We start from the raw sequence: 70,248 nt of genomic DNA on the forward strand, positions 1-70,248 counted from the left end.
TTAGAAATTTCCGATGAAGCAGAAAATAGAATAATAGAAAATAAATTAATGACACATGACATCAATATTATTCTTTTCTTTTTAATTTGGAAAAACTCATAGATGCTTTAACTTTCAAATTTAGCTCTTTGAAGTTAGTTTAGTGAACTCTTTTAAGATGCTTTTTGTTGTCAAGTATGAACACCAAAATTTACAACACTACTTTGCTATCATTGTGACTGCAACGCACTACTACTTCTCATCATAAAATAAAAAATAAATCAATGACACAGGCAATTAATGTTATTCTTTTCTTTTTAATTTGGAAAAACTCATAGATGCTTTACCTTTCAAATTTAGCTCTTTGAAGTTTGTTTAGTGAACTCGTTTAAGATGCTTTTTGTTGTTTGGTCATTGCCCGTTGGCTGTTTCCTATATATATATATACATGTTCTTCGGTGTATATATACATGTTCTTCGGTGTTTGTAAAAAGCTAAAGATACCTTGCATTCCAGTCTCATTTTGCTCTGCCCTTTGCAATCATCTTCCTTCGTTTCCTTTGATCATTTCCAAACAAGATAACAACATGGTTGAAACTGCAATTGCAGCTGCTGGCATGTTTATCTCTCCCATCGTCCAAGTGTTTTTTCAAAGAATGGCGTCTGGCGACTTTGTTGACTTATTTCGGGGACGAAAACTCGATGATGGGCTCTTAACGAGGTTCGAGATAAAATTGCTGTCCGTGAATGCAGTGCTTAAGGATGCGGAGGACAAGCAATTTACAAGGCCTGATGTGAAAGTGTGGGTTGATGCTGTCTATGATGCTGTCTATGATGCTGAGCAAGTCTTGGACGAGATTTCTACAAAAGCCCAGCAACGCAAGTTGGATGCTGAATTTGGAAACTTTGGAAGTAAGGTACGCAACTCCATCTCTAGATCTACTTCTCGTTTTGTCAAGAAGGTAGAAAAACAGATAGAAAAGCTACTTAAAAGACTAGATTTTCTAGTAAATGAAAAGGAGAATTTAGGTTTGAGAGAAGGTACTGTTGGAGGGAATCCATCAGAAAGACTGCCCACTACTTCTTTGGTCGATGAATCTCGTATTTTTGGTAGAGATGGTGATAAAAAGGCAATAATTAACTCGCTGCTCTCAGATGGTGCAAGTGGCGATGAGATGGGTCCGGGTGTGATTGCCATAGTCGGCATGGGGGGAATTGGTAAAACCACCCTTGCTCAGCTTGTTTACAATGATGACAGGCTGAAAGGCCATTTTGAGCATAAAGCATGGGTTTGTGTTTCAGATCCATTTAACGTGTCCATGGTCATGAGAACAATTATAGAGGCAGTACCTAGCCGATCACCTTGTGATATTAAGGATAATTTAGATCGGCTTCAAAATGAACTCAAGGAGAGATTGATAGGAAAGAAATTCCTAGTTGTTTTAGACGATATTTGGGAGAAGAACGAGGACAAATGGGAGGTCTTACGTATTGCTCTTAAATTTGGGGCGCAAGGAAGTAAGGTCATTGTAACAACACGCGATCATGAGGTGGCAAAAATCATGCACGGTAAATATCATCCTATAACGGATTTATCAAAAAATGATTGTTTGTCACTATTTGCAAAATATGCATTAATCCCTAATGGTAACTTTAATGCATATCCACAACTTAAAGAAATAGGAAGCCAAATCATAAAAAAGTGCAAAGGCTTACCTTTAGCAATCACGGCAATTGGGGGTCTTTTGCAGTCTAATTTATGTGTTGATGAATGGAATAAGGTATTGAGAAGTGAATTATGGGATTCACCAATTACAGATACAAACATCCTTCCTGCTCTAATTTTAAGTTATAAATATCTTTCGCTACGTCTAAGGCGATGCTTTGCATACTGCTCCATATTTCCAAAGGATCATGCTTTCAAAAAAGATCAATTAGTCTTATTATGGATGGCGGAAGGTTTTTTGCCGCAACCCCAAAACATAACAATGGAAGAAGTTGGTGATGATTACTTCCTTGCTCTTGTATCGAGATCATTACTCCAACGATCCAAGAGCGATGAGCATGATGAATATGTAATGCATGATTTTGTCAGCGATTTGGCAAAGTTTATATCTAAAGAGTTTACTTTATGCCACAAAGATGACTATTCTTGTGAAATTCTAAGCAAGACTTGCCATTTCTCGTATTCTTCTAACGATTTTGATATTAAGAAGTTAGAGATTCATGAATCTATCAGGTTGCGCACTATCATAGATTTAGATAGGTTGGGTAGTCATCATTTTATACATGGAGTCAAATTTTCGATGATAAGATGCTTACGGGTCCTTATTCTTTCTCCTTGGCAGTTATGTGAGTTGCCAGACTCAATTGGTAAATTTAAACATTTACGTTATTTGAGGCTTCATAACTATTGGATTAAAAGGTTGCCTGATTCCATATGTAAATTGTGCAATTTGCAAATATTGGATGTATCAGATTGTTGTGGTCTTGATGCCTTGCCAAGAGATTTGCATAAACTCATTAATTTACGTCATCTTGATGTTGCTGGAACTAAGATAAAGGAGATGCCAATAAATCTGGGTAAACTAAAATGTCTTCAGACATTACCTTCATTTATCGCTAGCAATAGTGGATGTGGCATTGAAGAGCTAGGGAAACTTACAAATCTTCGAGGATTACTTTCTGTTTTGGAGCTCCAAAATATTGAATCTCCATCGAATGCTGAGGGCAGAAGCTTGAGGGATTTGAAGTACCTTAAGAAGTTGGTATTGGGGTGGAATGGTGATACTAATGCGTCGGAAAGTCATAAAATCGTACTTAATAATCTCCAGCCCCATACAAACTTGGGAAGCCTCACTATCAAAGGATATGGGGGCACAAGTTTTCCATATTGGGTTGGGGATGCTTCATTCTCTAATATAGCATCTCTTCGTCTAGAAAACTGTAAATTTAGTTATAGCTTGCCACCACTTGGGCAACTACCCTCTCTGCAGAAACTCTCGATTGTTGGGTTGGATGGAGTTGTTACGATAGATCGTCAGTTTTATGGCAGTGGATCCCATTCGATGAAGCCATTTGGAGCCTTGGAATATCTATGGTTTTCTGATATGTTGGAGTGGAAGGAATGGTCTCCTTTTGAGGCTGAAAACGAAGGTCGAGCTTTTCCTAATCTTAGAGATCTTACGATTCGTGATTGCCCTAAGCTTACAAGTGGGTTGCCCGCCCATCTTCCTTCTTTAGACAAACTTGTCATTTATGGTTGTCCCCAGCTAGTGGCTTCAATCCCCAGGGCTTCTTCTCTATGTGAACTGGACTTTTCAATTTGCAATACGGTTCTATTAAGCGAATCGCTGACTGGAATAAAAAAGCTTAGAATTGGAAGCTGTCCGAAGTTGGAGCTCCCAATGCACTTGAACTATTCATCCCTTGAAATTTTGGAGTTGGACCGTTGTTGGTTTCTCAAGTCCTTTCCATTGTTCCCAAAGCTTCTTCTTTTGAAAATCTCGCGTTGTGAGTATCTAGAATCTCTTACTGTTGGAGAACAACATGAACAAGATTTACTCCTCTCGCAGATAGAAATCTGGCGGTGCCCTAATTTTGCATATTTTCCACATGGAGGATTGCGGACCCCTAACCTTAAAGATTTTACGATCAACGATTGTAGGAGTCTTCAGTCACTACCTGAAAAGATGCACATCCTTCTTCCCTCTCTTGAGGAATTGTATATAGAAGATTGTCCACAAGTTGAGTCGTTTCCTGAAGGGGGCTTGCCTTCCAATTTGAATGAAATTTCCATCTTCGGTTGTGACAAACTCTTTGCGAGCCGGTTGGGTTGGGGTTTGCAAACTCTCCCGTGTGTTAGAAGATTCTCAATCGGTGACAAATCTGAAGATGCGGAGTCCTTTCCAGATGAGGGGTTGCTGCCTACCAATCTTACCTATCTATTCATCGGGAATTTTCCAAATTTGAAATATTTGGACACGAAGGGGCTTAAACACCTCACTGCTCTTGAAGAATTGGTGATCACGAACTGCCCCAAGTTAGAGCGCATGTCAGAAGATGGGCTGCCTGCCTCCCTTTCAACTCGAAGGATCCACGGTTGTCCTTTGTTAAAGAAGAGTTGGAAAGGAAAGGAGAAGAATGGGGCAAGATTGCTCACGTCCCCAACAAATTTATTGGCTGGATGAGATAAGAGTCCAACAAGAGTCTCCACTTTCTTTTTCATAATATCCACTTGTACAGTCAGGTACTTTCCTTTTTCTTCCAACTAATATTTACCAGTACTTTAAACCATTTCTATTTGAATTCTTCTTAGCTACTACCTCTGATGAAACATAATGATTTGCACTCATGTTTATTCTTCCTTTATTTTCCTTTAATAATTATGCTATGATCGAAGTCATTTGTCTAATTTAACCCATCCAAAATCAGAAAAGAATTAAAAGCCCAAAAGAGTTCAAATTAGTTGGGTTCTAAGTGGTGTTTTGCCTTTTGGGCAGGCCATCATGTAATGAAATACAAAATCAATAGGCTTTGTTGATTGTGCCAGATCAAACTCTACACATTTTTCTGCATCTTCTTCTCAATTGCTGTCTTTCTCTTCCAATTCGCTTTGTTGATTGTGCCGGATCAAATTGGGTAAATTAAGGGTAACTGGTTCTGCCATTTTGAGTTCACTAGCATGAGTTACTTATTTTCTCCATTGAATAGAATAGAAAGCTATAATTTCCATATGAAAAGACTGAATAATTTGCTCTGTGACTACTTTGTCGAATGGTTTTCATCTTGCTGCATCAAGAGAACATCAAGACTAAACATAATTGTTTCATTTCCAAACGGAATAAAAATCTATGAACCCCCGTCCTTCATTGTCATGCATATGCTCTTTCTCTTCATACTCGCTATCTTTCCCATGTTCATTATTGCTGACCTAAAATCCGAAAGGAAAGCCCTCCTTGATTTTGTTGCTAATATCCTTCATGCCCGAAAACTCAATTGGAATTCTGCGTTGAATAGAATAGAAAGAAAATGAACCAAAAGCACCAAAAAACTTGCTTAATGGTTACTGGTAAGGGTACTTTCCTCTTGTTTTTTCTTCTTTTATTTTCGTTTAATAATTCTGTTTTGATTTGAACATGAATTTCCAATTTAACCAATCAAAAACAAGAAAATAATTAAAAGCCCAAAATATCTCATATCAGATGGGTTTTGAGCGGTGTTTACCTTTTATTAGCAGGTCATCTGGAGTGAAATACAAGCTGTACTTGTGTGCTCATGGCTTTGCTGCAGATGGTCAACCGCTCCTAGGCCTTTGTTTTTGTATTCTCAATGGGTTCCATTCTCTTCATCAATTGATATCATGTCATCTTTCAATAGGCTTTGTTAATTGTGCTGGAGCGAGCTGGGTTAAGAGTATTTGATTCGGCCATTTAGAGTTCATTATTGTGATATTGGCTCTGCGGCATTGGTATGAGAACTCTGAAACGGTGTAAACATTCTGTTGGCATGTCTTTTTGCTTTGGTGGCAAACTCCTCTGCTGCAGGTGTTCCAACTGGTGGGTCAATGGTACGTGTATTTAGTGGGCAGTGTCTCTTTATCGAAGACATTGCCCATTAAATATCACTCTCATTATCACTCTCATTCAGATTAGGAATCATATATTGTTAAATGACTTTTTATTTTACTTATCAAAAAAAAAAAAAGGTGACTTTTTATTTAACTTGGATTCACCCATTGTTTTACTTTTCCATTTTTGTGAAAATGATGTACATGTTTGTACTAAATATGCCCCAGTTTACTAGAAACCTGCCACCATAATATTGACAAGACTGTTTTATGGTAACATTGTGCTTGTTTGTGCTATTATTATTCAATGTGCTATTATTATTCAATGTGTTATTTCTGCTGATAAGATTTGCTGCTTTACCAGGCTTTGGACTATGGTATATCAGAATGCTCTTCAAATCATTGCCGTTACTTGGATGGCCGGCTTTCTCCATTTGGTTGGAGATGAAAATTTGTAGTTCATGGATTATAATAAAGATCTCGAGGAAAGAGTGTCGGATTCATACTCACTATTGAGTCTCTTGAAGAGTTAAGGTGTGAAATCTTTCACCAATTCACCCTCTGAAAATATTTTTCTAAAGAATGACAGTTGTATGCGAAAACTCTTCTTAAAAATTTCCCTCTTCTATGACCATGAAATTACAAAAAGTGAGTTCTGCATCAGAAACCTTAGACAAGCTCTTTTCTCCTAACTAGAAAGACAGCTGAGTACAATTTTTTTTGGGCCGCTTTAAAAGCTAAAATTTGTTTAGATGTTATGATGCTCCCATGATTCTTCCCCAATGGGCTTAAAAATCAATATTTTGAATCCTTATGAGCTGAATACTTTCTTTTGTTTCCTTTAGTCTTACCAATTTTTCCTTTCTTTTTTCCAACAGATTGTGTTTCCATGCTCTCATCATGGGATAAAGAGTTGCTCGACAATCTCCACAATCTCTCCCTGGTAACATGGACAGCAAATGAGCAGCTGTTTCAATATTAACAAGCAGCCGGAGGCGAAACTCAAGATAATATATTCTAGTTGGTTTTTCTTGTTTCTGCCTGGTTCAGTAAAGCGAATGATAAAGACAATGCTTAATGTGATATTGAATTAAAGATGGCACATATTCCTTATAGTATCCAAGTGTTGGATTGACAACTTTTTCACATGAGTGGATATCTTCTTGGAGTGATGATCCTTTAATTTCTTTGATGTGAAAAGGCATGCTTCTCAAGAGATTGTTGTTGCAAGAACAAGAGAGCACCAGTACTGTTTTCTTCTTGGTTTTCGAGGAGCCAAAACAATAGAAAAAAAGGAGAGGTCAAGTAGTTCTCAAACCGAGCACAAAGGCAAATCCTATGTTGGTCCTCTTCAGGTTAGCTTTGTACTTTACAGATACATTTAGACTTGTATATTCTTTCACAGAAGGCTTATTTGCTTTTGTTGTTTCAATAGGATTTGATGGCAGAGACTATTTTTCTTGCCGAGGAATTTAGACAAAAGCAATTCGGTGCATTTTTGTGTATGCTTGTTGAGAAATATCCTGAAATTTTAGCAAGTCAATGGCTTTTAACAGTGGCACTGGTCCATTGGAGTATCAACTTTTGGAATCTGATGAGTTGCTACCTGAACTTGTGATATTAAGGGATCATATTTCACTTTCTACAGAACTCGGTATGCGTTGTTGGTAATATCTTTAATTTAGTGATAGAACCCGAGTGCTTGCTGTATGAAATTCCTTGTTGTTTCTTCTTTTCTGTTACATTTTTGGCATGTTATTTTTCATTTTGTTTTTCACTTGATAATTAGAACAATCCAGTTTCCATCTAATCTATCAAAGATGGATGACATTTCTAGTTATTTTAAAAATAGCGCAGAATCATATGGTAAATTCTCTCTTGAATATTCTATTTCTATGGGGAAACCCTGTTATATATATATATATATTAACCTCTATATTTAGTTTCTGTTAATGAATTTTCTGTGTTTGTTGCAGAGAAATAGGCTAGGGCTATGGCTATTAAAAATTCTTGCTTGGTTGATACCCTTTGATCAATTATCAGGTGTTTTATTTGTGCATCTCTTTTCAATGTAATTATACTGGCTTCAACTACTGTTTAATTGGCAACATTTTAGCATTGCTTTGAGGATGCTCCTCTGCATCGATCCACTCGCCAGAACCCTAACACCAACTCCGACGAGATCTGCCACAGAAGAGAAAGAGGAGAGTTGGAGTGATTGACCGACGAAGAAAGCCCACGCTACACTGAACAAGTTTATAAAAGTGGTGCAAGTAAAATTAATTCCCTTCGTCCTATATATGCCTGTGCCTGCAGCTTTTTAACACTCGTTGGTTTTTATAGGGCTTTGATATTGATAGCATGCCTGAGGTCAGGGGTTTTGGTTTAATTCACCCACGCGATCTAAGCGATAAGGATCAATACAGCCACTGCGAAAGATTTTCGCAGCATGCAATCAACGTATACCACAGGCGCAAACAGCAAAAATCTTCGGACAAGGTATAGCTATAGGTCTTTACTTCTCCTGGAGTACAGAACTAAATATTGATGGTGACTTTTGTGTGTAGCCTCAAACTCCTCTACTGGAGTTTGTGAAGGTATTTTTTTTTTTTTATAAGTAAATAAAGTTTTATTGAAGGTATTGAAAGCAATATTAATGGGTTAGGCTTGTGATTTGATCAGGTATTATATAACCTTTGAGACCAAGGATTTTGCTGATGGAGGACAGATTAAGACCTATGAAACCTTGGTGCGTTGCAGGGAAGCCCCCATGCATAGATGTTAACTTCTCCGTGGTGTTTATCAGGGAGTTTAAACGGCGTGTGAAAGGTAAGAGAAATAATATTACATTTAAAAGGAGATTTTGTTTCTTTTAGAAGTGTTTTAAAGATAAATTTTGGTTTACAAACTGAAACAGGGGATCAAGTTATTGGTATTCACTCAGCTAAGTTCTATCGGGAGGTTCACATGCAAATTCAGCGAAGAAGCAGTACTGTTCAAATCCAGGTACAGTTCTTTATAATACATAAACTTAATTTAGGTTGCAAAACTCAAGACAGTAAGTCCTAGTTGTTTTCTTTTGCTTCTGTTGTGCCTATGCAACTTCTGGCTACCTAAGCTGAAGCGAATGATCAAGACAAGGCGGCATATGAAATTGAACTAAAGAAGGGGCTGATTCCTTCAGTATCTACTACTTAGAATAAAGACGTATTGACGGGTGTTGATCATTGGATTTCTTCTCCAGTTGCTTAGTTGCTTATACATACCTACTTGGTGAGATCTTTTTGTTGCTATTATTGAAATCCACTTTTTTATAGTGACAGATTTATGCTTAATCCAAGAATGCATATATTCTTGATGTGTTAGTAGGCTCTCGATATTTCTTTAGAGAAGACATTGTAAACTCGTTAATATCGTTGATAGTGAAAGATTTAACTGGACTAGGTCCTGTGGTTTTTCCCTTCGCATTGGAGAGTTTTCCAAGTAAAAATCTTGTCTTGTTTGTGAGTTGCTTGATTAAAAAAAAATCTCCCACAATGTTTACCAAACGAGGCCAATATTGACTTCACTAACATAAATATAAGATGACTAGTAAGACTTTAAGGTTCAACATTTTCTAGTACATACGCCAAAAAAAAAAAAAAAAAAAAAAATTATTTAACACATCTATTTAACATGTTCCAATTTATAAGAATTAAACTTTATGAATTTCAAAATTTATTTAACATGTGGGTGGGGTTTATACTGTTGAGTAAAGAAATGTTGTTCAAAACAATCTTAGAAGTTGGAAATGTGGTTTTGGCCACCCCTAGGCCAGCCGAATGGGGGTAGCCGGGCCACGGCTATACTCAAGGGTGGTTTCGGCCACGCCCATTTGGCCACTTGGTTGGTTCGTTCGTTCGTTGCTCATACATACCCACTTGGTGAGATCTTTTTGTTGTTCTTGTTGAAATCCACTTTTTTAAAGTGACAGATTTATGCTAAATCCAAGAATGCATGTATTCTTGATTTGTTGGTAGCCTCTCAATATTTCTCTAGAGAAGACATTGTAAACTCATTATCGTTGATAGTAGAAGATTTAACTGGACTAGGTCCTATGGTTTTATTTTTTTATTTTTTATAAGTAAGAAAATTCATTAAAAAAGCATAAGGCGCCCCTAAGTACACAAGAAGTATACACAGGAACAACCCAGCTAGCCTATAGAAGAGAACCCAATAAAACCCACAAGAAACCCAAAATACAATAGAACCCCCATCAAAATACAGTAGAACCCAACAAACACCCAAAATAAAGAGAATACCCCCAAACAAAATACCCAAACCTGGCTAGAAGCACCCTAACCCAAGAGACCTGCCAAAACCCACTAGGAACCCGAACAACCCTCCCAAAAAAAACCCCAACAAACCCGAAACCCAAGAGAGAGACCCAAAAACCAACCAAAAGCAACCCAAAAAACATAGGAAAACCCAGAAATATAGGGAAATAATTAAAAAAAAAAAAAAAAAAAAAAGGAGGAGAAAGCAGACGCCGGCGAGTGACGCCACGCGCGCCGACGAGGCACGGAATCAGCCGGTGGAACCACCAAACGGCACGAAAACTGATGGAGAGGCCACCAGAGGGACGCGTGCGCGGAGAAGAGGCTCCATACCCCGTAGATCTAACTCAATCTTAAAAAAATAATAAGAAGAAGAAGAGTGATTGATGCACAACAACATTGCACAAGTTGTGCACAACACAAGACACATGGGGTGGGACCCATGCGGTGGGTCCCACCCCATGTGTCTTGTGTTGTGCACAACTTGTGCAATGTTGTTGTGTAAGAGTCTTTTCTCTAATAATAATAATTAAAAAAAACCCTCAACCACGCACAACGGCGGGGCGGCCATCCACAGAATCAGCGACGACGGATAAGACCGAAAGAAGCCGGCGATGCCTCAGGCGGAGCGCGTGTGTGCCGGAGAAGACCCATCCACCGAAGAAGAAGAGAAACCCAAGAAGAAGAGGAACCCAAAACAAAAGACCAAAAAGAAGAAGAAGAACCTAGAACCAGAAGAGGAGAGGAGACCTCCTCTCCTCACAAATCGAATCAGAAAGGAGATCTAGTGTTTTTTTGAAAGGGAGACAAGAGAGTTTTTCAATTAACCACCCTATGAATCCGTTGCACCAGCCCACAAAATCACAAGATCTATAGTGAGAGGCAAGGCCAAAAAACCCAATACCGAGCTAATCTTAGGTAGGCTCAACGTTGCACACCATCATAGAATCACAATTCTTTCAGCTTTGAGACTCGATCTAAGAGGTAAGGCAAAATAAAGTTATTAGATCCACAAACTCAAAAGAAAGAGAGACAAGCAAAGAGATAGGGAGAGAGTTGCTTTTGGACAGGTAATCCGGAATGAAATACAAACTCTACTCGTTGCAGATGGTCAACTGCTACGCATTTTTTTGCATCTTCTTCTCAATTGTTGTCATTCTCTTCCAATAGGCTTTGTTGATCGTGCCGGATCAAACTGGGTTAAGGGTAATTGGTTCTGCCATTTTGAGTTCACTAGCATGAGTTACTTAGACAAGGGTACTAAGAAATAGTTTAGGAATTGATGCATGCAATAAGAACTTAGACCTATTCCCACCCACCTTTCTCATTTTCTTGTAGTTGATTCTATTGCCTGTGAATCCATTATCCTAATACCACTTTCCATAACCATCTCTTTTATGCAGCTCCACTGAGAGCTCTAAAATGCTGTCTATACGTTTTGTTTGGGCGTCCTTTTTTCTTTGGTGGCAAACTCCTCTAGTGATGGTGTTCTAGCTGGTGGTTCAGAGGTATATTCATTGATTAGCGTCTCTTAGTGCTTTTATGATCAATTTGTATGATCATTTTTTCCTCTTGGTCAGAAGAAATATGTTTATGCGCATAACTTAGTTGCCGAAGATAGTTTGGTCAGAAAATTGGCAAAATTGACTGATAGTCACTGATACACCTTTCTTAAGCTCTAATGATACTTTACTACCCATGGTTCAGAACAATCGCAACAAGAACCAGATGAATATGAGCAGAGTGCTGACCCAGTATTGATGATTGTGTCCAATGTGCTTGAATTGATGGCTGATGCTTTAGTTATTACTCATGTTGGTGGTGTATCTTGTGGGAGAGCACGTGAGTTGATACACTTTGAGATGTGCCGGTCACCTTTCCTATAGGTAGTTAAAAAATTCATCTTGAAGAACTGAATCTTTTTCTTTAATGAACGTATGGATCTATGTAAAAGCATAAGAGATAAAGGATGATAGTCTATTTTATGAACTCATTGTTCACAATGTATTTTTGAAGGGCTCTTTCATTACATGGGTCTTTTTCACTTTCAGGTTGTTTTTGAAATGATGAACAATGATCTCTTAGCATTGTAAACACCATGGGTATGTTTGGCAAGTTACAATACAATGCAGAATCGCGCAAAACCATTTTCAACCTTATTTTCACATTTTTCAAAAACAATCAACATCAAAACATTTCAACTTTTTTTACTTTTAATATTACATCAATAATTTTTTATTACTCTTCAAATAAAAAAAATCCACTACAATACAATATTTTTTTACTTTTCTATACAAGTTTTTTTTACTTTATATCACATCTATCACTTTTACTAACTCCAAAATTAGCTCCCCACTATTCTTTTCTGCACAGTACTTTGCCAAACATACCCCATGTCCTTGTAATACTGAAAAGAAAATCTTGCTCTTCTCCTAGTGTAAGTTTCTGTTGCTGTTGAAAAAAAGTTTTCTTTTTGATATTGCTCCTCTTAGGAAACAGAACCATTGTATATTCTGCTTTGTGTTCCTGGCAGAACGTATGGTGGAAATTATCAACATCCTTCTGGTTCTCTTTATTTTTGAAGGATAAGGATGCCCCTGCTCCGTATCAGCCACCAAATACATTCTCTCCATCCCAGACACCTTCCCAAGTACTGTATTATACGGTACATCTAGTACAAATGTATGTTTTCTTTTTGATATTGCTCCTCTTAGGAAACAGAACCATTGTATATTCTGCTTTGTGTTCCTGGCAGAACGTATGGTGGAAATTATCAACATCCTTCTGGTTCTCTTTATTTTTGAAGGATCAGGATGCCCCTGCTCCGTATCAGCCACCAAATACATTCTCTCCATCCCAGACACCTCCCAAGTACTGTATTATACGGTACATCTAGTACAAATGTATGTTTATTTTTGTACTGTATTTATCTACTGCCCAAGTGTTACATGAATCAATTAGCTTCACACCCTTAGAGCTAGAAGTAGTTCATTTATAAATATTCTGATTCAAACTTCATTTACCTAGCATCTGCATATTATTTGTAAAGCTTTTTTTAGTTTGTCATTTGAGAAATTTCTAGCATTTATTATGAAAATTTAACCAGTTTTTGCACGGATCTTATTTTTAAGATTTTACCTGTCACTAACTATAAATAATACTGTTAGATAGAAGTTTGATGACTTCTTTTTCCTCTTTCTCTTATTGTTAAAGTGGCTTTTATTTAATTGGGATTCACCCCATTGTTTTACTTTTCTATTTTGTGAAAATGATGTGCTTGTTTGTGCTAAATATGTCACAGTTTACTAAACACCTGTCACCATAATATTGACAAGACTGTTTTATGGTAACATTGTGCTTGTTTGTACTATTATTATTCAATGTGCTATTTCTGCCGATCCGATTTGCTGCTTTACCAGGCTTTGGACAATGGTATTTCAGAATGCTCTTCAAATCATTGTCGTTACTTGGATGGCCAGCTTTCTCCATTTGGTTGGAGATGAAAATTTGCAGTTCATGGATTACAATAAAGATCTCGAGGAAAGAGTGTCGGCTTCATATTCACTACCGGGTCTCTTGAAGAGTTGAGGTGTGAAATCTTTCACCAATTCACCCTCTCTGAAAGTATTTTTCTAAAGAATGACAGTTGTATATGAAAACTCTTCTTAAAAATGTTGCTCTTGTATGACCATGGAATTACAAAAAGTGAGTTTTGCATCAGAAACCTTAGACAAACTCTTTTCTCCTAACTAGAAAGATAGCTGAGTACAATTTTTTTGGGCCGCTTTAAAAGTTAAAATTTGTTTAGATGTTATGATGCTCCCATGATTCTTCACCAATGGGCTTAAAAATCTATATTTTGAAGCCTGATGAGCTGCGTACTTTCTTTTGTTTCTTTCAGTCTTACCAATTTTTTCTTTTTCTCTTTCTTTTTTTTTTCTTTTTTTTTTTTTTCCACAGAACGTGTCTCAATGCTCTCATCATGGGATAAAGAGTTGCTCGACAATCTCCATAATCTCTCCCTGGTGACATGGACAGCAAATGAGCAGCTGTTTCAATATTAACAAGCACTGGAGGCAAAACTTATGATAATATGTTCTAGTTGTTTTTTCTTGTTTCTGTCTGATTTAGTAAAGTGAATGATGAAGACAATGCTGACTGTGAGATTGAATTAAAAACAGCACATATTCCTTATAGTATCCGCGAGTGCTGGATTGACAACTTTTTTACATGAGCGGATATCTTCTTGGAGCAATGATCCTTTCTTTGATGTGCAAAGGCATACTTCTCAAGAGATTGTTGCTGCAAGAACAAGAGAGCACCGGTATTGTTTTCTTCTTGGTTTTGGAGGAGCCAAGAGAAAAAAAGGAAATGGTGCTACTGTGGAAGAGAGAAAAATAGAAAGACCATCTATTTTCAGGATGGAAAGCTGGTTCAGGACCACAGGACGGGCCAACCTTTATCTTGTCCTAGCAAAATAAAAGTTTGTATTCCTGTCTTTTTAAGAATCTTTATTATGTGATAGTGAGATTTGGGTATATTGGGACTTTGGGTTTTGAGTGAATTTTTTCTCTACTATTTTTGTAATCTATCTTTATAGTGAATTTTTTTGAGATCGCCTCAGCCAGTGAAAGTACCTCACATTAAGGGAATCACTTAAATTAAATTATCTTAAGTAATTGCTTTTTTTTTTATACTTTTTTCTTATTTTTCACTTTTCACAGGTATCGAGAAATATGATAAATTTCATAACACCTAATAATAGCTTGACGGGTTTTCACTCGGAGTCGGAGATATTTCTCAGGACATTAAGGAATATCGCTGATTGTTTTTCATTTAGTACGACCGTACTAGTAGTATTAACAAGTAGTTTTCTTTTTCTTAAATTAAACGATTCCTAGATGGTTTCAATTTTGACGGTTGAAATTGTATTAATGAGGTGCTTCAAGCTGTTTTCCAAATCTTGTCATCTACTCTAGTGTATTTTTTTTGGACAGAAATTTCTTACAAGTTTGTAAGAAATTTCTAAGAAATTTTATACAATTTACATATAAAATTGATACGTGTCTCATGGTATGTGAGAAGAACATGTTTTAATAACATGTGAGTAATAAAAAAGCCTGTACTTCTCACATGTTTAAAGGACTTGTCACTTTTATATATAGATTGTATGAATTTTTTTACAAACTAATTTGTAGAAAATTCCTGTACTTTTTTGGCGGGCCATTGATTTATACCGCCATTGTGATTTTATGTTTAATACGAAAGCAAACATTTGTGTAATGTAACTCGATTCATTAAGACGCTACCAAGCAATTAATTCAGTGTCACTTTTATGTTTGGCGTCTGTTATTTTATAGTTACTCTGCATGGTCTACCTTCTTCTTCTTCTTTTTTCTTATTTTTGGCTCTTTGAAGATTAGGTTTCTTGAAAAGGCATGGGGCCATTAGATATGATGCCTAGAGGAGCATCCTTGGAATCCATGTTTATTAGGGTAAAAATAAGTTTTTCTTTAAATTGGGTCACAAGAATATTAAATTGCCGCGCTTCATTAAAAATGCATGCAAAAAAATTTATGCTTTAAAGACATATGTAAGTTTAATTAGGGTCGAGTATCGGTTAATGCAGTGGGCATAAATATGATTTTCTCCCCTCGTCACCACCAACGTCGGAAAGTCAGAATAATCACTAACTTTTTTTCCGATTGAATGGCAATTTAATAATTAATCGCCACTGCCAAGTTAGTGGCGATACATGCGGATTTAGAAGAAGCTATAAGATCGAAGTCATTAAAAGTCTTGACAGGACACAAAAGAAGCTCGAAGCTTCTGGAGTTGGTGGAAGTCTCCATGGAGAGGCTATGGATTTGGATTGTTTATAAAGAAAAAAGTGCAGGGGCCACAGGGTTTTAGAAGAAAGCAATGTATATACAGTCGACTAAAATGATGTCGTTTTTTGGTTGGTACAAAACGACGCCATTTGAATAAATAATCAAAAAGTTGTGTTATTTTGTCGTTGGGTCGGAAACTAGAAATTTATAAAATAATTCTGCCTACCAACCCAACAAAGTTGGTACTCCAAAATTTGTTCCGCCTAATAGCCACCTGTCATTGGTGGCGGTGCGGTGGTGGCCGGCATGCGATCGGCATCTAGTCGGTGTTCGGCAAAAATGCCCACTCCTAAGTTTTAAAACCTAGATTAGAGAAATTCATTTAACCTAATTTAAAGGAAAACTTTGTGTTAGATGATCACATAATAAGTTTTGGAACATGCATAATGCACATACTCAAAATTATTCTAATATTGTTTAATATTTACCAATTTTTCTTGCATATCTTCCTTTGAAGTCATAATTTCTTCGGACCTTGATTTTCTCATGTTTTAGCAATTATTTTTTCTTAATTCATTGTATTTTATTAAATTATTTGTTAAAGTAATAAAATTTAAATTATCTTATTCAAAATAATGGCTAAAACATGAAATTATCTGAGGTCATGTTTGTTAACGCATCTGGGTAATTCTTTTATGTATTTTATTTGACAAAGGGTTATGACGTTATATAAATGTGAGAATTATATTTAAAAGTGTATTCTAGTGTGTGTCTACATATGAGAAAATATTTTCTATAGAGTACACATATTTACTTTGACAAAATCAAATGATAAGGAGTTGACTCCTTACTTAAATATAAAAAAAATTTAATAATTTTTTTTTTTTAAGAAAAAAATTAATGACCGTATACCCTAGGGTTGGCAATTTTTGACACGACCCGCGAACCCGACACGAACACGACACGACACGAAAAAACCGGGTTTAGGTTTGGTGTAATCGGGTTGACCCGATTATAATTGTGTTTGGTGGGTCAGCCCGCGGGTTGACCCGCCAACACGATTATAACCCGATTTTAAAATAAAAATAAAAATTGAAGGTAAAAACTAAAATCGAAGGTTGAAACATGTGAAAACAGTGAAAAGTTGGTGCCGTGTCGGGTAAACGGGTGACACGCTTATTAGTCGTGTTTGTCGGGTCGTGTTCGGGTTACCCGATTATTAATCGGGTCGTATTCGGGTCGCGCGTCACAACCCGATTAATAATCGGGTCGGGTTCGTGTCAGACCCGTTTATGTAATCGGGTTGACACGAACCCAAATTGCCAACCCTAGTATACCCTCATTAGATGAGAAGAGTGGCCATATAGTCACCTCTACCTTATTTTTGTGGCTGTGCGACTCTCTCTCTCATCCACTTAGGGTGCTCACATGGCCAATCTAGCATTTTTCTTTTTTTTTTAAATAACAAGTTAGCTATTACTTTTTTAAAAGTTAAAGATTTATTTTGTCAAAATATTCCTACAACAAGATAAGAATACAATTTTATAAAAAGTATTTTATAATTTGAGAAATATTTAATATTTTAAGATATTTTTTTTATTGATTTGAGAAGAGTAAAAAATTCAAACTAAAACAGAAAACAAGAATGCAGCATGTTAGCAAACATTGCCTTAGTCCATATTTGGAACCAAAACGACCTCGTATGGTTGAGCATAGAGAATATAAATATAATATTTGCCGCGGATAAAGCATATATAAAAAGAGAAACCACACTTTTCTGAAGGGGAACTCTCTCCGGCGAAGCCCCTGAAGTTCCTCAACAGTTCTCGCCGTGACTCTCTTCCTCAATGTAAACCCTAATCACTATATGCACACACATACACCGATATATTGTATATATGTATGAAGTGTGTATGCACGTACAACAATCCCATGCTCACCACGTGTTCGAGAAAATGCCGCTTTGGTTTCATTCTCTCAACCCCGTTTGTTTATTTGTTTATGTTTAGAATTTAATCTTCAATGGGTATGCTTCAGTTTCATTTCATGTTAATTTAGTGCTTCAATTGCCCCTCCTGCTGGAGTGTGAGTTGTTTTCTTGTGTTTTTTTTTGAATGAAAACCTTATTCATCCAAAAAAAAGGGTTGCGCCCATATGTGCTTTCTAACGAGATTTATTCACTTATTAAAAAAAAAAAAAAAGAAAAAAAAGAGAGAGAACGGTGGGTTTTTTTTTGTTGTTGTTGTTGTTGTTGTGGTACTCGATTTTATTACATTGAAGTTATTCCCTGTTATTTAATGGTCTAGAAAGTTTGTGCTTTGGCCTTTGATAATTGGGTCTAGAAGTAGTATTCAGAAGAATTTTCAGTGGTCTTTTTTTGTTTTTTGATGATTCTTTGGTGCTCTGAAGTTTCTGAAGTCGAGTAAGCTACACAACACTCAATTTAACCCTGCTTAGACATGACTTACTTAATTTACACAAAGCAAAGATACCATTTACATTGTTGACACCTTTTTAGTTTTCTTTGAAGAATTCCTTTCTAGAATATAGCAATATTAAGCTGGTTATATTTAAAAGCTTTGTAATTACAAAACTGCAATCCATGTGGTATAGCTCGTTTATTGACTCATATAAGGTTGAATCTTCTTTCAAAGGGAAATATGAAATTCTTGTTGTTGCGGTACTGGTAGTATATGTGCAACTTGTTTTTCCTTTACTGCATATGATCTTCTAGGAGTTTATATGCATGCAGTCAATAATTTGTCTTTCGCAAAAAAAAAAAAAAAATCTTTTTTATCTTTTTTTTTTGTTCCACGTGTTTATAGTTTTATTTAATGGATGGGTTCCGAATGGATCAGGCAATGGTTTGATTAGAGGGATGATGAAGTTTGCTGGATATTCTCTGACAGCTCCATTTACTCCTATTTATCCAAATATCCTTAAAAACTATAGCAGATTGCCGTCTGATTTAATTAAGAGGAATTGGACCAAATCAAGTAGCGTGTCTGTCCATACCCAAAAAGATCAAGTACTTGCAAATGCTGTGATGGTTGCCGAGCACTATCTTCCTCCTTGGTTTAGGTGGATTTTCATATATTTCGATTCCATATCCAAATACTATTAAGTGTATTGATTCTTTGAACTTACTTGGATTTTGATGCTTGTCTCCAGTGTTGCTCCAATGATGGACTGGACAGATAATCATTACAGGACTCTTGCTCGGCTTATATCAAAACACGCATGGCTCTATACAGAGATGCTTGCAGCTGAAACAATAGTTTATCAGAAGGATAATCTGGTAAGTTAGTACAAGACTTGCCTTTTGAAGGAATTTGGATACATCCAATATTATCAAACTAAAGAATTTAGAACTTGAAAGGAAAGTGACTTTGTAGGGTGAAGCATGGGAATTTTGTAAAAACATGATTCTTTTGCATCTTAAGAGTTTGGTGTTATATTTTTATATTGGATAAAAAAGAAAGGGTTAGTTGTGATGGGCGTTTGGGTGCATGTTTAAGTAGGACATTTTTTAATACAGATAATTGTTTGAGTTTCGAGAGCAATATATATTCAACTTATTACGCTCTCATTTTCCCAAATATTGGTTCATCTGATGTGTTGCTAACCTAATACTCTTGATTCTTTATATTTTAATTTCTATTGCTCAGGACAGATTCTTGGCATTTTCTCCAGAACAACATCCTATAGTGCTTCAAATTGGTGGCAATAATTTGGAAAACCTGGCAAAAGCAACCAAACTTGCTAATGCGTACCACTATGATGAAATCAATTTCAAGTTTGTACAATTTATTGCGCCTTAATCTTAAGTTCCTTTTTTTCCTTTTGATCACTGAACTTAGACCCTTTAGTATGTACCAGTTGCGGATGTCCTAGCCCAAAAGTAGCTGGACATGGATGCTTTGGTGTTCGTCTTATGCTTGATCCAAAGGTTTGATAACTACGCTGAGTAGTTTGTTTAGTGCAACTGGTCTCGATTGTAATTTTCTTTGTTGATTTGCTTTGATATAGACATTTGGTGTTTGCAAGGATAGTTTGTTGGTGAGGCCATGTCAGTAATTGCTGCCAATACAGATGTTCCTGTCAGTGTTAAATGTCGAATTGGTGTCGATGATCACGATTCATACAATGAGCTCTGTAAGGTCCTCTTAACGAACATCTTTTGTCTATTCAAGATAAAGCCAACAAGTTCAAGTTAAAATTTTGGCTGGAACTTTTGTTTTGATTTAGTCATTTAGAAAATTAGAAGAACAGCTTGTGAATCAGAAACTGGGGCCAAATTTCTGCTTTCATCCTAAATTCCTCTGCAACCATTGCATTCTCAAAGAGTGTATCTGAACGGCATGCATTTATACAGGCTTTCAGTGATACAAAATCTTATCTCATTTTGTAGCATGGGTTATTACATCAGAATCTTGTGATTACTGTAGTATTGGTGCTTTAATGTATTGCAGATTAACGGGCTTTTGATTACACGGAATCTTATCTCATATTGCTCCTGTTGATTATTGATTTTCTTTTGTGAGAGCAACTTATGTAGATATTAAGCTTTATTGTGGCTTCAATTTCTGAAGAATCCTATGCTCTTTCTATGTGCCTATTTTTTTTTTTTTTTATGAATAATAATAATAATTTTATTGAAAGTAAAGGGCAAAGCCCTCGTACACGAAAGTATACAAGATAGCCGAATACCCTATGCTCTTTCTATACTTGATAGCCATTAAGTGTTTTACCATGTTACATGATTCCTCTCCAAGAGTTTGTTATCTTCTTTGCCATTAAGCCAAGTCTCAATTAATCTAGCTAAGTTGCATCATCACTGTTTACATGATATTGTACCTATGATTAGGTTATGTGCTGCTTTTTTCTCCCTAGCTTATGTGCCAATGTTGCTGGGGTTGCATCCTAATATTTTGGTTGTTGCTGTTCTTTTTCCCTTTTCAGGTGATTTTATTTACAAGGTTTCTTCTCTATCACCAACTAGGCATTTCATAATACACTCGAGGAAAGCACTGCTTAATGGCATTAGCCCAGCTGAAAATCGAAGTATTCCTCCCTTAAAGTATGTACTTAAGTTTTGGAATGCTCCATTAACTTTGATGCTAGAGGCAGTGGCTCTAGCCGGGGTAAAGGCAGGACTACTTGGCTGGTTTTTATGGTTTCTTTGGGGGTTTAGGGATTTGTTGTGGGTGTCTTGGCATTTCTCTTTTTTGGGCTTCTCTTTCTGTTCTTTTCTTTTCTTTTTTTTTTTTTTTTTTTTTTTTTGGTGTTCCTTGTGTCTTCCAGTGTAGTTAGGGGCATCTCACATTTTTTAATGATATTTGCTTGATTAACTATATAAAAAAAAAAGGTATGTAGATAAGTATTTTACTCTTGTAGAAGGACTAATTACAACTCAACTAAGAGTTACTAATGAAAGTGTTTTTCTTTTGTGCTTTTAGTTTAATTATTCTAAATTCTTTTAGATTATTTACTCTAGACATCTGTGTGTCAGAGATCAAATTTTGATATTCATGATATGTAATACAGATATATGCTAGTCTTTATTCACTTGTACATTTCATAAAACTTCATTTTATTATGCAGATATGAGTACTTTTATGGTCTCTTGCGTGACTTTCCAGACTTAAGATTGACAATCAATGGGGGCATAAATTGCGTTGATGAGGTGAGCCATTGTCAAACTAACTGGTTTTTTGTTCTGTTAGTATATGCTTGGATGTCAAAAATGCTAATTATGAAGTGTGCATGTAAACACATGCATAATTACATACAGTGCAATGTATTCAGGAATATATGCAGATAGGTTCTGTTTAAAAAATTCAGGGTCATGAGATCATGAATAGCTGGCTAAGGAAGGCAATGACACCCAGCTGTTAAGAGTTTTATTTGTCTTTGTAGAGGAACGGTATGATCTTGGATTGACCCCTTCACATGACCTAGAAAGGGGAAAAAAAAAAGCCCATGCTGCTAAACTCCTCCTTCAAAGCTCTATTGTATTGCCCATGCTTCCAATTGAAAACAGAGGTCCTTGCGTTGGAGTTCTCCCTTGGATTTCCTTGCATGCTTCTGCATGAGTTTATTTCAAACATAACTTACATGTATAAAGTTCATTTTCCCCACCTAGCATAGTGCAAAATATGTTTTCAGACAGACAATTGCCTCTGTTTTTCCTTATGTCTCCTTGGATAGGTAAGAGCAATTTTTGCATCTTTTTGTTGATTTGGGCTGTCTAGGGGATAAAGCGTTCTCTTTGCTTTTTGTTTGGTGGGAGGGGGATTGGGGGAGCAGGGATTTGCCATTTTCTCCCTAGGTGTTTGGGAGAAACAGGATGAGCTAAAGATCAGTATAAAATATCCAGGAAGCAGGTTTTGCATAGACTGGTTAAGTAAAAATTGATTTCAGACGGGTCCTCCAACCTCAATAAAAAGCAAAGGGAAGCGATCATCACCTAGCTATCTCCAAACTTTCCCAGCTTTGTAACTCCATATATAGATTACACAAAAATTATTTCAACATTCTAGACGTAAGTTTGTTGCTTCAGTTCACATCTATATTTTGGGCCTTTACATAGTTTATTTGGAAGTTGTAACGTTATGAATGACTTTTATGTTACCTTTCATGTTAGAATTTTGAATCTCTATGATGGGTCTCATTCAAATCAATAGCCAACTGTATATTAATAAGACGGGAGCTTGTTCCGTAATGGTCAGTTGGCTATCTTGAACCTATTTTTTGACTTTCCTTTTTAGGCTACCATGTTACATCAGCTTTTTCCATTGAATGTTGGACTTCCTTGACAATAAGTTATTCCTTTGCTTATCATTGCTGATGTCTGAAACTAGGTTTTGTTTGTCCATTCTTTGTAAATAGATGATTAAATTTTCTCTTTGTTGTTAACATGAGAGGTATTAGATGTGTGCTGGCTTCATCATCTTGCTTTCACAGAGAATGTTGACCACGGGGTTTTTTGAATCTGGAAGCTTTTGCTGGAACGCTGGACCATTTAATTTTTTTTTTTATTTATTTAATTCTATAGGCAAATAGCAACTGAAACTGTTATTACCTATAAAAGTTCCCTTGATTTCATGAGTTAAAGAATTTTTGTTTGGATTCATAGTCTGCTGCCCCAATGATTGTACAATTTCTTTTTTCTTCTTTACTGTATTTTCTGTTGCTTTATCATTTCCTTGTTTAATATCGAGGGAAAGGTTATGCTAATTTTTTTTTAACCTTAATGACTTTTAGTATGATTGATGATATAACATTATTTATGAATTTCTTGATTCTTTTTCGCTTTCTAGTTAGGTGTTTCCTGTTGTATACTTCTAGTGTACGTAGGGGCGCCTTACGCTTTCAATAAAACTATCATTACTTATCAAAAAAAAAAAAAAAAAAAATTATGAAGTTATTACTTTTATGCTTAAGAATGCTTGCTTGTATAAAATATGCTTATTTAAAATGGATTGTTGCATTTATCTTTGGTTCTAGTTTTTTATTTTTCTTTAATTGAATTTTCTGTCTCGTAAATTGGTACCAAAAGTTCTGATGCTTCCATTTTTACCTTCTTTTAATTTTTATTTTTCCTGTGGCCATTTAAATTATAGGTCAATGCAGCTCTAAGGTCAGGAGCTCATGGTGTAATGGTTGGACGTGCTGCGTACCATAAGTATGTGGTATACACAATCTTGAAAATTTTATTTTGGTTTAGTCATTGTTGGAAATTTTAAAAGCTGGTTTTGTTAATAAGATTTCTGCTTTATGTGGAAACTTTATGGAGTAACTGGAAATATGGCAATTCTAACTCAATTGTAAATAGTGTCACATACATAGACTATAAAATGTGCACACACAAAAACATACATACTAATTATTATTTTTGTATTGGGGGAGGGCAAGGGAGAAAGGAGTTGAGGAAACCTTGCAGAAGCTCCTCAATGCTATATTTACTTTAAAAATTCGCGGACTATGAAATGCTCAACAAAGATAGTTGTCTAACATTCTTCTGTTATTCCCCTAAAAGATGTGCAACATTGAAATCCAGCTGATCATGCATAACTCTCCCATTTTCTTAGAAAACAGACTCAAATGCATTAACCTCGAGTATGTTGGCATCCTTTTGCTTGATTCCATAGAAGAAGGCAGAAGGGGTGAGATTGCAGCAACAATTTAAAGCACTGGCAGGAGTGTCAATAGGGTGGTTGAGCTGTCCTTACTCCTTGGATTCCCTACGAAGACTAAGTGACCTTATGGCCATCCAAGCTCTTACTATTATATTCTTAGCAAGAGCAAGTTCCTTAAACAAATTGTCAAGGCATCAAAATGAATCCCTTACTCATATTTCTTAACCAGGCCTTGTTAGAGGGAAAATTGGGTGAATTCCCTAGCCTTCATCAGCTTAGGGCCAAAACACCTTAGTTTAATTTGCAAGAGAATGGCCAAACCATTGTTCTTCAGGAGGAAAGTCTATGTCATTTTCTCCTTAGCATAGGTCAGCCTTGCAGAAAATGGTAAATTAGGAAGGAAAATAGTGAGATTAGACAAAAATTTCTGCAGTGGTAGTGCAATGAGGCTGAAATGATCTCCAGAATCTGGAGATAGCCATGCTGGCTCAATTCCTTAATATTTTTGGAAGTTCCTGTTACTGATGCGTGTTTGAGACTGGGGATGAGGCTGCATGAGTAATATGTCTGTATCTTGGGACAAGAAAGAAAATGGAGCTTTCCAATGCTTTGTTCTGTCTTAAAGTAGATTGGGTGTTAAGAAAAAGAGAGATTTAAAAAAAAAAAAATGATGCAAAGATCACCATGTACTGTTGATGTGAAAAGCCACTCTCTAACATGCCAATATGTATCACTGCTATATATTTACATAAGAAACTCTAAATACTATGGACTTCTGTCTTATTTTGTTTGCATCGTGAGTATTGTGTATATTTTCATAGTATGTATCATGAAATTGTCAAGATGTGAGTCCATGATAGACATCATTTTTCATGGGGAACCTATTATGCCATGTATTTTTAGATTCTGATAACTGTTGCCCCAAGTAGACAATCAAACATTGAAAGAAGTTCGTAGTATTAACAGTTTCTTATGTAGGTAAGAGTAAGCTTCTCACATGAACAGTATATGCTGAGCTTTATAACTTTGTTTTCTTTCTGTGAGACTTTCTTTTCACATCTTCATTGAGAGGTTTGTATAATATTTCCCCTTCTTGATACTCAATTGGTTGACCAAATACTACTTTACCATTTTTTCTACAGCCCTTGGCATACTTTGGGACATGTTGATTCTGCAATTTATGGTGCACCAAAGAGTGGTCTTACACGTCGTCAGGTTCATTAGCAGACTTGGCTCTCAAATGGATGCATCTCCAAATTTCCTTTCATCAATTTACTTCGCTTACAGTCCATTATTTCTTTGTCATTTTAGGTTCTAGAAAAGTATCAAGTATATGGGGATTCGGTTTTGAGAAAATATGGACAAAAACCAGGTATTCGGGATGTGGTGAAGGTAGGGATACTTTAACTGCTTATCACTTTTTGATTATTGCTTTGAATATTCTTCAGTTTCTTCACTATAATATGTTTTTGTCTGGTAAGTTTTACTATATAGCCTTGCTTTTCTGGACATGGATGATTGAACAATAAAACAGAATTATCTGCATGTTATATGAACTATTATTTTTTTTGCAGTCAGGTACATTGATTGTTATGCTTCTTTTATCTAAAAGTGGTATTATGTATCTCGTCTCTGTAACTATGAGAAATGTTGGGATTTAGGCTATGTCACATTGAGTCCTTTATTATGTGGGAAGTGATGAGTGATGAGCATGTTGGACATATGCTGCCTAAAGCTAATGCCATTTTGTGGAATTTGGCATTTTATTGGTATTAGCTATAATCCACTTAATATTGTTCTATATATCAGACCGCATGTCAAAGATAAACCATTTAGATGCTAGTAACAGATCATCCCTATTGCTGCTATGCTGGCCCAGTTTAACTGCTTGTCACTTTCTACCTATTAGCTAGTAAGGTCCTACGTTGAAAGTGCTCATTGTGTATGTATTAGGAAGCGCAAAGCAATTGTTGTAAAAGAATCCCCAAATATTGTATTGCTGTACATAAAACATTTGGCATGCACCTATATTCATTTTTCCTGATGTCACTCTACTTGTTTCCGGTTTTTTTCTTTTCTTTTTATTTTCTGCCTCCTAACCTCACTGCATTGGCATGAAATTTTATAGGGATAGTACATTTACTCCTCGAACTACCAAGCAATTTGCAATATCCCTCTAAACTTTTAATTGTTTCAATGCCGCTGCCCCCCCCCCCCCGGGCGGGGGGCGCCCACCCACCACACACACACACACCTACCATTGGTGTGCCAATGTCCTCATTTTGCACAAAAAAGGACAAGAATACTCTAGATAAAAAATAAATATATATATATATATATATATATATATATATATATATATATATATATATTTCCTGATTTTATCCCCTTTTTTCTGAAATTTTGCTTATTTTTTCTGAATTTTTGTCGTAGGGGTATTTTGTCATTTTTTGCACAAAAGGGGACATTGCAATCCCAGTGGTTTTTTTTTTTTGGGGGGGGGGGGGGGGTTTTTTTTTTTGGGGGGGGGGGGGGGGGGGGAGGGGGGGACATTGCAACAATTAAAAGTACGGGAGACTTTGCAAATTGCTTGGTAGTTAGAGAGGGATAATGTACTTTCCCCAATTTTATATCTTACACTAGTGTTCTTCAAACTTAGCCTTTTTTTCCACCATAAAATGTTTTGGTGTTGATTAGAAAACTTACTTAATTCCTGAATCATATTTTTTCTTGGTTTTATTGTCATTACTTTCTGATTCTATTTTTATTGTTGCTGTAATCTACATTAGCTATATTACTATAATATTTTGGGTTAGTTTTTCTATTTAAGCATGTAGATGCCCCATGGCTGATTTATCAAGAACAATACTAGTTTTCTTCTCCCTATATTCTTCAACTTTTACATGAGCATTCTGCTGTGTTTGCAGCCTTTACTTCATCTTTTTTACTCGGAGCCTGGAAATGGTCTGTGGAAGCGCAAAGCTGACGCTGCTTTTCAACATTGCACGGTATGTTTGTTATTATAAACCCAATTGTTTCATTGCTTAGTTGACGAAGAGCCTGTTTGGAATTGCGCAAGAGTTTAAAAAGTATTTTTAGTACATAAAAAGTTGTGCCAAACAAAAAGCTGGTCGGTTTGGTAAAAACTCAAAAATACTTATTTGACTTTTTGCTTAAGATAAAAAAGGCCAAAATGCACTTTTGGAAAAAGTTTAAAAACGAAGCTCTTTCTAAGAAGTTCTTTCTGACTTTAAAAGTTCTATTTTTCAGCACAATCTCAAACATGCTCGAAGTACTTGTTCTTTATTCCTTTCTTCTGCTTGAAGTTTCTCACACAAATTTGAAAACCTTGTAGACGATTAAATCATTTTTTGAGGAAACCCTTGGGGCAATTCCCGACACTGTCTTGGATTCACCTGTCATGGAGCCACCATCTGGTCGTGATGATCTATTTGCAAATATAAACAGTTTGCTACCCCCTCCATGCGAAACGAAAGAAGAGGAGGTACTCTATGCTTAATTTGTATACCTAATTGGAATTCATTACTGCCTCAAATTGTGAGCAATTTTTTGGAACTCGAGCTGATTAGTCTCGTGTAACAATATGTATCAAAATTCTGTTATCTATCAGCATATTTGAATGACTATTTTTTTCCCAGCATATTTGAATGACTTGCATTTGAATATTTATTTCCAAAAGGAAAAAGTTTTCTTTCCAAGTGAATTGGATGAAATTCGTTCAACCTAGTCGATGAGACTAACATACATGTGTTTAAAATGCACGTGATTTTTACATGCATTTTGGACTTGTCAATTTAATAAACTGAATTAAATGAACTTCTTTCAACTTAATTTTAAGGAAGATTTTGTCCGAGTAACTTTGGGCTCATATTACAATAGGGTATAAAGACCAAAAATATGAACATAAAAAATCAAATGTAGTGTGTACATCTTATGTGTCGTGAGGCTTGGGCAATGGACTATTTTTTCTTTCATCATGAGAGGCCAAATTTCTTGTCCATGGACTTTTTCTTTAAAGAGCATTTGCATTCAACTCAGCAAATTTTCTTTTCATTTTAACTGAAAAATTACATTTTTCTATTTTAGTGACTTATTTTTTTAAAGCACCTATATCTTACTCTCTATTTTAGCTATTTACTTTTACTATTCTTTTTAATTTTTTTTTTAGGTACCTACTTTCAAAGTCATGTGCATATTTTATCCAAAGTTTTAAAACTTAAGGTATTTGGTGAGCATGTAGCAACTCACTAATTTTTGTACTAAAATAGCCAGTCGGATGTAACTATATTTTTAACTAAATTTAAGTCTCGAATGGCCAAAATAACATTTGGCTAACTGAGAGTCAAATGTCAATTCCCTAGGCACTCTAAAATTAATAAATAAAGAAATAAATAAATAATGGTCCAAAGATCACCCCGACTATTGGGTCCTCAAATTCTAATCAGGATATCTCATGCAACGTGGCACCAAGTTACTGGTCAATGAATTTCTTTAAGGATAACATATTGGACGGCCCTCCAATGACCTCCTTTCTTGTTACTTACCTTCTTCATGCTCAATTTAACGACTTCATCCATAGAGAAAACACACCACAAAGGCAAAACAACAAACACTTAGAACGTCAGTCACATTTCAGAAATGGCCTCAATCACCATGGCAGCCGCCTCATTCCTCGGCAGCACAACCCTTGCCAACCGGTCTCCGGTAGCCGGAAGCCGGAGAATTGTCGTCACAAAAGCTGCAAGAGCAGCTGAAGGGGAAAAGGTGAAGGTCAATTGTGACACTAAAAAGGAGAGCAGCAATGGAAGGAGGGACTTGGTGTTTGCTGCTGCAGCAGCCGCTGTTTGCTCCGTTGCCGGGATGGCGGTGGCGGCGGAAGGGCCGAAACCGGGGACCCCGGAAGCTAGGAAAATCTATGCCCCAGTTTGTGTCACCATGCCAACTGCTAAGATTTGTCGCAGGTGAGAGAGGGTCTGCGGTTTGTTGTGGTCTCTATCTATTTGGTTTTAAGACAAGTGATGCTGTAATCTATTCAAGCTTGTAATATTAAATTGTGGAAATACTTTTTTCCATTGCCTTAATTGTTAAATTTTGTTATTTATGTTACCATCGCAGGGCTTAATTTTTCCTCTGGAAAAACAAGATTTGAATTACTAAATTAAAAAGAATTATGAAAAAATTAAGAATTCTGTTAAACTATTATGTTAGAAAATCCAGAGGATCATGAGCCGATTAGGCAAATATTCCATGGCTAGCTTGATATCTGATTTCTCTAATTTTCACTGATTTGTTGCTTCTTATTAGTTTGTTTGTGTATTGGCACCAATAATAAAATATGCAAGTTGAACTGTGGGGATACTTTTCTCATGATATACTAATATTCTTAGGTTTCATTTGGACTTTTGCGATTTCAATAAGTGTGATTTAAAATTGCCCGATTCGAAAATTTGATTTTTAAAAATACAATTAAACATTTAGCTAAATCTTAGTTTGACCTCTTAAAATCGTTGTTTAGCTTCCCAAACGATTCATTTTTTGTGTTTTGATTTTAAATCGTATTTTTTGTTTATGAAATAACAATAACGCACCCTTAATAGTTGTTTATATAAGGGTCCGTTTGGGTTTGTGATTTGTAAAAATAATTTTTAAAAATGCAGTTAAATGTTATACAAAATCGTAGTTGACCTTTAAAATTTTGTAGTTTAGTCTTTAAAATCATACATTTTTAGAAAATCACATATTTGTTTACAATTTGAAAATGCATATTTTTTACGTTTTCAAATAGCAATTTTTTAAACGCAATTCCAAACAATTTATTTTATTCAATTTGTTTTAAAATCACACTTTTCATATGTGAAATCACTAAACGCACTCTAAATCTAAAAGCTAATTCCACAAGTTTTTTCTTAAGATGTTTTTAGATTAATGGAAGATTGCAAAACTCAAATTTTGAACATGACTATTAATCTCACTGTTGGTAAATTGTCATTGATCCAATCGCAAGAAATCTTAGCAAGAAAAGTGGATTATCACGTTTATAAATTGAAATGACAATATGTATGACAGTTATTATGTTCATAAATTGAAATGGTAGTTCACCTAATACCTACCACTTAAATGTGGATTATCATATGTATTGAATCATTACTTATAATAAATGCTTAAGTTAATTAACAGGAAAATGTAACACTCCCTTCACGTGTGGGATCAAAATCTCTCTCAATAAGTGAGGCATAACACATGAACTATGAATTTCTAATTAAAAATGCGGGAATGGGCGACCAGTCTAATGACCCCCCTTGGGCGTGACCATTAGGGTTCTCACTTGCTGTAAAATGTTCGGTTTGAACCATAGTTATTGCCTTGGAATGCGAGTCCGCCACCATAGCGGCATAGCCCCACCAAAGTGTAAGTTGGTAAAGCCTCTTCTTTGTAGTATCTGGTTTGCAGACTACTACTGCAAGTCGATTCGAACTCGTGACCACTAAGAATAAAGGATGAGAGGAATTGAACCTTATCCCCTGCTGCTTTACCAAGTTGAAATATGATATGAATGATTGAATTAATGTTCAAATTCATGACATTTGTTCTTATAGCATATTAAATCATCACTTATCTCAAAAATTTAATAATAATATGACAATCCACGTGGTATTCATTTCCAAAAATATATGGATTGTTAGGTGAGTTTGTAATGGGTTGCCGAATTTCGGCACAAATTACCAGATTTCAGCACTGGCTGGATTCCGATGATGAATTTGGCCGGTGTCGGATTCTAGCAATTGGATACCAAAATTCGGGGACCTTCGGAGGTAGATTCAGGCTACCAACAAACTCTAATGTCTGGAGGTGGCGGATGCCCACAAACATACGTGTAAAAATGAAGAGTTTAAATTCAGAAAACGAATTATAATTTTTTAAACCATAAATTATTTTTAAAAAATTAAAAAGACTTTTACGATCAGACTGAAAATGATTTTTGTTGACCGTCATTTTTCGGTTGCACTAAACACCAAAAAAATACATAAACGCCCAAACAAATGAAGCATAAATAATGAAAAATATTTTGGATACTATTTTCAAGGTCTCAATCAAACAATATAAAAACAGTACATTTTCCCAGAAAAATTTTCAACTGAAAATAGTTTCCCTTAGGGACCACTTTACGATTTACACTACAGATTAACTTTGATATTGCAATTGGATACTCTTTCTCCACCATGAATGCTACTTCTAAACACTCTAACATGACCCATTCTGCATGCATTGACATAATACAAATATCCCTACACTCTTCCGACTAACTTCATCAAAATTAACTTTGATCCTCTTTACAAAATATATATATATATATATATATATATATATATATATATATATATATATATATATATATATATATATATATATATATATATATATATATATATATATTATCTAGATTTGGGCATCAAAAAATTATGTTCTTGATGTTCTTTTTTGGCCATATAATCCTTGAAGGAGACTCATTTTCTATTAATTTCGTTTAGGAGACTAGACTGCAAGTAATTTTAGCGGCATTCATAACATACACCATGGTCGTTACAACCAATTTTATTAGTAGTTTTTTTGGCTCATTACGCCCATCAACGAGGATTCCTCCGGTTATAAAAAGGGCTTGCTTTATATTGTTGTTAATAATAAGGGTTCGTTTAGGTGTACGATTTTTTGAAAAATTGCAAATATTGAGATAATTTATTTTTTGAAATCATGTTTAAATGATTTAAAAAATCCGAGACAAAATGAAAAAAAAATAAAATTGAATAAAATCTTAATATAATTTGATATTTAATAAAGGTATTTAAAAAATATTTGAAATATATATCTCATCCAAACATGCCATAAAGTTGTTTATTGGTTTTTTTATGTATTGGGTCTCTTTAATTTTCTTGTTATTTGATTTCTGTATTTTGTTGGAGTTTGTTTATCTCATCCACCTATTGGACCTATACATGTACGTTGCGTATTCTACATTTGTACGGCCAAAGAGAATAAAATTTAATTTAATTTATAATCCGTTTGTTTCGGTGTAAAATTGTTTTCATCGTAAAATAGTTTTAGAGAAGTCATTTTTCAGAAAAATATTTTCCGTCGAAATCATTTTTCGGTGTTTAGCGCGTACGAAAAATTATAAATATTTTTTATATTTTAATTTAATCATATTAATTTAAAAAAATTAAATTTTATTCACAAAATAAAAAAAAATAAATAAATAAATTTTTGCCGGATTCCAGCCATATTTGCTGGAATCCGGCACAAAACAGCCGGATCCCGGCTAGTTGACCGGAAGCCGGCCGTCCTGGCCAGTTTTCGGCCAGAATAGCCGGATCTGGCTAGATGCCGGGGGTCCGGCCGTTCTGGCCAGATCCAGGCTAGATCCGTCCAGGATCCCGGCCAGATGGCCGGTGATCAGGCGTTCTAGCCGGATCCAGCCTCTCCGGCCGGATCCGTCCAGGATTCCGCACGTGATCCAGGCCGGAATCCTGCAAGATAGCCTGAGATCCGGCCTCTCCGGCCAGATTTCGGGCAGTCTGGCCGGAAATCTGGCATGGTATTCCTGGAATCCGGCGACATCTGCCGGACGTCGCCGGATTCCGGCTTAATTTGTCGAATTTCGGCACTAACTGGAGTCGGAATCTGACTTGTCGAAATTCTGCAATAGTCAACTGCTTGAATGTAAAGATCAACTGCGTTGTTTAAAAGAGAGTCGACTGTACTACTATCTACGGAAAATGATTTATGTTTTGAAAAAGTGTAAATCATTTTTTGAAATTTATTAAGCATTTTTGGTCAAACAAAAATTATTTTTTGGTTGACCATTATTTTCACCCTTACCAAATATCGGAAAACGCCGCAACCATTTTTCAGAAATTATTTTACGCGGAAACAAGCGAAGGATTAATTTAATTTGTGCATTGGAAATTGTCCATAAAACCTTTGTAGATTAACGAGTTAACTCAAACGTATGAAAGGCATACTACGGCACAGGCACAGGCACAGCCACTCTCCAACGCAGAAACGAACCATGGAATCAGAGACCACCACCCCAAGGACGACTTCATGGAGCCCTTCAACGAACTGGACCGTCTCCGGTGGCTCTCTCGCAAATTCCGTCGCTTTCGAGTCCTATCTTTCCCCGATCGACAACAACGAAGCCGAAGCCACCGCCGATTCAACCACCACCTCCAAATCCCCTCTTGTTCTGCGCCCGACCTCACCGGATTCCGGCCCTTGCGAGATTAAAAGTGAGTTCTAGAAAATTTCAGTTCTTTGCTTCTCTGTTTGTTTCGATTGGTAACGTTTTCTCGGAAAGAATTTTTCCGATAAAATTCGGTTTGGTTTCTTTGTTCCAGTTTGTAGGAGTTCGGAGTGATTTTTCCGAGAAAATTAATTCCCGGACTATTATCTGTTTTGGTTGTTTTGTGAGAAATTTGAATAGGATTTAAGAATTTGTGTTTGCAACTTTGTTTGGTTCATGAGAATATGGAGGAGAAGATTAGAATTTGTGCAGCAGATTGTGATGCTCTTTTGGAAAAAAATTACTGCTACGATTAATTATTGGTTATCTAGGAATTTATCTTTTGCTGGTAGGCTGCAACTTGTTTCTTCTGTGTTGTATAGTGTTCAAGTATACTGGAGTAGTATTTTCATATACCTAAGAAGATCATTAGTTCTATTGATCAAAAGTTCAATCGTTTTCTTTGGAATGGTAAGGATGAAGGGATTGCTAGAGCTAAAGTTTCTTGGAATATGTTATGTTTGCCTAAAGAAGAGGGAGGTTTGGGCATTAAGAAGCTTGAGGAATGGAATCGTTCTTCCATGATGAGACATATTTGGAGTTTGTGAGGTCAGGATCTCTTTGGGTTGCGTGGGTGCATGCAATATTGTTGAAGGGGAGGAGCTTTTGGCAGGTTCGCTACCCTCATATTTGTTCTTGGAGTTGGAGGAAGTTGTTAAAGCTTAGAGATGATGCTAGATATTTTAGTTCTTTTTCTGTCGGTAATGGAAAGGATAATGGATATACGTCTCTGGTTTGATGCTTGGCACCCGGATGGGGTGCTTTATGAGAAGTATGGGCATCGTGTCATTTATGATACTCATAGTAAGCTAGAGGCTCGTTTAGATTCAGTCATTAAGGATGGTCAATGGAATTGGAGGCCTGCTCGTTTGGATCAGCTTGTAAATATTCAGAGTAAGCTGAGTTTGGTTTCTTTTGGTGATAAAGATATTCCGCATTGGTCTGCTTCAAAAAATGGTATGTATTCTTGCTCACATACTTGGGATGCTATTCGTGTTAAGCAACAAATTGTGGATTGGTGGTCTTTGGTTTGGTTTCCTTTTTCCATTTCTAAGTAAGCTTTTGTCACTTGGTTGGCAATGAGGGATGCATTATCAACTGGTAGGAAGCTTTTGGGTTGGGGTTTTCAAGGGGATGTGAAATGTATTTTTTGCAGATTTGAGATTGAGATAGAGATCATTTATTTTTCTCTTGTGGGTTTAGTGGCAGAATTTGGAAAAATGTCATGAGGTTATGTGGTGTGTTGAATCCGCCCACTTGTTGGAATGATGTGGTTTCTTTGGGTTTGCATGAGTGGAAGGGGAAAAATATGAAAGCCTATATATGCAGGTTAGTGTTTGGTTCTTCCATTTATAATATTTGGAGAACTAGGAATGCTCTAATGCATGGTAATAATCCTTGGACTGAAGTAAAGCTTTTACGACAAATTAAGTGGGAAGTGAAAATATGGTTTACTACCAAAGGTAAATTTAGGAAGACATATGGAAATGTTATGCTTTGTAATACTTGGGGTATAGATGGGATTTTAGTTTAGTTTTGCAGAGGTTTTTTTTTTTTTTTTTTTTTTTTTTTTTTTTTTTTTTTTTTTTTTTTTTTTTTTTTTTCCTTTTTTGGTTGGTTATATTTTTGTTTGTGCAGGGGTTTTTAAAGCTTTAGTGTTTTACTATAGCTTTTCATTGTAATGTGTTCAGTTGTTTTGGTAATGAAAATTTCTCATTCTTCAAAACAGAAAAGAAAAAAGATTAGATTAAATTTTTAGGATTTTTTTTTTAGTTTTGTGTTGTGCTTTTTGGTTAGCTTTTTTTGTGGAGAAAGTCAGTTAGGTTGCGCGGTTTCAGTTTGTAGCAGATCGGATTGTTTTTTACGGTATTAATTCAAGTTTCAACACTGCATCTATAGCTGTATTCGTTGTGTGATGCTGTGTGCATCTGGACTGTGCCTTTCCATCTTTATACTTGTCTTTCTGGTTAAGTAGTGATGAGCATCAAGTTCATTTTGTTCCAAAATATTAGCGTTTTTTGTATTCTCTGACTTGACATTTGGGGTGTGACTCCAATAATGTTCTGGCATGCTCAACAGGGTTTTAAGGGGGCTGCTGCCTCTGACTCCTTGAATAGCCTTGATGGTTTTGTAGCTTCTAGCTCTTATATATATTTAATGAATCACCTCTGTCAGAAATTATATCCTATGTTTTTGTGTTTATTAGAAGGATTTGCAGGACCATAAGTTTATGTTGCTATGTTTTAGTGCCCCTGTGGATCATTTGGCCCAACTTGGCTGCTGCAGAGCCGTAGATGGCTATCTATTATGTATTGCAAAACTTCTGCCTTTTTTACTTAAGTAATTTTGTTGCTGGTATTTTGTGTGCATTATAATTTCAGACCTGATTGTTTCAACCAAGTAGCGCACCAAGAAGTCTATCTAAACACATATCGATCTGTATTGTCTTACACTTACTACAATGTCTTAGAAACACTTGTGGTTTATATGACCAAGTAATTAGAAACAACATAACTAGATCTGATTTGTATGAAATTGAAGCTGATGAAAAGATTTGAAGTAATATCTTCCGATTATAAAACTACTAGCTCTCTCTCATAGAAATCTCCTTTACTTGGTCGGTGCTTCTTTTAATGAAGTTCCTTACTTATGTGGAAGAAAAAAAGAATATTATAGAAGCCTACTTCAAGATGCTATAAGAAGATTCTTTTTTCTGTTTCTATTATATCCGAATTGCTTTTTGATATGATGTTTGTATATTAAGGCCATCTATTAAGTAACTCTTGATGTACAAACATCATTTCTTTATTATGTTCTAGTGAAAGTGGAAGGGAAAAATTTCTTGGAACCTCTTGCATTATCCTTGTAGATAATAAAGAACTTATTTCATTGCAGTTTGTTTGACACAAAAGCATGAGGTCAGGCAGGTTTATGTTCGAAGTACTGCTCGAGTCTATGAGATATACTGTGATTCTGGTCTACAGAGTGGCAATGAGTATCTCTGTACTGTTCGCTGTGGCATTGCTGCCAGAGATGAAGAAGTGCTGACAACAGACATTGAAGAAGTTGTTTCTACCAATCTGAGGGGGCCTAATGAAGGCCTGTCTGAAGAAGTGAAATATAGTAGCAATTTGACCTCTAGTGAAGATGACTGGGTTGAAGTGAAAGTCCCTGAGTCTGTGGTTGAGAATAAAAACTTCTCTTTGCCATCAAGGACTGATAGCAATTCAGGGATAAGCAAACAGGTACAATGATGACTATCCATGTACTTATTCAAACAAAGCTATTTATGTCTTCATTTCATGTTCTTGAATGGTGCCATAATGTTTTAATGCATTTTACTTGGTGGCAAGTGAAGAGGCTTCTGTCCCCTTCCCAAGAAAGACAAAGGGGGAAAAAAGAAAAAGAGGAAACACAATTTCTTCATCTATGTACTAGCCATTGACAGGACCAAAGTAGATTAAGAATGCAAATGATCTAAGTGGAAACTGATGAGGGCATTCTTTTGGTTACTTTGTTTTTGGCTAAATTACTTCAACCTTCCTCGGATTTGTCAAAAAACATACACTCATACCTTCTATATTAGAAAGTAGTTAAGAGTTCCTCAAGTTTTATGGAACACATACATTTAATACCATCCTATTTATATTCCAAAAAATTTATTTATTTATTTATTTTTAAGTCAGAGTTCCTCAAGTTTATATTCCAAAACTCCAACAATATTCATTTTCCACTTGTATCTCTTAACATGGACTGAAGTGTAATTTCAAAAAGTACAAGGGACATACGTATATTTGACAAAATCTATGGTAGATTTAAGTAATTCACCCTTTATTTAAGCTGATTTTGCCAAATCTAGAAGGGGATACTAACAGTGGATGGAATGCTCAGTATAGTGACTATTAGAGCCCTGTTTTTGTTTGCCTTTTGGCCAATAGCTTTTCTCTTAGTGCTTTTAGTTTTAATCTCCCCTTTTTTTCTCCCGCTTAACCTTAAAAATTTCAGGAGCTTTATGAGGCTACAGCAGAGATTACTGATGCAAGTCCCTGCATATCTCTCACACTTCGTCTGCTCTCACTTCAGAGTAAAGGTTGTGTTTATGTTGATGAAGTATATGTGTTTGCTGATCCTGTTGATTCAGCTGACTCTGAAGATCAAGAGGGTCGAGTGGAAAACTCAGCTGGAAGTTCTCTTATGACAATGCTTGTACCAACCCTTTTGCAGTTATCTAAGACAACTAAACGCGGTACTGATACAAGGGAAAAGCAGAAATTCCCCGAGTTTGGTTTGAGATCAACGGATCCAATGAATTTTGCAACTAGAATTCACCTGGAAGGAGAATCCAGCGCAACTGATCATCAAGAAGTGAATGGTGCTAGTGCAGGTACAGCTCATGTACAGAACCCTCTACAAGTGCCTGTTTCAGAAAGCAAGCCTGATTATACCTCATTGAGTCGTCTTGAAAGTTGCATGGACCAGCTTGTTTCTCGAGTAGGCAAAATAGAAGATCTTTGCTTGAGATTTGAAGAAAACATGGTAAAGCCCATAAGCAGCATCGAGGCAAGACTCCAGAAGGTAGAGCAGCAACTTGAATTACTTACAAAGAAATCAAATAATTCTGAGTTGCCATCTTGCTCAAGAATTGTTGCTCCTGATTTTTCTTGCAATGGATCAGATTCCAACTCTTTTTGTAACAGTGGAAGTTGTTATCCCAATTGTGGGTCATTTGAATCAGACAAGAAGGATTTCCATTCAGATGTAACATCCATCCCTCCTGATGATATTTCTGATTCAGTAAATGCTACTCAGTTGCTCCCAAGTCTCATAGTTACTGCTCCCGAGTTTTCAAATGGCGATGACGTGGAAGAAAATTGTGCATCAGAATCAGTGACAAATTCTTCAAAGGATAAACCAAGGCAAGCTTTGTCAATTGATGATGCTTTAGCATATGCTCTTGCAGGATTTGTATCGTCAACTTCAATCCAGCCTCCAAAGTATACTCAAACTCTAGCTGTTAAAGCCCCTGAATTTTCAAATGAGGATGATGAAAACGATGATAAAAAATCTTCACCTAGTGTTCAATGTGAAAAAGCCAGAGATCACTCGGTTTCTTGCTATAAAACAGACGGGACGGAGTGCTCGGAAGATTCAACTTCCTCCAATACTTTCGATGGTGAAGGGCATGTAATGAGATCTCTCGATGATGACCGCTCTGAGAAGACAGCTGAGGGAGCTGACGAAGATTGCCAGCTCTGTGATGGAGAAGGTGCTTGTCAGGCCACAGGAATTGAAACTATAGTTGAACATGATATTGCAAGAACAGATTCTAATCAGATATTGGATGAAAATGTAAATGAAGAAGTGAGCAATGAGCCGAGCAATATATTAGTTCTTAATTATACCGATGTATCAGATCAGACTGAGAATATCTCTGATGCTACCCAGGAAGAAGCTTTTGCAAGCTCTGAATTTGTTGCTGCTTCAGGAAACACAAAATCTGGGTTGGAATTTCTGCAGAAAGTTCTTGAATTTTCATGTGCTTCGTCTGTAGTGGATTTCGAGATTCCAGTCTTGGATGTGAAATTTGCATCTCAGGAAACTTCTAATAATAGGGCTCCCCTGGAAGCTCTTTTGGGTGACGTGCAGGAATCAAATGTTGAACCTCCTTGCCTCAAGGATACACATGATGATTCCCCAATTGGTGAGGAATGCAACTTAATATTGGTGGATGAAGGCGAACCGTCGGCTGCGGTGGATATGAACTACTGTAATTTAATGGACACGCCTTTGATTGTGGAGAGCGAAAGCCTGCTGGAGTATCAGGATTTTCTTACATGCCGCAGCCATGAAATCTTTGTATCAAGTCTCATATGATAGAAGTTCTCGTGTGTAAACTTGATTTAGGCAGTAGATGTGTACCTTTTTCTTTCTTTCTTTCCTTTTCATCTCATTTTAACGATTTCCAAGTAACTTGAATGTCTAGTACATTTTGACCTTGGGGTGGCTGAGAACTCAAAATTCTCTAAGAAAAATTTTAATAAATAGAAAAAAAGAAAAAGAAAAAACAAAAACAAAATTATTAAAAAAAAAAAACAATAACAACAAAAAGAAGGGATGGTTCACCCCCAATCACCCTCGGTTTGTTCACTTCCTTAATGGTGTTTTCTGTTTTATTATTTCATTATATTCGTTATATATCATTAAACACTACGCTAAAACAATAAAATTCGAACTATTTAAATAAAAATAATTAACAAAATTTTAAAAACTCAATTATTCAAAATATTTAGAAGATTTTAACCCTCTATTTTGATTTTAGAGAGATTAACATTTTGCCAAAGAAAAATTATTATATACTCTGTGGCTAACATTTTTATTGATTCAAAAAACTATAGTATTTACTTTTATGTACGGTAATTTTTTAGAGTTATTAGTATTAGTTATTGTTAAGAGTGTTGCTAGGGTGGTACAACATTTAGTACAAATCACTTACAAAATGATGTGACAATTGACGTGACAATAAGAATTTCACTTTGCCCTCTCGATCCGCTCTTTCATTGCTACTCATGCCAGTCACCTCATCTCCTAATACTCATTTGGACATTGATTTTCCATGAAAACAGAGAAAAAAAAAATCTATATCTCCAACCACGAGCCAGCCGTGGGTCTTTAGAAATTCACAACCAATCTATGCATATGAAGACTCACACATAAGTCTCCTCCCATAAAGATTACGAGTCTTTAGCTATAAAGTCACTATGTAGGTCACTTTTTACATTGTAGTGGTTGAAAGTAGTGAAGTCTCAAAATAAAAGAGAAAGTTAGGGTTGTGTGGTTGAATTTGGGGCTGCAGTGATTAATGTGGCTGACGTGATAAATATTATGGTAAATTTAAAAAACAAAATTATGGCACCGGAGAATTATTATTACTATTATATATTTTTTTAGAGAGGTGATTTCCGTACATCACATGTACAACAAGTGTACAATACCCCTCTCACATGGGGTGGGCCCTGTAGTGTGTGATGTCCACCTCATATGAGAGGGGTGTTATACACTTGTCGTACATGTGATGTACATTTATCATTTCCCATTTTTTTATAAGTAGGTACCCAATTAATTTTGTTGTTATAATTTTCTTCCCCAAAGAAAATTCCCAACCAAGGAACAAACACTAGTCTACAAGAGATTCAAATTACGCTCAGCCCGCTTACGATAAACAAAAGGCAGACGTTCCGAGCTTCGGAGCTGAGGCTCTTTTTTTCTTTCTCACTTCTCAAACACCGAGCTTGAGCTACAGAGCTCGCTGATATCTGAAGCCGCTTGCGCGCAAAAGCTAGGGTTTTGTTTCGGTTTCCAGCCAAAGCAAGCCGCCAATGGAGGCCGCGGTGGTCGACGCCGGCTCCAGGCTCCTCAAGGCTGGACCCGCAATTCCCGATCAGGCTCCCTCCATGGTAGTACAAAGCTTACCCTAAAACAAGGGTTTTGTTTTTTTTTTTCCAATTTTCTCGTTGTTTGGTTGCTGAAAAAGTTTTGGCAAAGAAAATAAGCTGAAGCTGATGTTTCTTGCTGTTTGGTGAATGGGAAATTGAAACACGTCGACTGTGATTAGTGAGATTGGTTGTTATTAGGGCTTAGCTGAGCGAAGTTTAAGTTTTTTCCGTTACCGTAGAAAAGCTTACGTTTTTTACTTTTCTCCTTGTTTGGTATCTGAGAAAATCGTAGAACGGAAAATTAGTTGAAGCTGATGTTACTTGTTGTTTGTTGAATGGGCAATCGAAACACGTCGACTGTGATTAGTGAGATTGGTTGTTATTAGGGCTTAGCTGAGCGAAGTTTAAGTTTTTTTTCGTTACCGTAGAAAAGCTTACGTTTTTTACTTTTCTCCTTGTTTGGTATCTGAGAAAATTGTAGAACGGAAAATTAGTTGAAGCTGATGTTACTTGTTGTTTGTTGAATGGGAAATTGAAATAGGACTCTGATTAGCCAGATTGTTGTCGTCTTAGGGCTTGGATGAGTGAAGTTTAAGTTTTTTCCTTTACCGTAGAAAAGCTTACGTTTTTTACTTTTCCCTTTGTTTGGTTTCTGAGAAAATTGTAGAACGGAAAATTAGTTGAAGCTGATGTTACTTGTTGTTTGTTGAATGGGAAATTGAAATAGGACTGTGATTAGCCCGTTTGTTGTAGTCTTGGGGCTTGGAAGAGTGAAGTTTTAGTTTTTTCCGTTACTGTAGAAAAGCTTACCCCAAACTAGGTCCCTTTTTTATTTTTTATTTTTTTTTATTCACTGTTTGGAGCTGAGAAAATTGCAGAATAGAAAATGAGTTGCAGCTAATGTTTCTTTGTTGTTTGGTGAATGAGAAATTGTGATACCTCGACTCTATTAGCGAGATTGTTGTATTATTAGGGCTTAGCGGAGTAAAGTTTAGGTTTTTTCCATTACTGAAGAAAAGCGAAATGGAAACACGTCTACTGTGATTGGCCAGATTGTTGTTGTATTAGTGCTTAGTTGAGTGAAGGTTAATTTTTTTGCCATTACCATAAAGAATTGAAAAAAAAAAAAAAAATAATTTTGTTATTGAAGTTGATTTGATTTATGTGAAATGAAAACCTAGGGGTTGGTTTAGCAGAGTTTTTAGAAGTGTTTTGGGTTCTGAAAATGGTGAAAATTGAGAAGTGTTTTGGTGGGGGCCACATTTGAATAAAGTATTGTTTGCAGGGTCCTTAAAAGAAAATTTGTTTGATAAATTTTTTGAAGTATTTCTGAAAAACAAAAAACTGATAAACAAAAAAAAAAAGTAAAAAAAAAAAAAAGGATTGAAGCTAGCCTCCACGGGTGTTGGCCTCCACCTCTGTATTGAGATGTCCTTGAGGTATTTTATTAACTTTTTTTTCTATGTGATTTAGATCATTCCTACCCAAATGAAACGCATGGTTGAAGATGGATCAATGGGTGATAGTTCATTGTGTGAAGATATTACTGTTGATCCTGTTGCGCGGGGTTTTATTAGAGACTGGGATGCTATGGAAGATCTGTTACAGCACGTTCTGTATACTGGTCTTGGATGGGAGATTGGCAATGAAGGACAAATATTGTTTACAGATCCACTTTCTACTCCTAAGGTTAGCAAATTCATGTTTCTTGTTAAACTTAAAGTTCAGTACAAAAAAAAAGTTTATTACTTTATAGGAAAGTGTGGTGCAGAATGGTCATGTATATTTTAGGAAGTAAACTATTACAGTTTTTTTATTTTATTTTTTATTCTTACTCATATTAGCAATGTTATCATCATTATTGTTATTGATATTTTCTAATTTGAACAATCGGCATTCTTACTACATATTCAATGTGGATGACTTTTTGAATTGGTATCATTGGCAGTGCATAGGGGTGGGGATATCCTTTTAAGAGTTTCTCCCTTATATCTCAACTCTTGCAAAGTACTAATGGATGACTGTTACCGCATTTTAGTGTGCATCCGTACTCCCTTAATAGCAATTCTTCCTGGAATGGTGTGGGTTTTTGGGGTTGGGTTGGGTTGGGAGAAGAGGTGGTTTATGTAGTGTAGTGACATTGTTAAGTGATTTTCAATCATGACAACCCCAAATAATCCAAATTTCTGATTTTTATTTCTATTTATTTTTAAAACAATATAATACATAATTGTTTTTTGCAGTCTGTCAGAGAACAGTTGGTGCAGCTGATGTTTGAAACGTTCAACATCTCAGGCTTTTATGCATCAGAGCAAGCAGTATTATCACTTTATGCAGTAGGACGTATCTCAGGGTGCACTGTTGATATTGGTCATGGAAAGATAGGTATATATACCCTATAGAAGGAAACATCTTGGCGCTCTTTAAGCCTGTAAGCAATTTTTTAGGACTGCTTGTGAGAGTTATGTGAATCAATACCACTTTAATATGTCAATCGACAAGTTGAAATTAAGTACATCTATATCTTCTTTGCTGTGGAGCATATTATAAAGGTAAAAGATGTAACCAGCAGACTTTATGTTTGTCTTATTATAAGTCTTAGCTTATTTCTTTGAAGCAGTTGTTCTCCATAGTTTGTGGAATCTTTCAATTCTCGATTGGATCCTCGATCTGATTCTGGAAGACCCTCCATTGATCCAAGGGGGAATCCCCATTTTGACAACCTTGAGCGTATCAAAGCTTAAAATGAGTTCACCCTCTTTTCTTAATTGATTTAAATATGATAAAAACTATTGCAGAGAAATCAAGTACTATCTAGTCTGTTATCAAGTGGTATTGGCACTAAATTCCCTTCGGAAATCAAGATTATTATTGCGCCTTTGAGCTTTTGACATATTTGATGAGAATCATACTTTCTATTGCATTATGCGATGATTGAAATCGCTCCTAGGATTTTTCTTCAATCACTTTAGTTAATGTTTTTTTTTTTGATAGGTAAGACTTTAGTTAATGTTGGGAGGGTTTGTTTATGGCCTTTAGGGCATCTCTATGTGCAGTCTAGTGAGTGGATATGCAACTAAATGGTCCGTTGGCAGAGAAAACCATGATTTGAACTGACTTTTTTTGTTTCATATTGTCTTTTTTTTTTTTTAACCAGATATTGCGCCAGTAATTGAAGGTGCAGTTCAGCACATTGCCTCTAGAAGATTTGAAATTGGAGGTATTGATTTGACGAAGTTACTTGCTCAAGAGCTTGGCAAGTCTAATCCGCTAGTGAATATCAGCATGTCTGATATTGAGAAAATAAAAGAGCAATACTCATGTTGTGCTGAAGACGAACTTGCTTATTCGAAGATCAAAAATTCATGCCACATAGAGAAGCATACACTTCCTGATGGACAGGTTTTGCATTCAGAGTTTTCCTACCTAAAAACTAATGTGGTTTCAGTCTAGTTATTCCAATTATGGGCTAGCTTTGTGTATTTCTGAGCCTTCTAGAACCAAATTGATATAACTTCAGACCTCGGTATAGACTTGACTGGCTTTGGATGCAAACTGGACTCTGTGTGTGTGCGTGCACGCGTGCCTGCATGCCTGTTACTTTTCTTTTTAGTTTATATACTTTGGACGTACTGAATAATGAAAAGAGAACAAACTGAATAATCAGTAACTGCACTGACTGCTATAAATGGAAAAGACTGAAGAGGCAGGAAATGGAGGTAACATAGAATATGAAGTTACAAAGATTCTTTAGTTGGTTTAAATTGTTTTCTTCTTATTACATTGATCAACAAAAGACTCCCCCAGTAGGAAGCCTTATGGTTTAGATTGAAAGAAAATATGAGAAAAGTTATGTTACTTGGAGTAGTAAGTGAATGGTTGAGCCTTGATGAAACAGATGATAAAAATACAAATTGTAACTGCCCTGGAAAAAACGCTAGCCACATCTGCACTATCACCCCCAGAAGGACTAGTTAATTTGGAACTCATCTAGAATCCCTTATAAAACTCAATTTCACCTAGTAACTAAGCAATGTGGGACGTAACACCCATGAGTGTCTTTATAAACCACTCACTATATGTGGGTTACTCATCTCTTTTCAATATGGGATTCGGGTGTTATGAACTCCCCTCCCCCCCCTCCCCCCTCCCCCCAACCCCTTAAACCTATGAAGTACTCGTCAAGGCCAACTGATGTGGTGCTCCAGTACCACATGGCTCGGCATTACTAGGTGACTCTGATACCATTTGTAACAGCAACCGAAAAGCGCTAGCCACATCTGTGATATCACCTCAAAAAGACTAGTCAGTTTGGAGCCTCTGAGAATCCCTTATAAAATCATGTTTCACCTAATAACTAAGCAATGTGAAACCTAGCACCCATGAATATCTTTAAAAACCATTCATTCTATGTGGGCTACTCATCTCTTTCCAATATGGGACTCGGGTGTTACAGAAATAGCCTACTTGGAATGGTTGAGATGAGGATATCTTGACTTGATTACGGAACTTACACTCCTTAAATTTAATTTTTGTGGTTGATTTATTTTTGTGAGAATCATTATTTTTCATGAATCCAAAGTTAATCACCAAAAACACTAGAAATTATAATCTTCTCTGTTCTTATTTACGCATGGAGTCCTCGAATAAGATATGGTGAATAATCTTGAAAAACTTTACCAAATTGTTAGAGAAGCTGATAAAATATATTGATTCTTGCATAGTCAACATTGCTAAAGCAAGAGGATATGTAGGTCACATGCATTATTCATATTCCAGATGTAACCTGCCTGTTAGCTGTACATGCTTCCTGATAATTCATTTTGGTTTCTTCAATAAACTCTGTGCTTCATAACAGTTATATTTAGTCTGCAAGCTTCAGCATGATAGACATCTAAACAGAACACGTGGTTACTATTTCAGGTGATAACAATTGGAAGAGAAAGATATACTGTTGGTGAGGCTTTGTTTCAACCATCTTTATTGGGTTTAGACGCACACGGAATTGTTGAGCAGCTAGTCCGTAGTATATCAACAGTGTCATCTGATAACCACCGGCAGCTGCTAGAAAACACAGTACTTTGTGGTGGCACTGCTTCTATGCCTGGTTCGTTCTATATTCGTTAATTCTGGTGAAACTTTTGATGCAGTGGATATGATATGGTCTCCTAAACTCGAGCGTAAAATAAAATCCTGTTTTATTTAAAACCTAGATGAGAAGCAAAGAAAAGACAGTGGGTGCATGTCATACATTTTCAAGTAGTAGTTATTGATCAAGGGTGAGTGCCTATACCCAGGCATTGGGTTTAGAAAGGGACGGGAGTCCTAGTGTAATCTATTGGATGAAGTTGCGAACAGCAGATAACCAATAACCTTGTTTTTGAAATGCATCTACAAAAATCTGTTCCAATTCCACATTTAGAAGTTGTGCCAAAGTTACCTTGTTTTTGAAATGCATCTACAAAAATCTGTTCCAATTACACATTTATAAGTTGTGCCAAAGTTACATGTTGAAATGATTGGTTTGGCTTAGCATTTCCTTTTGTTTTGCTTTTCTAGTCATTTAATCAATGTCTTCAAAGATTCGAGGTGCATGATGTTGCCAGTTTTTTAGGATCGTATTGGGTATCATCGCCAAGGGTTGTAACCACTAAAAAAGTACATTGCCTTTTTTTTTTTTAAAAAAAAAAGCTGGTTTTTTGAAGACGTTCAAGCAACCCTAACCAGCCATTAATGATAGATTGTCACAAAAAGTGAGACAGAGGAGAGCTAAACCAGATCCTCTTACTAAAGCGCCATGGTTAAGAAAGAGATTTCAAAATTTAGATATCCTTGGCGTAAGGAATGTTTGCATGAGGGATAATTTTAAGGTACATGTGCTGCCTGTAGTGCCATCTTTTCAGGTCCATTTGTCTCGATTGTTTTGAACAATGGAAGTAAATAAATTTGTGCACATCTGTAGATCTAGGGTTTTATTTTATTTTGTTTGCCTTGGAGAGATTTGAATGACTATAACTGCTGCGGTTAAGAGTTTTTGCAATACTATTGATATAATGGTTAATCTAGGCTCTTCATTACCTAAATTGATTGATATGATCCATGAATTGTTCTATTAATCAAATTCATAAAAAAAAATAAAAAATAAAAAAAAATTCCATGAATTGTTCTGAATTTTGGTTTGAGGAACCATATGGGGAAGGCTCTCTTGTCTCGGTCAATCAGTGAGACTTATAGGCAACTTAACTGATGCATTGCATAGAGAGACGCTTAAATCATAATAGTCATCAAATACTTGATGAAACAAAAACTATGCAACTTTAGGTTAATATTTTAGTTTATGATGCAGATGCGCCATCAAACATAATAGTCTAAGATAGCAAATAGGTATTTATGAGGTCAGATGGTCACCTGTACCTGTGATGCAAATGCCATCTAGCTTGAGAAGGCACTGATATTGCCAAGTGGCTTGTCAGTTGACTTTCCTGTTTATGTGGAAATTGTAGCTTTATAACTGCTGAGTAGTGGTTATATTACTTCCAATTGCAGGTTTTGAAGAAAGGTTTCAGAAAGAAGCTAGCCTATGCTCATCTGCTATTCGTCCTGCTCTAGTTAAGGTAACCTGTTTTCTCACAAAAAGGGATGAAATAGATATTTTTACTATTTTATACAAAACTAATGTTCATATTTTTATGCCTATCTTATCTATTGGTGTTTGGTACCCTTTCTGTTGAATTAGACTTTTTGACCCTTCTCCACAATAGTTGATTTTGGACTCGGTATACAATGTAAGCATGAGTTGCCAATAAAAGAGTTCAGTTGGGTTGGAATCCGGTGTTCTTCAGTTGCTTCTTTATATATGGGTTTGTAAAATTTTGCTTTATAAGTTGCCAATGATACTTTTAATCACAGCTAGATATTTTCATATTCAATTGCATGCATTAATATTATCCAAATGGATGTGGTTAAGCAATCACCTTCACTTCCCCCTCCTAGCAATTCTGTTATAATATATATATACTGCTTATTTTACATAAATAAAGGCAAGTTTTTGACCAATCTTTTTGTTCATTACAGCCTCCAGAATATATGCCGGAGAATTTGACGATGTATTCAGCTTGGGTGGGTGGCGCGATTCTTGCCAAAGTTGTCTTTCCCCAAAATCAGCATGTAACCAAGGCAGACTATGATGAAACTGGACCGTCCATTGTTCACCGGAAATGCTTCTGATGATATCCATCCGAATGAAATCTCCAGTGTTTAGCAAAACAGATCTTGTTCTATCGATGATAAGTTATTTCTCTATGAGCAATACGAATTGGAGTAGGTTCATCATGCCATCTTGTATTATATGATTATTACTGTAGTAGAAAACCTTAAAATTACAGGTTTCTAAATGCAGAAAGAAAGTCTCTCAGTAACGTATGTGATCTAACATATTGCAGTTCATCTGTTTCGCCTCTTTTAAAGGGTTGGCTTCTAAGTACACACCGCATGAGTATAATGTTCAATACATGTCCCATTTCCCCCCCTTTGGATGAATATACTGCTCGATTCATTCAGCTTGCTAATACTTATTGTTCTTCTTGACCATAGGTTTCCTTCTATACAAGATTTTTACTGATTTAATGCTACGATAGATATAAAAAGAATTGTCAATCTGGCAATTGAAGTACTCTTTTACTGGACCAGGTTTCAAGTAGTCACTTGGCAGTTTCTTGGCTTTCAAGCTGTATATTCTTCCAGGATGTTGTATTGAGTGTCCAAACATACGACATCAGGATGTTTGTTAATGTGTTTTGGAAGATGCTTTTTGTTTTTTGTTTTAATTTTGAGATGTTCTCTTTGAGACCTCTCAACCAATCGATACAATCCCGCAGAGCGGCTTTTGCTAAAAACTCGAGCAGTTTTTTGAAAACTTGCTTCTGGTATGAAACTTTTAGTGTTTTGACGTAATATAAAGGTGAAAACAGTCGAGTATTTTTTTTTTGATTGTTTGTCAACGTTTTTGTTTTGAAAACTGGCTTTCCACTTGTGCCGACCTTCCAAAGTAAACTGACCAAATACAAGACAGAAAAAGGGACAAGAAACAAAGGAGAATAAACACAAACCAAAGAAAACCAAGAATCGGGCCGCCCAAAATTTAAAAATATCTTTAAAATTAAAGAAAACCAAAAATTTTAAAAATATCTTTAAAATTTAATTTTTTTTTTTTAATAAGATGGACCGCCCAAAATTTATTCCCCAAAAAGTCATTTTATGGTTTGTTTTCCCGACCCACATTAAAATTTCTGGTTCCGTCCCTATGCCAGAAATATTACCTCTTTGCTCTTCTCTAAGGATAATCTAGGAAATAATTTTAGAGCCAAAAAAAAAAAAAAAAATAAAGAGGAAAGGAGAGATGGGATCACCCCTCAAGGGGATGGAAAAAACGAAATAGACTTCCATTGAGAGAAGGCAGGAGTACTTTTGTGCTTTTGACCACTCTGCTTTTCAACTATTCTCATTTTCAAGAACTCTTGAACTTTTATTTTGCACTTGAGCCCAATAATACTCTTCTTGCTTTGCCTTTTAGACCAAACCTCGCTACTCCCAAGGTGTGTCTTCGTTATATCAGTTTTATAAAAACCTATAGATGGCTTTTAGGCTTTGTGTTGACTGAGTGGGCATTCATTACAAAACTTTGATGCTCTCGACTATAATTGGGTATAGCCCCCCACTTAATTGTTGATAGTCTTTGAAGCTCCTGTTGATGGACAGAAATTTTTTTCAAATTAGGTTGGTAGAATTTTCTTCAACTCAATCTATAAAATGAGCACGCATCTTTTGAGCATGTGAGAAACACGTGCTTTTTTTAATAATTATGAAAACTTCATTTATAACTCCTGATCTTTCTTTACTTTTACAATTAAGTACTTAAACTTTAAAAAATGTCAATTTAAGGTATCTATCTTTTAATTATTTATTTATTTTTAATTTCAACCATCTGTTAGAATTTTCTGTTAAATTCCAAAATTGACACTTTTTAAACTTTGAGTACTTCATTGCAAAAGTAATGAAAGATCAAGAATTACAAGTGAAGTTTTCCCTTAATAGTTATATTAAAGTCGCATGTTTCTCACATGTTAAAAGCACATGACAATTTTATAGACTAGATTGGAGGAAATTGTCCCTGTTGATCTCCCTACTAAGTTAGGGCAATTCTTTTTTGTTCAGCTTTTCATATAGTTTGAAAGTTGCATCTACATCTTTGATAATTTGTGCTACTTAACTTTATTTCACCTTGTCTCTTGGACATCGGCAGTTACTGAATATGGATGGTTCATGGTCAGAACATCTTGAATATTAAGTGAGTTTGTGCTAAAAATAGTGAGTAGTCGATTATTGAAGAGAAATTGAGCAAAAACACATAGATGGTTCAAATTCTAAGTAGTGTTGATGATAATTTATGGGGCATATTATAATCCCCTTGCTATCTCTCCATTGGTAGAATTTTCTGCAATGAATTCTTTCCACATTGGCAAATTCCCTTTTGAACATTCTAAAGCATGCAACAATAAAAGATAATTATGAGTTGGGATTTCTTTCTGTTCTTGACAAGGAAGATGATTTGAAATGAATCATGTCACATGGCATCGTATACACTGTTAAATGAAATAAAATAAAATATTGCTCATAAAATAATTGTTCTTTATTTCGCTTCAAATGGAAAAGATCGTTCCGACGAAGAAAGGAACATCTTTTGATGATGAAAATGAGAAGGGGCTTTCATAAATGAACTTAGTGGTGATTCCACACTTGGCCTGTTCATGAGGGGGACAAATCCTACAGTTGAGATATGGCTGCCTGCAACAGTCAAGTAGGAGAACACTGGCCAATTACTCAACCTTGAGAGTTGACAAGCACCAAGAAACAAACAAAGGTGTCAACTTCGCAGTGGGGCAAGAGAGGAGCTCAGTGAACCATCAAGCCAAAATAGCAAACTACAATTCACACTTGAGAATTTAATAAACAATTTGCACCACACAACAAAAATTGAAAGCAACTGGGCATAGTACTCCTCTCTCAGCAGCCAGCCCTCAAGAAAAATCAACTACCTTTCTTTCCCCTTTTCCCACTTCATTTATTCTGAAATGTTGTTAAGGATACCGCAACTTATATTATAATTTTCTTACCAACTGACGTAGCAATTTATATAGTATTTACCACATTAGCCGCTAAACAGTTAAATTTTATTGTAATTGATGTGACAATGCTGCATCAGTTTGTAAGTCTGTATGATACTTCTCATGTTAGATCTACTAAATAACTAAATTTGATTGTGGTTTACGTGACAATGCCACATGTATTGCCACGTTTGTTTATAATGAGCTGTGATAAAAGTTAGAGTAATGTTACTCTTCACATCCATCTCACACCAGCTGATGATTGATGTGACGTGTTTTAAGTTGCTTCCTTTTGTTTTTTTAAGTAGCTGATATGAAAAGTCATTTAAAACACATTATCTCAACTGGTGTAAAATGAGTGTGATAAATGAGAAGTTCACTAAACCATAAAGCTAAAATACCAAACTACGATCCACACTTGAGAATCTAATAAACATTTTGCCCCACACAACAAAAATTGAAAGCAACTGGACATAGCCCTCCTCTCTTAGCAGCCAGCGCAAAAGAAAAATAATCACCATAAAGAAAAACCATCTAGCTTTCTTTTCCCTTTCCCCCACTCCATTTATCCCAAAATGTTGTTAGGTATACTATAATTTTTATTACAAACTAACGTAACAATTCACGTGGTATTTATCACGTTAGCTGTTAAACAATTAAATTTGATTGTGATTGTCATGATAGTGTCACGTGAATTGCTATGACAGTTTGTACATCTTAGCAACACTTATCATCACACCAATTACTAAACAATTAAAGTTAATTGTAAGTCAATTTATAAGAAGTTGTCATAAAAGTTATAGTATTCACATATCATATGCTTTTTTGACAGAGTCAATGGCCTTATGACTTTTATGTGTGTGTGTGTGTGTGAGAGAGAGAGAGAGACAAAGAAGGCTCTTAGAAATCTTGAGAATCTTTTATTCCCAGCTGATTTTAATGCAACTGCAACATACATAAGACCACGAATATACAAATAGTTTATTAGGATTTGGGATCTTGGGATTTCCCACTTGACAGAAACAGAGATAGAGAAATACTTAGCTATTTTGCTGTCTTTTTCCTGTTGATTACAAAGAAACTACAGCAAAATATATATGATTATATGGTGTATATATATATATAAATATAAAGATAGGTGATTAAGATTTAAGATCTGAGGGCTTCCCCACTTTGACTAGTCCAATAAATGGCACATTTCCCAACTTTGTCTGCGTGCTACCTTGTCATGGCACTGGTGCATACTCCTGCAATATGCAATCAAAACCAAAAACAAGTCATTCCCTACTTTTTCCTGCAAAATTTTGTTTTGTCATCTACTCCAATAATTCAGCAACCGACCCCACTAATATTCTATGAATGTCACCTTTTAATCATCTTAGAAATTGCTTTTATTTCAAAAAAGAAAACAGAAAAAAAAGATAGCATCTTCATTAATCTTTTGTATGTACCTCCATTTTCTTCAGGAGCTCTTCTGCTGTATCTGCAATAACCACAATACGGCTGGCTGAATCCTCTATGAAACCCTCTTCCACTCCTTTGTCAAATAAGGCAATCAAGCTGTTATAATACCCATCTACGTTCAACAACCCCACCTGTTAAAAGGTTCAAAATCAAACAAAAAGACACTCATGAAAATCATATCCCAAAGCTGGACGATTTGGAAATCAGAATTTCAAAGGACTCATCTCACTGGCTTGTCATGGATTTTAAGATGAGACCACGATATCATCTCTAACAACTCTTCCATGGTTCCATAGCCACCTAAACAGATTGCAAGTTTGATGGAACAAAACACATAAGAATATGTAATTGAAATGATTAAGTCTAGCGTTTCTTATCAACTTAAGCTTTTGTGATCTTACCTGGAAGTGCGATGAATGCGTCTGCATTTTTTGCCATTTCCGCCTTCCGCTGGTGCATATCTACAACTGTTTTCACTTCTCCAATGGCCTCTCCTGATATCTGCAAGTGGGGTTTGAATGTTTGATCATGTCAATTCTTTCATAAAGAAGTCAAACAAAGCATACACTAGAGGAATGAATGAATAGTATACCTCATGAGGCAAAAGAGCTTTGGGAATCACTCTATACACGCACAGAAACAAAACAAAGACACATGTAAATTGTCATAAAACAATCCAAGGAAATAAAATTCATGCATCAATTATCAATATAGTGATATTAAAGTATACCCAAGAACATTGCAGCCTCCATTAAACACAGACTGGGAGACCAAACCCATTAGACCTGCACTTCCTCCACCATAAACCAAATCAATCTTTCTATCAACCTGTCATCACCACCAAAAGGCTCAATCTGAGTGACATGAAAAATCTCCAAAAAAATGAGAAAGGACAAGATAAAGACTATATAATACATTACCAGAACTTTGCCAAGCTCAAGAGCTGCATCACTAAATGTAGATTTGTGTCCAGGCCTGCTACCACAGAAAACACATATTCTTTTGAATCTTCCCTTCTTTTCATTTGGTGAAGATGCTCCTTCTACTCCTTCCATTCTCCCAAAGAGAAAGAAAGAGAGAGAATGCAGAGGATTTACAAGGAGGATGGTGTTTAAAGAAGGCAGGAAGAGACACCCTTGCTCTTGAAACTCCACTAGTTTATCCTCAAGACCTCCTTTTCTCTGCTTAAATAAGTACTTGGTGTTGGAGAAGAGCCAACAGCCCATCTCAGTCTCCCTTCCTTTTTACTTCCTCCTCATCTCTTGCTCTCTCTCTCTCTCTCTCCAATAAATATTTGTGTGGAACTTTGTTGAATTCTAGAGATTGCCCCATCCCCATTGTCTTTCCTTTTGTGTTAATCTACCCAATAGTATTTGCTTTTCATCATTTTGTTGTCCTCTCTCTCTATCTCTCTCAATAGGCTTTGAGCACGCAATCAAAATATGGCCATTAATTTTTCATTGGGCTTCCTTGTACGCCCACTATATCAATAGCCTGTGTCATAGCCAAAGCACAACCCAACTGATCCCTTCATAAGTGTAGATTACGCAAGCTTCCTAGATAGTAGATTCCAAGCCTAAATCACACCCTTTTTTTTTTTTTTTAATAAAAATTAAATAAAAAAAAAATAAAAAATTGATCGTTTAAGTTATCAATCAAATAGATTATTATTCTGCCAGTATCGTGTTGGCGCATGTCGAGAAGATAAGAACTCATTATCTAAAATGACCATAAATTAATTTATTCCGCGTCGGCTTAAGACAAAGTTTTTCTCTAAATTATTCTATTTAAATTAACATATATTTTAGAGCATATAATTTGTATATATATTTTTAATAGAATTAACAGAGCATGTGAACATGCTCTATCGACTCAAGACATATATAAATTTAATAAATCGAATTAGAAAAATTTATTAAAATGTTTGCCTTCCCTTGTGCTTCGACTTTGCTGGTTTATAAGAGAAAAATTGTAGAAGGGTAAATTATATTAAACTCCTTTTAGGTTTGATGTTTGAAGAAATATCATAGATTTATCTCTTTTTTTTTTTTTTCTTTTTTTTTTTTTTGAAATAAATGTTCTTTAGACCACTAATAACATATAACGTTAACAGAATTTATGTTTTATTTTTTAAAACATTTGGTTAGTTAACAGGGACAGAGTCAAAAACTATTATAGGCAAAGGCCAAACGCCAACAAATTTTGTCGCTAGGAGTCAGTAAAATAAAATTGATTTGTTCTTAGAAATGCTCCCCCGCCCCCATCCTTGTTTGTGAACAACGCTTATCAATTTTTTTACTAAAATAGCTAGCCAAATATGAATGGTTTTTCATCCAAATTTTCTTATTGACTACTCGGGTGTGAATGCTCTAACAACGTGCCTCTCATATGGATTATAAATTTGAGAGGCCGAATAAAGTTTCTAAAAAATAAGAAACATATTCTAATATTTTCTTGAACTACGAAAGAGATTGATATATTTATAAATAGAAGCAGAATATATTCATCCAAATTTCAATCTTGACTAGTCGGGTGTGAATGCTCTAACAACGTACCTCTTATATGGATTATCAATTTGAGAGGCCGAATAAAAATTTCTAAGAAATAAGAAACATATTCTAATATATTCTCGATCTATGAAAGAGATTAATATATTTTTAAATAAAAGAATAGAATATATTCATCCAAATTTTTATCTTGATTAGTCGGTTCTGAATGCTCTAACAACATACCTCTTATACGGATTATAAATTTGAGAGGCGGAATAAAATATCTAAAAAATAACAAACATATTCTAATATTTTTTCAAACTACGAAATAGATTGATATATTTATAAGTAAAAGCAGAATTACTGTTTGCAACGTAAGCTTTACAGTTGAGGAGATAAGAATTCATGAGCACATTATTGTACTTATTTTATTGGACGGCATTGTACTTTTAAATATGTTTTGGACTCATTGAAAGAGTTCATCTCCTATTTTGGATGGGCCATACCCTAAAACTCAAATCTTTCTTTCCTACTTTTTACTGGTATTCCAATTTTGGGACAGAATAATTTGTTGTGGTTCCCAATTCGGAGGTTCCACTATTTGACCTTTGTACTTCTCATTAATTTGTCTGCTTATTAAGGATATGGATGACCCCATTACCTTTAGTAAAATTTGACTAATGGGCAACTCATTTTCTTTGATTTTCATTTTTTTTTTTTTTTTTTTAAGATGTGTTTGGTGTCATTTTCTTGCCCATTTTCTCCACATTTCTTTTGTAAATTCACCACAAAATACAATCCACATATTCAATGGTAAATTTGAACATCTCTTATACAGAGATGGACGAAATTTGTAAGAAAATAAAATCAAACATTTCTCTTTTATTATTCCGTGACGGATATCTTTGACACTTTTTTCTTTTCTTCTTAAGGTCTTGTTGGATAATTTTGTCACGGTTTCTTACTTTCTTTGAATTTTAACCCAATTCATTGTTGTGCCAAGTATGTGTTTTTAACCAAAGGCGGTTTAAATTATAAGACAAAGTTTTTCTTTAAATTGGGTTTAGTCTTTTTTCTTTTAACAAAAGATATGAATATTTCATTAATCAAAGATCATGAGCATAAAACTTTGTAAAATTATAACCATATGATATGAGATTACGTAATTTGTTTTTAGTGCATGTGAGAATTTTAAAAATACATGTAAGAATTACGTGCTCTAAAGATAAATATTAATTGAATAATGATTCAATGCTACCCAAATATACAACTTTTCACCACCTTGCCACATTGGCAAGGTGGTCCCCCACTACTTTTTGAGTTTTTTTATTTTTTAAAAATAAATTAAGGTGAGGGACCACCTTGCCACATAGACAAGGTGGTAAAAAGTTGTATATTTAGGTGGTAGTGAATCATTACTCATATTAATTTATCTTAAAAATGCATGTGAGAATAACATGCTATATAAAAAAAAAAAATGTCAGTATAATGGACGAAATTGAAAGAAATTCTTGGAACAAGTTCAAAATCCAGTATTCTTTGAGATCCCAATGACTATATATATGTTAAGTTCTATTTTGATCTTATCCAACTCTCTTCTCTTTCTTTTTTATTTTTTCTTTTATATATATATATATATTGGTAATTATCCAACTCTCTAATTCATTGTTCCACCGACCTTTATTAATTTTTGTAAGTACTTTCTTCTTCAGCCATTCCCTACAATGGGCTATAAGAGTGGATGGTTATCATGTGAATTTATTCCTCTAATAAATATTTGATCTGGATCAGTTCCTGTTTGCAATTAATGTTATATTTAATTAATATATAAAGAATAATTACCTGACATAATACAATATAAATCAATTGGGCAGAAAGCAAATCAAATTAGGATGATACAAATATACAACATGACAAATTCCCACTAAATTCAAATTGAATTTGCTCAATGTTTGTTCCTTTAGCAGCAGAACTTACCTGGTCATTTTGATTTTGAAGGTTCCTATGATGACCATATAACAATGTGTTATGATCTAAGCTTAAGAACAAGAAAATCCTCCACTGAAAATAACATATTGTGCAACATTGGCTTATATTTGCAATGGATTTATAAGATTACCTTCTAAATTACTTTGCAAATTATTTGTGCCAAAAACCAATATACACAGATAAATGATTTTGAAGATGCGTACATATTTCAACTTCGATAGATCAAGATCCAAGTTGAAATTGAAAGATCTATTTTATGGTTTAGATTAGGTTTCACAAATTTATTGATATATATGTTGTTATGGTAGCACAATATATATATACTAACATGACATCATGTACACTATTAAATTCAACAAAACAAAATCTTAATCGTAAAATAAATAAATCATCATCATTTCTTCAAAAGAAACTTATGCTTGTGATTCAACTATATTCCTCGTATATTTAAGAAAATGATTGACATCATATGGTTGACCTTCTATGTGGATAAGGATTTAACTTTGATGCTAAAGATATGGGTGGATCTGCTTCCATGTGATCATGACCAAGATACATAATGCTCTAACAAATTCCTTCCTATTTTTGTTATTCTTTTTTATGTACTTTTTGTTCTTTCTAAGAAAATGACAACCTAATTAGAAACACCGGTACTGACAAAGTAATGTTACATAATACATGTTCATCACATCCTTATTTTATAGAGCTGATGTGACAGTGTCCACTTTGTTTTCGATTTTTTTTTTTTTTTTAACAAAGACTGATAAACACTGCTACATCAGTTTAATGAGATGAGAAAATGAATCGGGTGATATCTAAAACTCCCCAAGCAGTAGAAGAAGGTGCTGGAGTAAATTTGCATGAGGAATTGATTTGGTGAAGAAACTAAAATACAAAATATAATGGAGAAGAAGAAGGTTAAAAAGCTTAGGAATGAAGCTTGGAAGAAGAGGCTAGGGAATCGAAAGAGTACCCCTTCAATACATCAATCGGTCCCATAACCTTTTGCTCAAGCATTTTTTGCAAGGTCTAGGTTAGATTCTCACTTTTGTCCTCTCTCACTAGAGCCTAGAGGAACATATATATAGGATATATAGGTCTACTACCTCTATGGCTCTATGAAAGAGATAATTTATTCATTTCTAGTAGCTAGGCGGCTAGGCCTACCTTTGACAAAAGGGATCATATAACCACCAATCTAATACAGTATATTATTATTATTATTATTATAAAGAGATTTCAATTAAATTATACAATTATGTGAAATTTCCTAGCACTTGGCCCTTGTTAATTCCCATTATGTTACTGAGAGACAGAGAGGGAGAGACCAAGTCTGTTTCACTTAGTGGCATGGTTTTGTTAATTGACAAAATATTGCAAAACTCTAATGAGTATAATTAATACATAAATATATATAGAGATATAGAGAGTAATGCTACACCGCGTACAACTTTTTTACAGCTTCTAACACGTGTCAGCATGAGATTAGAACCATGTCATCGACTACTAAAAAAAATGAACACATTTCAATTCATTCATATGTTCACACATGCAAAAAATTGTTAAAGAATTGTACGTCTAGCATTTTTTAAATATATAAGTAATGCTAGAAACCATATATATATTGTGATCCCACAATGCAGACATGTCAGTCACAATCAACCCTTAATTTTTTTTTTCTTTTAATCAAGTGTTGATTAAAACTGACATGTCAGTATTGTGAAAAAATTATAAGATAAAAAAATGGTTTATAGCATTACTCTCTATATATATTATATTCATTTTTTTTTTTTTTACAAAAATTGATCAAAGGGTTGGTTGCGACTGCATATCAATATTGTGAAATAATTGTGAGAGGAAAATGTGGCTTCTACTTTCTAGTATTAAAAAATGTTTGGTTTCCTTCTTTTGCTCATCTATAGGTTTGGATTGGTTCCACATTCCAGTTGAAATTGAATCCGTTGGAATTGCGATATGTGTCCTACAACATGATACAAAGAACACGTGCCTCAATCCCAACGAATCGAAACCAAGTCAGACACGTATGATATTGTTGCTTCATCATAGCAATCATCCTTCGCAGCATGAATGCAGCCATGAAAGCCACTCAAAGTCTCATCATCGTTGTATTCATCTTCTACAATATTATTGATTGATTTGCAAGAGATTCTCCACAATGTTGTCGATCTTCTTTATGTGAAGGTAGATTAAATTGAAGTTTTTAGCCGCCGGCCATCTAAAGATTGATAGCTTCAAGCCAACTGATAGTAGTTTTCTTTCTCAAAGACTTCCACACCAATTAAGATAACTACATTCAAATAAATAAACAAAAATTTCTTTAAAGTCAACATGGCTTGGATTAAAATAAATAAGAAATATAAAAACCTGTAATAGTGTATTCGTGTCCATTATATTACAGGGTAGAATTAAATCGGGTTCAAAATGGAGTTTATATGATAAATCAGAAAAAATGCCATGCTATTTGAACTGTTTGTTTGACATTTGATTATAAAACTTCATTTGAACTCTATATATTATTATAATATTATAAAACTAATATAAATATATGGCACGATGATTTGATTTGATAATATATATATATATATATATATATATATGTTCCTCTAAAAATCCAAGTGATATTTTCTAAAGCAATCTACATGTCTGTATAATGTTACTTTAATGCTAGAAGATTGGATTCATAATACAAACAATCATTGAGAAAGAGAGAGAAAAATTCTCTCTCTTTTTTTTTTTTTTTTTTTTTTTTTTTTTTTTTTTCCAGAAAATGTCTTCAACACTAATCAAGTTCCTCTTGATTTAGCGGTTTGTTGGGATCTGAATTCCTTACAATTAGAGTGTCCGAATGGAATTAAGTGCAATTTGGGTCAGGCTAGCTACTTGAGGCCGGAGAGTTTCGATTCGTAACCCCTTTTTTACGGACTGTTTGAATTACACTGCAATTCAAGCACTCCAATTGTAGGAAATCCTAATTTTATTTGTTGTGGTTTATCAATCTTGCCATATGTTTAAGCATGTTCTTGTAGCTTTGTTTGGTGTGGTTAGGAACTTAATTAGGACGTGGTGGTTGGCCTCTTACTTTGTTTGTTTTAGTAGTAAATAAATTCATATTTCAATAATAAAATTCCTAAAATCTTCATAATTAACTAAAGGAAAATTTTGTCCACTATACTACCACTGCACATTGGCCATCTCATTCCAACTGTCACACGCTTTAGCTTAGTTGATTATTAAATATTGTTGATATCAGCTGCAAATGGTGTACATATTTATAATTCAATCCCATACTGATTGGTTAATTAGGTTTGTTATAATAAGCATATATACACCATTAAGTCAAAATTTATTCCAGTCGGTTAATTTTTCTGTTCTTATTAATGGACAAAAATCAGAAAATTTCCAACCCTCTAGAGGCATTCGACAAGGAGACCCTCTTTCTCCTTACCTTTTTATTATATGTGCAGAAGCACTGAGTAATTTACTCGCTCAAGCTGAGAATTCTGGATGGCTCTCGGGGGTTCCTACATCACCTAAGGGACCTTGTTTAAACCACCTATTTTTTGCAGATGATAGTCTATTGTTTTGCAGGGCCACTTCGAGAGACTGGGGGAGGTTATCTAACCTACTGGAGTGTTATGAAAGGGCTTCGGGTCAACTGCTTAATAAAGAAAAGACTTCTCTTTTCTTTAGTCGGAATACAAGCCAAGATGCTCGAGAATATATCCAAAGATTATCAGGTGTCCCCAGTACGCAAAGATACGATAAGTATTTGGGGTTGCCAGCTTTGGTGGGCAAATCTAGGGTGAGGGAATTTCAGAATATTAAAGATAGGGTTTGGAAGAAACTGCATGACTGGAAAACAAAATTTCTCTCTCAGGCTGGGAAGGAGATACTGCTTAAGGCTGTGATTCAAGCTATTCCTACATATAGCATGAGCATATTCCTTCTCCCACAGAAACTTTGTAAGGATATCAATTCCATGATGCAGAAATTCTGGTGGGGGCATAAAGAAAATGATTCAAAGATTCACTGGATGAGCTGGAAAAAGTTGGGTTTCTCAAAGTCAAAAGGTGGAATGGGGTTCAGAGATTTGAGGTGTTTTAATACAGCTTTATTAGCAAAACAGGGTTGGAGGCTTCTTCATAATCCCCACAGTTTGGCAGGCCAAATATTAAAAGCAAAATATTTTCCAAGAGTAGATTTTTTGGGGGCTTCTCTCGGGCGACGACCTTCATTTGCTTGGAGAAGTATTATGTCCTCAAAAGATTTAATTCAAGAGGGTATGAAATGGAGAATTGGAAATGGTAATTTGGTTAAAATCTGGGGGGATAAATGGTTACCTACCCCAACGACGTATAAAGTTCAGTCTCCTATAACGATTTTGCCTGAGGAAGCAGTGGTGCGAACATTAATCGATGGGGAGTCTAGAGGGTGGAACAAGGCTCTTGTCAATTCAGTTTTTTCCAAGGAGGAGGCTGATATAATTTTTTCTATTCCTCTTAGCAAATATGGAAATCCTGATATGCTGATATGGCGGGGATCCTCAAATGGAGAATTTACTGTTCGGAGTGCCTACTATATTGAGAAAGATAGGCAAGAGGTAATACGGGGTGAATGTTCTAAAAATGGAAGTGTTCAAAACTTGTGGAAGTTGATATGGGGAATGAAGGTCCCAAATCCGGTTAAGGTTTTCATTTGGCGTGCATGTCAAAATATTCTTCCAACGAAGGATAATTTACAAAAGAAAGGTATTTCTCTTGACCCTTTATGTTTGTTTTGCAAGAAAGAATTGGAAACGGCAAAGCACATTTTATGGGATTGTCCTTCGGCGGTTGATGTTTGGGGGGCAGGGGGAAGAATGATTCAAAAGAGCTATGTTGCTGGCTATTCTTTTGCAGAAGTTATGGAGTATCTCTTTGATAGGTTCAGTGGGGATGAGGTTGAAGTTCATGCAGAGATTGCTAGACGTATTTGGTTTAGGAGGAATTCGGTGGTTCATGATGGGGATTTTATCCACCCAAATGAAATAATAAAGATTTCAGCAACTTTTATTAACGAATATCGGGATTCTCTGAAAAGAAAGGGACATTCTGTATCGCTACTGAATACTCGGGCAGAAACATCTATAGTAAGATGGATCCCTCCTCCTTCCAGTTTTTTTAAAATTAACTGTGATGTGGCTTTAGACAACAAAAATGGCAGGATGGGTATTGGTTTGTTAATAAGAGATTCCAAGGGTATGGTTCATGCAGCTGCTAGTCAGGTGGTGGATTTTATTTTTGATCCGGTTGTTGGGGAGTCCATAGCGGCTTTGAAAGCAGTTGAATTTTGTAAGGACAGAGGGCTGGACAGAATCATGTTGGAAGGAGATTCCCTTCAAGTGGTACATTCTATCAATAAACCAGGATTAAATTGGGGAAAGTATGGACACATTGTGGCTGATATTCACGAAGTACTCCGGTTTTTTCGGGATTGGAAGGTTTGTCATACGCCAAGAGTTGCGAACTCAGCGGCACATACGCTTGCAAAAGAGGGAATTCAGTTTGTCGCAGATCGAGTTTGGCTTGATTGTTACCCGAATAGTATTAGAGAAATTGTAATTTCAGAGTTCCCTACTCTGATCCATTAAGAGTTTTATGCTCTTATTGTTTACCCGTTTTATGAATGAAATCAGTACGAATGTTTATCAAAAAAAAAGTCAAAATTTATTACCTAATATATATATATATATAGTGGCTATTAGTAGCATCTATAGTTGTTATTAGTAGCATATATAAAGATATCGTGATCACTACCATATAATTATCGTGATCAGTTGGCCAAATATTTTTTCAAAATATTCTGATGTGACATAAAACTAAAAGCAATTTTGGATGTTTCGTGATTTGAATTATTTGTTAATATTTTTGTAGAAAATGATATAAATACAATGACCAAATATTTGTTCATGAGCCATGAAGAAGATCGATTAAAGCTTACTTAATCTAACATGATTTTTGTCTGATAATATTTTTTATTTTCTCTTTTCAAAAAAAAATTATTAATAAACAATATAAAATACAAAACACTAAAAATTATTTTCACCTTTATATAACATTAGATTACATTTTCAAAAAATTAAAAAAAAAAACATAAAATGCCCTCTAAACATCATTAACAAACGGAGCAGTTTAGCACTTTTAGAAATAGTTCTTTAAGTGACTGACTCACTTTTTTAAATTTGACTTTCTTTTTTTTTTTTTTTTTTTTTTCTCCACCCAATGCTTTGAATATGAACGTTAATTGATAAACTATGGTAAAAGCAAACCCATTATTATTCAAGTAACCTGTCCCTAAAAAACATGAAATTTGACTAAATCTAGCATGCACTATAACGCTCATCATATTTACAGCATCATCATTGTAAGAACACAAATGTTGGCTTTTCTTCTTAATTATACTTAGCACCGTGGATAGACATTCCCCCTCTTTGTCAATTCAACACTCTCACAAGTGGCTTCGATACTTCCATCTCCTTGGAGGCCTAGATTAACATCTTGCAATACAATCTCTTCACAAGGAACACTTTGGCTGCAACTGAAATTTATGGCTTCCTCCGATGCACTGGTACCTTTGATGTTTTTGTAAACAACATTGCTTACTTTCACGGCTGAGGCCTGCCATTAGATTAAGATGATTGTTATCATCATGTTAGTTTGTGATTGTGAGTGATTTACGGGTACAAGTGTTATTAGATGTTTTATAGCTTTTATTATAAATCACTTACAAATTGATGCGGCAGTTCACATGGCACTCATATGAACTGTCATGTCAGCCACTAAACAAAATAAATTTGACTATCAAATTTTAGCTCTAAATTTTTCACCCATGTTGTGCCCCGTGACATTCATATGGATTGTCACGTAAGTTTATAAGGAAGTTGTAGTAAAAGATTTAATACTCCAAATATTTTCCTTGAGAGTATTACCTGCTCTGAACATGACGAATCTTTTCGATCACAGTAGTATTGATCTATGATTATAGGATTGCTAACATTGTGCATTACAACATTTTGAAACATGATATTTTTTGCATACCCCGAGCCTCCCTGCAAATGAATAACACATACGTTAAATGTGAACTATATATGTGCAATGTTAGAGCATATATTTTTTTTTTTATTGGGCTTATATTAATTGTAGGTTTTTATTTGCTAAAATCGAGTGGACAAATAACTTAGAATGACAAGTCCAAATGTTATTGAGTTATCGAGATGTTCCATATATAGGTTAGATACCCTTTCTTACCCGTCAAATACAAAACCCTATTCTCATTAGTGAGAGAATAATTTCTGCTTACCCCATTGATGGCCACCTAAATTAAGATAGCTAGGGAGCTACTAGTAATATTATTTTTAACACCTAATTCAACAAAATTAAAAATATATTTCTGCATGTATTTCTAAATTCTACAAATTATTATACATTTATGCACTTCTAGCTTCTCCCATATTAATTATTGAATTTCACATGCACTACAAATTATTATACATTTGTTTTGCATTTAAAAACTGTAAAAAGTAATGAAATCAAATCAAGTTCGATCGATGATGTCTTGCCCCATCATCAATTGTTATGCATGCCCACCCACGGCCCACCACACAGTCCATGGAAATAGAAGTGCGCATGCATAATTCTATGAAGTACCCATTTGATTGGGCATGTCTTGATGAAAAAGACATGCCCAATCAAATGGGGTACTTAAATTTATTGTTAAAATATTAATTATATAATTGAATTCATAATTTTTTTTATCAACTTAAATTTTTAAAATAAATTGAGATTTTACATCATATTCAATTAAATATTTTATGTGTTGAATTTCAGTGTTGAAGGAAAGGTAAAGATCGAAAGACCACATGTGAAGGAAAGTGTTCAAAAACTAATAAAATAATAATATTATTATTATTGTTTTTTTTATCAATTTAATTTTTTGAAATAACGATGATATATGTGGTGCACTAATTGCGTAGTTAATTTCTAGTTATGGGCTGAGAGAGACAAAAAGGAAAGTTAACTAAACATTTCAAAGTAGTTTGCTTGACTGGTGGCAAAGAAGAAGAGAAGTGGCAAGTAGTTAAACTTGTTGTGTGAGAGCCTTTTAGGTCTTGTGTAGCTGATCACCACAAGAAGAAATTAAATTGTTGACTTGTAAAGCTGATCACCACAAGTCAAGGAGCAAGTAACTCATGAAAAAAAAATAGTCAAGGAGTAAGTGGGTGGTATAGACTAATGAGCAACACTAGAAATCAGACTTTTATTTTAGGGAGATCGCTTATAATCTTTGAAGTTTCAACACTTTTGAAAGAATATATCTAAATTTTAAAACGTTTTAATTTAATGTATTTATTTTCAGAAAGTTTCAATCATAGTCTTCAGTTAGAATTTTCCCTTCATTTTTTAGAAAAAAAAAAAAAAGCAAAAAAATTGCTAGGATTTAAGTGTTGGTTAGAATTTAACGCAAAAATACCCATGCCTAAATCTTTTAAAAGATTTATAATTTTTTTTTTGAAAATTTTGATAGGATTTAACGGAAAATTCTAACGGATAACTGAGATTGAAACTTTTTGAAAGTTAAATACTCTAAATTGAGAGGTTTTAAAGTTTAAGTACATTCTTTCAAAATGAATAAAAGTTAAGAGGATATAAGTGAAGTTTTCTCTTTATTTTATTTTTACCTTTTCATATTGACGTGACAGTACTCAGGGACGGAGGGAGGGGGGGGCTGGCAGGGGCCATGGCCCCCCCCCAAATTTCCTAAAAAAAAAAATTTTAAGGTGAGAAAAAAAAATAATCTAAAAAATTAAAAATTTTAAGGTAAAAAAAAAAATTTAGCTTATTTGGCCCCTACCCAAAAAAAATTTTCGGCCATTGGCCCCTGCCCATAAGAACTTCTGGCTCCGTCCCTGACAGTACTAATGAACTTTTCAATTTTTTTTTTTTTTTTTACGCTAACACGTTGAAGGAAAGAGAAAAATAGAATAAAAATATAACTTATAGCATTAATAAGTGGTTATAAACCTTGGGACGTCTTTTGCAAAGTGTGAATGATTGAGGGGGAAAAAATTTCTCACAATTAACGGCGGAAAATCAAAAACCCATTGCTAGTTGCTTCTGCACCCTATTTTTCAACATTTTCGATGCTTTCAATCTTTACAGTACCGTTGACATAACTAAGAAATCAATTGCCTAACTTTTGATTCTTTCTTGATTTTCTTTCTTTTTTTTTCCTTTCTTTAATTTTGATGGCCAACTTTTCGCCTAAATTCATGGAAGTACGTACTAGAGGTGCTCAACGGTTTACCATCTCCCAAAGTTTTCACAATTTTTTCAAAAAGGGAGTTTGAATTTTACTATATAAATTTATATAATATTAGAAACAGTGCAATTTTTCCTATAAATATTTTAATTTAATTTATACATGGACTTTAAAGTCCATTTAATACTTACCACGTCAGTTATTAAACAATTATATTTGATTGTGACTGATGTGATAATGCCACGTGAACTGCTACGTTATTTTGTATAGTAAATCCACGTGACGTCATTTAGCATGTAAGGTAACTATTAAACAATTAAATTTAATTATGTTACCTGCCAAGTCTTTATTCTCAGTCCATTAGTGGTTCCTGAAAGTGTCGCTCTATTGACAATCACATTTGAAACATAATCACTTGAACCGTCAGCACCTAAGCTTCCGATGCTGCAAATAAAATATAATATCCAAATAAGTGGTAATTTAATTGTAAAACAAAAACCAGCAGCATGATATTCATGCATCATGCTAGTAGATTTGCTTTAGTTGAAATAGTAATTAATTAATTAGGTGCAAAGCCAGTTGAAGTTAGATACCTGATTCCATGACCTGGTCCACATGTAATATCCGTGGCTCGAACATTTTCTGATCCACTTACTATTGAAATGCAATCATCACCTTCAATAAATAAAACATAATATCTCATTAGTTTTCTGGTTCAAAATTTTGAAACTTAGATATAAAATTAATTTTATTGAGCTTGGCTTGTGGCTTCTCTCCGGTAAAATAATTATTGAAAATCCTCTTGTTAAAAAATCAACGGTGAAAAAATAATTACTAGAATTCTTTTCAAATCTTGCAATATTGACCGTTTATTTTTGCACAAAAGATCTTTATAGGCAAGTCAAAATTGAATTTATTTAGCAAGAATATTGAAGGTTTTATATTAAGTAACTAGATTTATTTATTTATTTCTTGCATGTTGTACCTGTCCTTATATCACAGTTCTGTATCTGAATGTCCTGTGTTTCTGTAACATGAATTCCATCAGTGTTGGGGCTATTTCCTGGTGCAGTTACCATGAGATTCGAAGCTACGACGTTTACACATTCATCAAACGTGAGATGCATTTGCTGTGCGTTTTGGATCCATAGGTTATCTACTATCAAATCATTGCAGCTGCGGAAAGTCACGGCCTATAAACATTTAAAAAAAGAAATCAAGAATAATCGAAAGGAGAAAGTCTATATATGACGTTAGGAATGCCTTAGAAAATGTAGAGGACGACCCATAAGCTTACCGTTGGTGCATGCGTGCAAGGCTGCAAAAGAAAGGAAGATAGACAAATAATAATACTAATTAGTTTATTTTTTATTAAGAGAAATAAAGTTGATGAAAATGAAATGGAAGATTAATTCAGTCCAATTACATACACGAGTTTTGTCGACTTTGCATGAGTTTATCCACCATTCCCTCCCATTGCCATTGATGATGCCCCCACCTTCAACTCTAAAATTTTGAATATTTTCGAACACAATCCAATGTCGTGTATCCGTTTGATAATCTGATCTATCAGGAGAAGCTTTGATTGTTCCATAGACCTAGTATAAAGAAACACAAAAACTTGTTCATTTCCTTAGGCAGATGTATATATGCATACATACATGCATGCATGCATGATGCATATACAAATGTAGTTGGCTTAAGATGATAGCATGCATGCATGCATAGAACTCACCTTCATTATGAAATTAGATTCGCAAGGACCTGAGAATGTAATTGGCTTAAGATAATAGTTCCTATTTTCAGGTACCACAAGAACACTATCTTTAGAAGAACAGGCCTCCATCCAAGCTTTCCCAAATGCCTGCAGACATAAAAAGTGTGAAAAATAAAATAAAAAACAAAAAGAAAAGAACAAAGAACCCCAAGGTGAAAGGTTTGACTCCGCAGGCGAAAGCTCGAGCTTTACTCCACCCATGTGCAGATGGTGGTGTTTTGCACGATGTTTCGGGAATTTAGTTGGAGTGAAACTCCGGATATCCCGGTTCCCAAAAAAGAAAAAGAAAAGCCAAAAACTAGGAGTTTATCTGAATGGGGTACCTCAGTATCATCTCCTCCATCACCTTTAGCTCCAAAGTCATCTACACTAACCAGCTTCGGTGAAGTTGAAGGGGTGCTTGCTCGGGCAAGCCTGGTTGTCCGACCAAAATTTTCTGTCTTAAACTTTCTGTCTTGAACGGCGCGTTTGGATGTAGTAGTATAGGCTTTAGGATATCCAAGTGGGTCCTCTTGGTAACGCCCAAAACATGATGAGAAAGAGGCTAAGACTATGAAAAGTGTGAGAAAATTGCTGTGGAGAGACATATCTTTCACTTTTAAACAAAAAGAAAGTGTCTGAAAGATGTGCAAAAGTTGCTAGAGAATGATGGGAGGTATGGAAGAGGACAATGAAAATGGTTTGTACTTGAAGGGCCAGGGCCAGGTCCCCTGTATTTATAGAAATGTGGAGTTGCTTTCTTGAGAGAAAGAGAGATAAGGTTTGTGAAATAGAAGGAATTTGGTCTTCCTTATTGTCTTCTCATGACTCAGAGAGGTATGGATTGAAATAGAAGAGACTGAAATGTAAGGATCAATTGGCCGGTAGCCAGACTTTGGTTTCACATTTTCTCTTCAATTTTAGTTCGTCAACAATAGGTGCTAGCTTGTGCTTGTGCTTGTTTACCAACACAGAAATCTACGTGGTAATATTGCTACTACTGTATTTTGTACACGACATATACATATATATCTGTTAGGTAGAATTTTGCATGTTTGTACGTGTCTATATATATATAATCTCCATGTTAATATATTAAATATTAAATTATTAAATCAAAATAATTTCTTATCGGTTTAAACTTTTGAGTATAAGTTATAATTTAAGATGATATATATCATAGCAAAAATTTCTATATCATTCATCTCTCATTTTAATAAAATATTCATTCAGAGTGCCACAAGGCCGAAATATGTTTAGTTTGTTTAGGTTTGCAATTTGAAAATACGATTTTAAAAATCTTAGTTAAGTGTTTGGTATAATTGCAGTTTAGCTTTTAAATTTGTGCGTTTTTTAAAATGAGTATTTTTTTTTTTTCACTTTTTCAAATCACAATTTTTTTTTGAATTTCCGAGCGCCATTTTTAAAACGTGCGATTTGAAAACGCAATTATTAAAAAACTCAGTTAAGCGTTTGAGAAATGCTACATACTCAACTCTCATTCTACTGGGCTAATTAATGTGATAGTACATGTCGGCCATTACATCAGCCTCTATTAAAAAATGAAAAAAAAAAAAAAAAAATCATGAGTAAATGAGAACTGCCACATGATCAGCACAAATGAAATCAGAGTTGGGTATTTAAAATTATTTTAAATAAAATTACAATTTGACCTTTAAAATCTTGTATTTTTAAAAACGCATCCTATTATCTGTAATTTAAAATTTTTTTAAAATATTTTTAACTCACAATTTTTTAAGAACGTACGAAACATTACATATATCTGCTATAGTTTTTTACATGTGTCCACAAAGAATGGCAAGAAAGTTAGGGGTGGGACGAAGGAAAATTAATTCCATAGGCGAGTTTGGTACAATTTGGTCTCGGTCCTTTTTTATAACTTTGAAAATCTGTTTTCGTTTTTCTCATCCCAAAACAGAATATTCTCATTTTCATTATATTCATAATTACACCTGACGAAAGCCTTACCGTATACGACGGTAACAGTCTAAAGTCTTGATAACAGACGCTTGAATATTACATACGGCTCGCGACCTTGCAATTTAACATAGACCAACACAAAATTAAATGAATATATTTGAAGAGCATAAGTTATTTAATTAAATGGGTAGGATTAGGGTTAAGTAGTTAACTTATATAGTCTTATACCTATACTTCGACACGATCCGAACCCGACACATCTCATAATGGCAAGCACTTTTTAACATGGCCTGCGAGGCTGCGAGCTCGAACTCAATACAAAACTAGTAGGTTAAAGTTGACGTATATAATCTTATTCTTATGCTTTGACACGACCAAAACTCGACATGCAAACATGAATGGCTAACACTAATATTTCGTCTGTTCTGCATTTGAATTGTTTCTTCTCATCTGCTATGCGTTTGAATGTTCTATCCTCATCTGATCTTCATCTGCATCATG

General features: G+C 35.1%; 6 protein-coding genes and 1 pseudogene across 41 annotated transcripts; 5 read left to right on the forward strand and 2 right to left on the reverse strand.

Annotated features, from left to right (window-relative positions):
• The first annotated feature begins 421 nt into the window (after positions 1 to 421).
• On the forward strand, positions 422 to 14,539 carry LOC133879738 (putative disease resistance protein At3g14460). 34 transcript variants are annotated; one of them, XM_062318465.1, is made up of 17 exons: positions 424 to 4,228; positions 5,219 to 5,548; positions 5,913 to 6,082; positions 6,427 to 6,903; positions 6,984 to 7,202; positions 7,525 to 7,591; positions 7,665 to 8,047; positions 8,116 to 8,145; positions 8,231 to 8,377; positions 8,466 to 8,554; positions 8,667 to 8,821; positions 11,268 to 11,372; positions 11,572 to 11,750; positions 12,449 to 12,546; positions 12,671 to 12,767; positions 13,284 to 13,453; positions 13,825 to 14,539. In XM_062318465.1, the coding sequence occupies exon 1, from the start codon at positions 450 to 452 to the stop codon at positions 4,167 to 4,169; it is 3,720 nt and encodes a 1,239-aa protein (XP_062174449.1). In that variant the 5' UTR covers positions 424 to 449; the 3' UTR covers positions 4,170 to 4,228; positions 5,219 to 5,548; positions 5,913 to 6,082; positions 6,427 to 6,903; positions 6,984 to 7,202; positions 7,525 to 7,591; positions 7,665 to 8,047; positions 8,116 to 8,145; positions 8,231 to 8,377; positions 8,466 to 8,554; positions 8,667 to 8,821; positions 11,268 to 11,372; positions 11,572 to 11,750; positions 12,449 to 12,546; positions 12,671 to 12,767; positions 13,284 to 13,453; positions 13,825 to 14,539. The 34 variants fall into 34 exon arrangements, 32 of the variants coding, with proteins under 32 accessions (XP_062174471.1, XP_062174465.1, XP_062174449.1 ...); XM_062318460.1 differs by having other exon boundaries at positions 7,665 to 7,821; positions 7,892 to 8,145; XM_062318472.1 differs by having other exon boundaries at positions 7,665 to 7,815; positions 7,892 to 8,145.
• Positions 14,540 to 17,394: 2,855 nt separating this feature from the next.
• LOC133880482 (uncharacterized) lies at positions 17,395 to 27,497 on the forward strand. 3 transcript variants are annotated; one of them, XM_062319429.1, is made up of 13 exons: positions 17,395 to 17,544; positions 18,554 to 18,776; positions 18,867 to 18,993; positions 19,364 to 19,491; positions 19,575 to 19,644; positions 19,748 to 19,850; positions 20,658 to 20,775; positions 21,300 to 21,381; positions 23,321 to 23,382; positions 24,979 to 25,051; positions 25,148 to 25,228; positions 26,764 to 26,844; positions 27,192 to 27,497. In XM_062319429.1, the coding sequence occupies exons 2-13, from the start codon at positions 18,574 to 18,576 to the stop codon at positions 27,354 to 27,356; spliced, it is 1,293 nt and encodes a 430-aa protein (XP_062175413.1). In that variant the 5' UTR covers positions 17,395 to 17,544; positions 18,554 to 18,573; the 3' UTR covers positions 27,357 to 27,497. The 3 variants fall into 3 exon arrangements, with proteins under 3 accessions (XP_062175413.1, XP_062175414.1, XP_062175415.1); XM_062319430.1 differs by having other exon boundaries at positions 17,446 to 17,544; positions 18,648 to 18,776; XM_062319431.1 differs by having other exon boundaries at positions 17,447 to 17,544; positions 18,651 to 18,776.
• Positions 27,498 to 28,409: 912 nt separating this feature from the next.
• Positions 28,410 to 28,958, forward strand: LOC133879919 (photosystem II 5 kDa protein, chloroplastic-like). The gene has a single exon (XM_062318734.1). It carries the CDS (start codon positions 28,496 to 28,498, stop codon positions 28,820 to 28,822), a length of 327 nt encoding a protein of 108 aa, XP_062174718.1. The 5' UTR covers positions 28,410 to 28,495; the 3' UTR covers positions 28,823 to 28,958.
• A 3,889-nt stretch (positions 28,959 to 32,847) lies between these two features.
• Positions 32,848 to 39,190, forward strand: LOC133880019 (uncharacterized). Its single transcript, XM_062318874.1, has 3 exons — positions 32,848 to 33,141; positions 36,090 to 36,439; positions 37,200 to 39,190. Exons 1-3 carry the CDS (start codon positions 32,862 to 32,864, stop codon positions 39,066 to 39,068), a joined length of 2,499 nt encoding a protein of 832 aa, XP_062174858.1. The 5' UTR covers positions 32,848 to 32,861; the 3' UTR covers positions 39,069 to 39,190.
• Positions 39,191 to 40,339: 1,149 nt separating this feature from the next.
• LOC133879586 (actin-related protein 7) lies at positions 40,340 to 48,186 on the forward strand. Its single transcript, XM_062318208.1, has 7 exons — positions 40,340 to 40,648; positions 42,101 to 42,316; positions 42,871 to 43,012; positions 43,785 to 44,029; positions 45,551 to 45,734; positions 47,174 to 47,241; positions 47,702 to 48,186. Exons 1-7 carry the CDS (start codon positions 40,571 to 40,573, stop codon positions 47,852 to 47,854), a joined length of 1,086 nt encoding a protein of 361 aa, XP_062174192.1. The 5' UTR covers positions 40,340 to 40,570; the 3' UTR covers positions 47,855 to 48,186.
• A 3,504-nt stretch (positions 48,187 to 51,690) lies between these two features.
• LOC133879587 (probable cytokinin riboside 5'-monophosphate phosphoribohydrolase LOGL10) lies at positions 51,691 to 53,756 on the reverse strand (annotated as a pseudogene).
• Positions 53,757 to 63,039: 9,283 nt separating this feature from the next.
• LOC133880107 (polygalacturonase) lies at positions 63,040 to 68,651 on the reverse strand. The gene is made up of 9 exons (XM_062318987.1): positions 68,151 to 68,651; positions 67,786 to 67,914; positions 67,481 to 67,648; positions 67,348 to 67,368; positions 67,036 to 67,243; positions 66,644 to 66,725; positions 66,386 to 66,494; positions 63,721 to 63,840; positions 63,040 to 63,409 (listed from the first exon to the last, which is right to left on the reverse strand). Exons 1-9 carry the CDS (start codon positions 68,412 to 68,414, stop codon positions 63,194 to 63,196), a joined length of 1,317 nt encoding a protein of 438 aa, XP_062174971.1. The 5' UTR covers positions 68,415 to 68,651; the 3' UTR covers positions 63,040 to 63,193.
• Between the last annotated feature and the right edge of the window lie 1,597 nt (positions 68,652 to 70,248).

The sequence above is a fragment of the Alnus glutinosa genome, chromosome 10, assembly GCF_958979055.1.
Source record: "Alnus glutinosa chromosome 10, dhAlnGlut1.1, whole genome shotgun sequence".
In the NCBI taxonomy this organism is placed as follows: domain Eukaryota; kingdom Viridiplantae; phylum Streptophyta; class Magnoliopsida; order Fagales; family Betulaceae; genus Alnus; species Alnus glutinosa.

What these genes read in the sequence shown, in the direction of transcription:
- LOC133880107 (XM_062318987.1), bottom strand. Translation starts at nt 68,414, where the DNA reads ATGTCTCTCCACAGCAATTTTCTCACACTTTTCATAGTCTTAGCCTCT. An exon ending in AATCTAATTTCATAATGAAG is followed by an intron (nt 67,649 to 67,785) that starts GTGAGTTCTATG and finishes TCTTTATACTAG; the next exon opens with GTCTATGGAACAATCAAAGC. An exon ending in TGAGAATAAAGACTTGGCAG is followed by an intron (nt 63,841 to 66,385) that starts GTAACATAATTA and finishes ATTCATTTGCAG; the next exon opens with GGAGGCTCGGGGTATGCAAA.
- LOC133879738 (XM_062318487.1), top strand. Translation starts at nt 450, where the DNA reads ATGTTCTTCGGTGTTTGTAAAAAGCTAAAGATACCTTGCATTCCAGTC.
- LOC133879586 (XM_062318208.1), top strand. Translation starts at nt 40,571, where the DNA reads ATGGAGGCCGCGGTGGTCGACGCCGGCTCCAGGCTCCTCAAGGCTGGA. An exon ending in ATCCACTTTCTACTCCTAAG is followed by an intron (nt 42,317 to 42,870) that starts GTTAGCAAATTC and finishes TGTTTTTTGCAG; the next exon opens with TCTGTCAGAGAACAGTTGGT. An exon ending in ATACACTTCCTGATGGACAG is followed by an intron (nt 44,030 to 45,550) that starts GTTTTGCATTCA and finishes TTACTATTTCAG; the next exon opens with GTGATAACAATTGGAAGAGA.
- LOC133879919 (XM_062318734.1), top strand. Translation starts at nt 28,496, where the DNA reads ATGGCCTCAATCACCATGGCAGCCGCCTCATTCCTCGGCAGCACAACC.
- LOC133880019 (XM_062318874.1), top strand. Translation starts at nt 32,862, where the DNA reads ATGAAAGGCATACTACGGCACAGGCACAGGCACAGCCACTCTCCAACG. An exon ending in CGGCCCTTGCGAGATTAAAA is followed by an intron (nt 33,142 to 36,089) that starts GTGAGTTCTAGA and finishes ATTTCATTGCAG; the next exon opens with TTTGTTTGACACAAAAGCAT. An exon ending in ATTCAGGGATAAGCAAACAG is followed by an intron (nt 36,440 to 37,199) that starts GTACAATGATGA and finishes TAAAAATTTCAG; the next exon opens with GAGCTTTATGAGGCTACAGC.
- LOC133880482 (XM_062319429.1), top strand. Translation starts at nt 18,574, where the DNA reads ATGATGAAGTTTGCTGGATATTCTCTGACAGCTCCATTTACTCCTATT. An exon ending in TATCTTCCTCCTTGGTTTAG is followed by an intron (nt 18,777 to 18,866) that starts GTGGATTTTCAT and finishes GCTTGTCTCCAG; the next exon opens with TGTTGCTCCAATGATGGACT. An exon ending in CTGCTTTTCAACATTGCACG is followed by an intron (nt 26,845 to 27,191) that starts GTATGTTTGTTA and finishes AAAACCTTGTAG; the next exon opens with ACGATTAAATCATTTTTTGA.